Source organism: Pocillopora verrucosa, chromosome 5, assembly GCF_036669915.1.
Source record: "Pocillopora verrucosa isolate sample1 chromosome 5, ASM3666991v2, whole genome shotgun sequence".
Taxonomy (NCBI): domain Eukaryota; kingdom Metazoa; phylum Cnidaria; class Anthozoa; order Scleractinia; family Pocilloporidae; genus Pocillopora; species Pocillopora verrucosa.
The window spans coordinates 6,205,756-6,270,956 of record NC_089316.1 but is presented as its reverse complement, the minus strand read 5'-3'; the positions used below and the strand labels follow the sequence as shown (position 1 = coordinate 6,270,956).

The 65,201-nt window shown below is 38.1% G+C and overlaps 4 protein-coding genes and 2 long non-coding RNA genes across 8 annotated transcripts; 3 read left to right on the top strand and 3 right to left on the bottom strand.

Annotated features, from left to right (window-relative positions):
- Positions 1-4,360: 4,360 nt before the first annotated feature.
- LOC131777877 (probable N-acetyltransferase camello) lies at positions 4,361-7,420 on the bottom strand. Its single transcript, XM_059094234.2, has 3 exons — positions 7,265-7,420; positions 7,091-7,161; positions 4,361-5,741 (listed from the first exon to the last, which is right to left on the bottom strand). Exons 2-3 carry the CDS (start codon positions 7,094-7,096, stop codon positions 5,013-5,015), a joined length of 735 nt encoding a protein of 244 aa, XP_058950217.2. The 5' UTR covers positions 7,097-7,161; positions 7,265-7,420; the 3' UTR covers positions 4,361-5,012.
- A 7,314-nt stretch (positions 7,421-14,734) lies between these two features.
- Positions 14,735-17,108, top strand: LOC136281289 (uncharacterized). The gene is made up of 3 exons (XR_010717653.1): positions 14,735-14,863; positions 15,708-15,775; positions 16,224-17,108. It is a non-coding gene; the product is annotated as an uncharacterized lncRNA (long non-coding RNA).
- Positions 17,109-18,896: 1,788 nt separating this feature from the next.
- On the top strand, positions 18,897-23,565 carry LOC131777884 (N-acetyltransferase 8). 3 transcript variants are annotated; one of them, XM_059094245.2, is made up of 3 exons: positions 18,897-19,777; positions 20,586-21,135; positions 21,270-23,565. In XM_059094245.2, the coding sequence occupies exon 3, from the start codon at positions 21,298-21,300 to the stop codon at positions 22,000-22,002; it is 705 nt and encodes a 234-aa protein (XP_058950228.1). In that variant the 5' UTR covers positions 18,897-19,777; positions 20,586-21,135; positions 21,270-21,297; the 3' UTR covers positions 22,003-23,565. The 3 variants fall into 3 exon arrangements, with proteins under 3 accessions (XP_058950228.1, XP_058950225.1, XP_058950226.1); XM_059094242.2 differs by lacking the exon at positions 20,586-21,135 and adding an exon at positions 20,486-20,526 and having other exon boundaries at positions 18,899-19,784; XM_059094243.2 differs by lacking the exon at positions 18,897-19,777 and having other exon boundaries at positions 20,537-20,714.
- A 2,120-nt stretch (positions 23,566-25,685) lies between these two features.
- Positions 25,686-29,605, bottom strand: LOC131777880 (uncharacterized). The gene is made up of 4 exons (XR_009339653.2): positions 29,430-29,605; positions 28,288-28,827; positions 26,778-26,880; positions 25,686-26,417 (listed from the first exon to the last, which is right to left on the bottom strand). It is a non-coding gene; the product is annotated as an uncharacterized lncRNA (long non-coding RNA).
- On the top strand, positions 27,399-30,324 carry LOC131777878 (N-acetyltransferase 8). Its single transcript, XM_059094236.2, has 2 exons — positions 27,399-27,534; positions 28,304-30,324. Exon 2 carries the CDS (start codon positions 28,325-28,327, stop codon positions 29,042-29,044), a length of 720 nt encoding a protein of 239 aa, XP_058950219.2. The 5' UTR covers positions 27,399-27,534; positions 28,304-28,324; the 3' UTR covers positions 29,045-30,324.
- An 8,895-nt stretch (positions 30,325-39,219) lies between these two features.
- LOC131777859 (probable N-acetyltransferase camello) lies at positions 39,220-43,244 on the bottom strand. Its single transcript, XM_059094214.2, has 2 exons — positions 43,029-43,244; positions 39,220-42,384 (listed from the first exon to the last, which is right to left on the bottom strand). Exon 2 carries the CDS (start codon positions 42,382-42,384, stop codon positions 41,692-41,694), a length of 693 nt encoding a protein of 230 aa, XP_058950197.1. The 5' UTR covers positions 43,029-43,244; the 3' UTR covers positions 39,220-41,691.
- Between the last annotated feature and the right edge of the window lie 21,957 nt (positions 43,245-65,201).

Sequence of the window (65,201 nt, the reverse complement as noted above, 5' to 3'; positions counted from 1 at the left end):
GGTAATGATGTATGTGTTGAAATGTGGGTAGTATACTTGAGGAGCATGAGGTACTCCCATGGTTGGAGGTGGATTAGAGAAGACCATTGCTAACATGCACATCTCACTGGCAATTCCATCTCCAATGGATGTCAAACACTCAGTCATTTTTGAAATGGACTCCTCCAAAGTCTTGTTGGATTGTTCAAAGGACTTCATCATTTCTTTCTTCATAATGAGATCTTTGGCTGTATTCATTAGCAGCTATTCTCTTTGTGCTTGAGAAATAGTTTTCTCCATGTGCCTTCTCTTATTGTCAACCAACTTGGGGATGCTCGAGAGTGTTACACCTTCCTTACAATTTTTCTGACCTGGAGATGGTATAGAGGTTTCTGCAAACTGGCTTCCACTTGAGGAACTAGGTCACTCTAGAGTTGATGTATCTAAAATGTGTAATAATTGAATAATTTGAGGCAGTTAGATTAGAGAATGTTAGAATGGCCCCTTAGAATTATTTGTTTTGAAATTATCATTTTTAACAAACGAGGTCTAGCTAGTTAACTGTGGCAGGGTGAGAGGGGAATACTGATGAAGCTCAGTTATGAGGTATATCATGCTAAAGAGGCGTGGGGCTTAGCACATTTCTGTTCTAGAAATAAAAATCAAACAAAAATGAAAACAAAATACAAATTAAAACAAAGCAAGACCAGTCAAAAATAAAGAAATACAAGGATAAAACGTATCATCTTGCTATAAGGTCAATGTGTCCTAAACACGCTAGGCTTGTTTGGCATACAGTCTGTGGCAAGAGTAGATATAGATACTGTTTATACATTTATTAACTTTTTTTCCTTTCCAGCAGTCTTCAGGAGCCCTTGTTCAAAACAGGTCTTTATAAAAGAGGATGAGCATTCTAGCGTTTGCATTTCTGAAATCTGCTCGGTATGTGCCCTGAAATGATTTACAAGCCGATTGACATCATGGATCGATGTCGAACATTCGCGAAGGCTCGTTCCCAGGTCTTCTCCCTTTCTCCCTCGAGAGGACCTTAGGAGCGAGGCTATCGCGAAAGATCTCGAAACATCCACGAAATGTCACGCGGATTTAGTTTGACTTCGTAACATGGATTATTGACAAGTTTTCAGGGTTAAATTTCTCTTCCCAGAAAGCCTGGAGATTCATTTTCTATTGCCCTTAGGGAAAAAGAAAAATTAAATGTATGATGCAATGTCATCATTACGGTCTTCACTATTTTCATAAACTGGTAAACATCGGCATTTTGAAGTGGGGAGAAGGGGGAAGTTTCTTTCCGGGGATTAAAGAGCGGAAGTACCCGCTATGCTTTTAATTTTCACGTCCTGTGTATTGCTTCTTTAAATAAGCATAATCTTGTACGTAATTCTTCAAAGAGTGTGAAAAGTAAGAAGCGAAAAACAGTTCAATGCTTGCGTTGCCGTTGTTTTTCAATTACAAGTAATAAACACGACAAAATGTGGCTACAGCTGGTATAAAATTCGATTTCCGTATACTCCCCCGTCGTCAAAACTACAAAGTGACGTACGTGATGATACCGCCCCGCTTGTGCGTCACGCATCAGTTCATAAGGGGGTTATAAGATTGCTATTAAAGCAATTCAAGCTGATAACCTTTTCTCAAAACACTGTTGGGAGCATTGCAAAGAAAACACTGCTAAACTAAGGGATTGTTTCGAGTTTCACAATATTTATTCCACTCGGTTTTTCGCCTAGAGGATGGAGATTTCACAGTTTCGAAGATGTTATTCCACATGCGAGGTGATACTGGAGTATAGCATTATTGTCCTTGTCTTTTGCTGTTTGCTTGTGGTGACAATGTCTCTCAAACTTTTAAAAACCACGCAAAATGGATGGAATCTGGAGTTACCCTAAATGAATCAAGCGAAAGTTGATCTGACTTGGAAATCCATATGGATGATTTATTATTACCGACAACTGGTGACGAGCACAATGCGTTTGCTGGTGTAGAATTCGAATGTCTATTGATTTGGAATTCATGCTTCCGTTTCATTTTATTTATCGCTTGCTTGTGTAACAGTTTTTGAAACTCGACGAGGATTGATTGAAATCCAATATACATTTGCTACGTATGACCTAGTCCGGGGGTACGATTACAGCCAAGAAAAGAAAATAACTCGAGCTAACTAAATGGTTCAAGGTGAACAAAACTCAAGACTTCAAGAACAGTCGCGACAAATACTTAATCAAGTGGGCATTTTATTGAGACAAGGAAAATTCGATCCGGATCTAGGGGAGGCGTGCACTAAGGCCGATTCTCGTTAAATGATTGAAAAACTATGGCAAATTTCTTTGACTGTACCGAAATGTACCAGTTTTTTTTTCAGACATTAATTTTATCAGACTGTTAAAAAGAAGATTTTTTTTTGTAGAGTAACATGTAAACTGTTTCTGATATCATAATCTCTGTAAGATAAGAAGTACCCAGAGGCTGACAGGTATTGCCAGTATTAATAGAAGTGACCTTGATTTGAACCACGTAGCTAAATAACATCATTCTTCGACAAAAAACAGACGTTTTCTAAATATTGACGAGAACAGAGAATTGTTATTCGATTAATATTCTTAACTTAAAAAACCTGTAAGAACTTGTAACAGTATTTTCTGAGTTGTTTTGGCAATTTTATATCAGACCCTATTTATGCCAATGACGTGGGAGCAATAAACTCAAACTATTTATTTGAACCTAGGGTCATATTTTCTTCAGCTCTGAAAGGTTCATGTACATCAAAATTGTTACGATGCTGATCGTAGTTCAGCACTGAGTGATTTTTGGGTGATACATGTCAAATAATAAGGAAATAACGAAATGTAGTAAAGGAAAAACGTATTTTTTTACTTTCCTCATGCGTCACGCCTCGTTGGTTTTCCCGACCAGCCAGCCAGCCAGTGCTTGTTTTCGCTGAAGGGAGGCATCGTAATCATTTTTTAGAAAACAAAGTTCACGCTAATACGGATTATCGGCCTAAGTTTATTTTTACCAAGTTTTTTTTTTTCCTTTCAATCAAAGTTATGCTTTATGCTCAGTAGGACACTGTATCTTTATTGCCCTTTTGTTCTCTGAACTTGACTGGAGGGCTTGGGACAAATCCCTGAATCAATTCTACTTACGTAACAATGGACTGTCTCAATCGCTCCGAGTCACGTCCGCATAAATGTTCCCTGTGTACCCTGGACCTTTGGGTGCCATTCTCGGAAGTGCAGCATGTGTTCGTGCACGGGCATAGCAGGTGCAAGCAGCATACAGCCTGTAAACTCATGAGCGCGATTCAAACCCGAACGTAGACGCTAAACAAAGTCTTGGTGGTGGTCCTCCGCATGACAGTTGATTGACCTTTACAAGGAGGAGAGTTTGCGGATCAACTTTCACGCCGAAAATAAACCAGTGATGTTGAACATGACCCATCTTTTAGAGGATCGGGTTTTTAGGCGGGATAATTGGTACTGATGCCCTCTATCAATAGTATTCCGAGAAGCTAGCCGGTCAAATTATTTTTGGGTAATTCTGTCTATTTTTTGTAAATTATGACCTCTGAAACATTTTAAACTAAAGCCGCACGAAAAATAAGGATGGTTTGAAGAAATAAGAATTTGAAAAAAGTAAAACTCGGGCGAATTAGGCAAATGGTTTTCAATTTACATAATCCTGAATGCACACAAATACTTGAGCAGGCTTGTCGAGTTTCGCAAGTTATTCGTCCTTCAATTTTAGTTATCCCCTACACCCATAAGTGATTCCATTTTTGTTTTTGATCTGCGCAGTTTGTTTTTCTTAACGCTCACCATTGATGACAGTTCCATGAGCGAATTTCAAGAATGTAGTCAATTTATCTTGAGAGGAAATTCACTCCCTTGGCATTATTACTCATTATTTTCTCCGCAAGGAATGTTTTTCCGGCACGTGGCAGGCGGAAGGTGAGTTATTGGAAGTCGATTAGTTTTTGCCACCCTCCTAAGCCCGCGCTTCGTAATGGGGAAGAGGAAATTTCTCCCCGAGTCTCACGAAGATTTCGAATCCGTCGCATGGGAAAGCCTTGACACACTCCACTTCGAACATGGCAAGAGCTTACCAACTACTGGTTTCTTGAAAGATAAAATTTTTTAGTGTATTAAAAAAGATTTCTTCCCCCTAATGCTTTCACAGAGTTTGTCTCTAAATAATTTACTTGAAATGCTGAGAGAAGGGCTTTCCTTGTCGATTGGTGTGGGTAGAAGTCTTCTAAAAAATATTGAATTCGCCTTCCGGTCATCAACTGCACCCCTAAAGAAGATAAGCAACTCCTATACTCCAATGAAACAGGACAAAACACAAAACTGAATTCAATCGGTGACTTTATAACGTGTTTTTATTCAAGACAAATCCGTGAGTAATTTCTAAAGACAACCTCATCCTTCAATCCTATCAAACTAATTTTTGGTTTAACTAGCCAAAGAGCAAATTTCTGAGTTAGGTGGCAGGAATAAAATGAATTATTGCTTTTGAAAGCAAATTATCACTACCATGACATGAAGAAAATGAACTATTGCTTTTGAAACCAGGTTATTACTACCGACAATAACGTAGAACTTTCACTTCGCCTAACGGTGGCACCAGAAAATATGGCCGTGGTCGGGTGAGTTTTGTCTGAAATAGATTGTGGTGCCTGAAATACAATTAATACTAAAAAAAATACAAAAGCACCGAACTACGTCTTTTCTTTAGAATGACAATGGCAAGGCTTTTTTCGCTGACAAGTCCGGTTTATATTGATACGAGAAGCTCGCTTCTTTAATGTCTCCAACAAACACCAGCCACAGAAATGGCCGAGCCTTCTCTTAACACGTCTTTGTGCTGAACATGCTGCAAGTGCCTCTTAACTTGAAGTGATACCATCACTTATCCAGTGAACATGAGTGACTTACTAGCTACCATAATCTACTTGTAGGCGTGCGGGAATATCGACGCTCGCCTCAGCCACAGAGAAACGCTCCAGTAAAATCCTAATCGTTCAGCCGAAGGTCAAAGCAAGAATACTGCAGGTCTGCAAGAAGTTTTTGTGGATAAGGAAAGACTGCTACAAGCTTGAAGCCGTATTTCTTGTAAAGTCGAATGGCTGGTGTCTGTGCGCTGGTGGTGGTCAAAACAAGCTTCTCCAACTGCTGTTCTTTCGCGTGTTTGAGTAGCTCGTCGAGCAATTTCCTGGCGATTCCCATTCTTCTACAGGCTGGTGATACAGACATCCTCTGAAGTTCAGCAACTCCTGGCTTGTGGCTCTCATTATGAACAAGTCCAACCATTCCCACAACTTTACCATTCCACTCAGCCACCCACATGTGGGAGCTATCGTTGGCCATATAAGTCTTTTCAATGTCCTTCAAGTCTGATGCCAAACAAGAGTTAATGAACTTCCAACACTCCAGGTAAACGTCCACATACAAAAGCGACAGCATAACCAGACAAGCAAAAATGTAGAGTGGAACAAGCCACAGGGAATATTTAAACGCAGCAAGAAACACCAAGGCACTCAAGGCTGCGAGAAGCCAACAGAATCTGGGGAAGACCAGTTGTGTTACGAGCTTGATCAACTGTTCCATTCCTTGGGTGAATATCTCCCGACATTGCTGATAATCGGCAGTATGGTATGATCGTATTACTACCTCCCCAGAATCAATTGTTGTTGTTGGAGACATTCTTCTTTTAGGTTCAAATTCATTGGTAGTCGACATCATCTGAAAAACAAATCCAAAATGAAACAAAAGGGTTCTTAACCTTCCGCCGACAGAAAAGAGAACTGCTTTATTCAAACCAACGCAATCAATGTGCCCTCTCTTGACAAATCACGCTCTTTCATATCTTTTAAAATTCCTAGACTATTTTAGCTAGAATTTCCTTTGTTATCGTATTAGTAACGCGTTGGAGATAATTAACAACTTCTGTCTGACTTCACCACACTAAACATAGCCAGAGAAACCTAAAAACAGATGCTTTTGTTTAAAATTAATAACCAGCCGACAAAATGTCAAGTGATCCTTCGTCAAAGAGCGCGGCTAAAAATGGCCGCAGGTTTGACTTGCGGCACATGAAGTTTTCAGTTTTCAACACTGACTGGGTGACTAATGAAAGGGGGTCTATTTCCTCGAGGTCTCACGACCACTTTAAATTGCGCACTTGTACAAAACTAGGTCACGGAACGTTCCGTTTTGATACATGAACTGAGCGAAGAGTTGTACCCGATAAGGGCATGCGCACGCATCTTACAATTTCCCTTTTTTCTTTGCAGGGTATTTTTGTTTTAGTTTCTTTTTTTCCTGTTTTGTTTTTTACTTAAGAATCTTTTGTGAAATTTTCCTGAGGTTTCTCTGTTTAAACACTCCAGAGTGCAGAGGGCTTTTACCATTCTACAACGCATTCAATATATTTTAAAGTTCGTTTTGCGTACTGTGATCAGCAGCCAACATGCCCAGCGCTAGTAGCTTTAAAATTGCTATACACTTGTCTTACAGCGAAAAAAAACAAAACAAAACAAGACAAAACAAACGAACAAACAAATAAACAAACAAGAAAAAATTCACAAAAAAGCAAACATACAGAAAGACAACTCTTTTCATCGAAACAAATTTGCCAAATTTTAAGATTGATGGCTAAAGGTCGAATAAATAATTGAAACCGAGATTGCCTATTATTTTTTGCCATTCCATTTCCTTTAAGGTGCCGCGGTTACTGATAAACTTTTGTGTCAGAATGAAAATATCGTTAGAAATGAAATGTGTTTACAAGTACTGGACTTTCCCTCCCGTTACATAATCATTTAGCACGATGATACACTTATAAAGGGTAAGGAGTCGCAATAAGTTAAAACTAATATGAAACGAATTTGCTATGAGGAAAAATTAAATTTCACCTGCATTGTTTGGTCGAGAATAACTAAATTGAAGTTTATTGAATGCGTTACCAAGAATGCGTGTATCTATTTTACCACGGAATTTGCAAATTGTCGTAACTGTTAATAATTTCTTTCACACAGTTAATATTGATATCTACGCGAGTGAAAACTGTTGATGTAAATGCTTTAAAATACCTTCATTCTATGCCTCGCTTTGATTCACAAAATGGTGTATTCTGCACTCTGTCAGATCAAGCCCTGTTCTCCTACGAGTGAAGAGCAAATCAACGTTAATTTAGCTTTTGCTTCTCAAAAACAATTCTAACTAGCGATAGCAAATTAAGTGATGAGGAAAACAAGCGCCCCTACTTAATAGAAAGGCTTTTTTCCAAGTTTCGCATGAACAAAATCCGTGTTTGATTAAACAGGTATCTGCAAGCAAGCAAGCCAGATAACAAAGAGGCAAATTTTTCTCCTTCCTCTCTTTGTTATATGCTGGCAATACGTGATCTCCAAACAGCACTGTTTACTAATGTTTATTAATGTACGTGCTGGCATTGTAAGTAGACAGGTCTCTGATTGGCTGGGCGTCTCAGCATGGCTTGCGATGACGTTAAAATCGCGCCTTTCAACCAATCACAACGCTTGAAAGAACTCAGACGTGATGTTGATTTCAAAATGCACAAAGTCGCTTGTGTCTGTGTGGCGCGTACTTGAAAGAGATATGTCTGGTTCAATTTTCGTGTTTCTGCAAGGGATACACGCACTGGAACAACAGAAAAATTACCCAGGATTCTTCTCAAATAAGAATTGCATTTTCAGTTCGTGGATTAATTTACCCACTTATCGAGAACACAACATGGTGAACTTACCTTACAGCAACTGAGATGTCTTGCTTATGTCAAAATGATTTTTTGTCTGTTTGGACAGAAGTGAAGTGTCGTTCGCCAAATTGGGCCAATTCGTGAGCGCGACAGCCTTGTCTATAGCCGTTATTTAAACACAGTTTTGTTTCTGACTATAAAAGGAAGAGTCTATTTGAGAAGCAATTAATTAGAAACCTCATTCGCAACCGTTACTTTGAAACGCTATTTGACAATAAAAGTAAGAGTCTGTTTCAGCACTAAGCTTCGACAGTAAACCATCACGAAACCGGCTTACAAATGAATGAATCAAGAGCAGCTCGTGATCCAAAATCTATTTTTGGCGATCTCGTTCCGACTGTATTAGGTTGCGGTGTAAGGCATATTTCGTTCAGTTACGTATGCAGTCACAAATAGCACCTGACCCAAATACTGTCGTGTTCGGAAGAGCTGGGAACTTGGTCACGTTTAATTTTGAATGATGATATTGGAAGGGCAGTATCCGGAGTAAATCTTCTTCATTTTTTCGAGCTTGTACCACTAGTAGACGTAAAATCGTAAAATCCTGTTAGCTACAAAAAATTTAAACCATAATACAGTACAGTTAATACAGATTCCACAGAATAGCGGTGTTATTAAAAACATATCTGACCTGGCAATTCTATGGTGCGTTTAAGCTCGGAAAGTTCGCTCGCTAAAAGCGTTTTAATTTTTGAAATCGCGTGGCATTTCTAAACAAACAGCAAATACTCTGATCAGGTTTGTGAGAGGTATTCTGTGAGGATTCGGTTTAAATTTCTAAGTGCCGGGAATTTAGTCTATCTGAGACCGAGACAGCCGCGTTCTTGCACGATAACACGCCATATGACAGATCTACAAGTATCAATTGAACTAGGGACATATATCCTGCAAACATAAAGCAATCTGGGCGCTGATTAGGGAAACCTCAAAGCAGGTTCATATTTGCACTGCGGCATGGGTGGTAGAGATGGCACGACCCGAGAGCGTGCAGGGGTTCTGTGAGGAAAATGCTACGAAAAAATACCGACAAAAACTTCGCTTGCCGTGTTGAAAATCGCAGACTTTGCTGCTCGTGCGGTAGCAGCGCTGATGAGAACTGTTCGCGGGTTAGAAGTAGGATCTTAATTTCCAATCGCATAACGCCAGTCCTTCTTCAGGCGTTGTACTTCTCCTTCTGTTCCCTCAGCGGTTTCGCCTTTGCCAAGCTCTCAGCAGAAAAGGAAAGCAAGCGAACGCAGTGTTCGCAGTCGTCAGAGAGATGGTTATGCGTTTTCAAGTTTTTACAAGGATAACCTGCAAGCAAGCTTGGCTCTCCCTTGGGTCTGGAGCCCAAACTAATTAATCGTGAACTTCCGTCGTCCATACTTTTAGGATTTCACTAATCCTGTTGAATATAATATATATATGTATATGTATTGAGATAGGAAAAAACAAAGAGACTACACTTTCATCCCGACCAGCCTGTTTCGTGATTAACTCGTTCTTCAGGGAATTTTAGTGACAAGAATATTCGTAACCGTCGTTAACATTCAATTTGCATAACAGATGTGGCGGCAAATTTAGATGTCTTGTTTAGCTGCTACGCAGCAATGATTTGTTTCTGTGACGGCATGAAGACAAAAGGGATCAATATCAGTATCTGAGCAACTGCCCACCTACCCCTCCCCTAACCCAACATTAACCCTAACTTGTTATCAATTGACTGTTGTTGAGTTAGGGGAGGGGTAGGTGGGCAGTTGCCCAGATACTGATATTGATTCGACAAACGTTCATAACGTTTTTTAACTGATGAAAATTCAGGTCGGGAGATGATTAGTAATTATTCTTTAAGGCAGAGGTTGCATCTTTTACTTGCGCTATTGTAGTGTGAGCTTGATGATACGCCATGAAATAAAGTGGTCAATGTTATCGTCTTTAAGAGTCCAGATATGTTTGCTGAGTGCTGTAGAGTTTCTGTGTTTTGCGAGTCGGAATGATGCAGTTTGGTTTCTCTATCTTGTCATGAAGTCGTTTTCTGTAAATCCGATGTACGTTTCAATTCAGTAGTGCTGTTTTCCTTACGCGTGACGGTAGCTTGGTAGATAACTGATGATTGGAGGCAGTTCCCGTTGAGCGGGCATGTGATCTAGTCGGCCGTTGCAAGTTTTGTTTTCTTTTGTGTTATTTGTGGTTTTATCTGCGGTGTCATCGATGAGCTCGGATAAATTTAAAATTCGGATATCGGTACATTCTACACTACGAACCATCAACGACTAACAAATGGAAAATAAAACAAAGGAACAACACACTCTGGTACAACCCTGCATTCAGTAAAAAGGTCAGCGCCAATATCGGACACAGATTCCTTGTCCTAGTAGAAAAACACCTCCCTGAAGAAATCTTCAATCGCAATGTCATCAAGATTAGTGACAACTGCATGAATAGCACTAAGCAGATTATCGACAATCACAACAAACCCCTGAAGAGAGAGTTAATCACGAACCAGGCTTGTCGGGATGAAAGTGTAGTTTCCTTTTTTTTTCCCATCTCAATATAAATGTATAGATATATACATACATACATACATACATATATATATATATATATATATATATGTATTAAATATTTATCTGTCACGTATCAATTCTTTATCACCTTTTTAGATAGGAGAGGGGTGAAGTCTTCGAATTTTTATTTTTTTCCGTTTGGTCGATTTCGAATTATGTAACATTGAATACAGAGCCATGAGAAGAAAAGCTGAAAAATAGTCTACTTCAATGAGATTGTTCAGTTTCTATCTAACCACAAGAGAAATTAAAGTGATCTTTGGTCACCATGAATGATAAATTTACAATAATACTCATATCGTTCATACAAAACTTGTGTTCATGTAATAAATCCATTTCCTATTCTGTACACTTTACATCTGCGTAAACATTTACAAGGAGACACATCAACGTGAAATAAAAACAAACAGACGAACAGCAACAACAACGAAAACAAGTCAATCATTTTCTCCGCTTATTTTCCTGTGGTATTGCAGGTTTTTTCCCCTCCTTTAATAAGTCATCACTTGTGAACAGTAATTTCAATCATGGGTGGGAACAATCTAAAAAAGTTAAGCTCAACTTAATTAACTTGCAAGTTGAAGATTGAAAACCGGTTAGTCACTTTTAATTGCTAATTCTACCGGCGAACATGTCAATTCCAGCAAGAAGTTTCATGCTTATCGTCCAGCTACTTTATGAATTAATCTGCAAAGAAGCATGTTTTGTCTTGTGGAAAATCATGGCCAAAGTCAGAATAGAAAACTACTAAATTGGCGAACTTCTTGTATTGTATAGGGCGAGCTCCTCGTAGTGAAGGCGAACTCCCTCCGTGGGGCGAAACCTTTAGAGGAAAACTGCGAGGTCAACACTTCTCAACCAAGCGTCGAACGAAACCTTTCTGAAAAGCACTCACTTTCCGTCAAAAGATGACTCGTCAGACAAATATACCGACCAGGTGAAATGGCATTTCAAAAGTTTGAAGAATAGTGAGGTGAAAATGAAAAGTCCCAGAGTCACAGTTAACAGGCAGTACTCCAAAATGAATTCTGATGTTGAATATGCTCTTATAAAACGGCACCTGTGTAATTCATGTGAAGAGGCACGGTGGTTTCCTGTGTTAGATGGATGTGATGATGTCGCCCTGTTCATTTTCGCTTGAGAATTGAGTGCTGTGGTATACCTGTTGTGAAGCTTCTCAACTGTCTGAGTGTTATCCTTAGCGATGTTCATCGATTCTGCTTGATTCGAACAAATCTCCAATTATTATACTAAGACCAAGTCTATCTCACATCAAATTTACCACAAAACAGGAAAGGTATCAATTGCCGCATTATACTGCACTGGGCTTTACGAGACGATAATCGTCTTCCTTAATAAGGATTTGTATGTCGGCTGTACGCTTTGCAAAGAAATTAGTAGGAGTCAGATTTAAGGAAAACACATCAAGGTTCCAAACAAAAACATTTTAATGGTGGTTCCTGCGCGGCAGTTGATTTTCAATCCGTTTAACTCAGCGGTCAAAGAAAGCCGATAAGTGCACACGTTTTTCATTACCAGGTTTTAACAGGAATAAGCCAAGAAACACTTGAAATTGAACCGATGGATAAACATCTATAATGTCTGACTATGACATTAATTTTTTTCTTAAGTTATTATCATCGTATTTTTTTTTTTTTTTAGGCGGGAGCCTATTTTGGAAGTTCTATCTTTAGCTAACAGCTCTTTCCTCGCAGAACTATTTACGTGAGAGTTCTGGTTGCTGCCTAAATTGAACATCGTTCGAAAATAGAATCACAAAGGAAAGGACGAACGTTCTTGAATAATTGCATGAGTGGCTATTTCCTTTAGCGCAAACCGAAAAAAACAAAAACAAAAACAAAAAAACCAAAACCAAAAACAAAAACACAAATTATGGGTCCAGGTGCACGTTATCATCCCTTATTACTTTCAACTGATCCAAGGAGGAAAAGGAGCCGCAGAGAACACGCAATACAAGTTTGGGGGAGTGACGAGATATTTTCAATCTCCAAATGGAATCAAGTCAAAGGTCTAGAATTTTGTTTTTTACCTGCTTAATGTGTGTTCTCCCCTGGACATTGAGATCACAGGAATAATTCTAGAAAGTCGGATGAATGACCTTGAAGTGATTTGGAGATTAACAATTTCAGCCTGAAGTCACGTACTGACCTTGTGGAAGCTTAGGATAACTTTGTAAATATCTTTTTGAGGAATTAAAGTGAAGTATTCAAGCACTCCTTAACTATAAATTTCTTTGATCGTTCTGAAATGATGTCAACGGAACAAGCAGTTTAACCATGGCTAAACTGAACTAAGCTTGCTAAAATTGCTTGGCACTCAGTAACGCCATTTCAATTTGATAGGAAAGTAAACTGCCGAAACTTCAGGGTATCGAATCGTTGATAGCCGGAGTAATGCTCTTCGTTTTGTGTGCCATGCCTCAGCAATGTAAAGGCAAAGGGCTCAACCATGAAAAGGGAACATGAAAGCCAAAACCACGAGAGAGAACCACGACCTACAGTATAGGGCGGATTGAGGAAAAAGTCGGTGACAAATGCGCTCTTCCAGAACGGGTGAAAGGTGGAACTTAACCCAATGAAAGTGCACCAACACAAGAGGAAGATCTTTGCGTGTATTTCAGATATTTTCATTTACTTTGATTATACGTAGCCTATTGGAAACGAAAGCCATTGTTTTTTAATGCGAACGTTTTGATTTCCGCATGTTGGTATTTATTGAGCTCTCCCTGTCGAGGCCTCTTTACAGTTTTTTCGTTTGCTCGCTTTCATCCGAATGATTCACTAGAGACTTCGGATTGAAAAAGATACGATGACGTCAAGTTAGTTGGGTTTACATTGTCCGTTTACATTGTTCGCCCCAGAAACTCATATAAGAACAGAGTAAACAACTTTAATAGCCTAATCGAGCTTAAAAAATTTAAAACTGCAAACAGATCGGTAAAAACGGACAAGATATTAAGTTAATGAATCGGAAAGCTCTATCGTAACCGGGGGATCTTAGTTTTCAAGGAAAAGGGTATTAATCACTTTAATCTAAAGGGAAGCTAGGCCATGAAGAAATGTTGTTTCTGTAAAAGCTGTTATATGGCATTTTGAATTTTCTTCAGAGTCACGAGGCTAGATGAAAGGGTTTGCACAAGCTCAGTATGTAACTTGCAACAGAAGGGCAAACAATTGATTTACTTGTGATTATCATTATAGCTAATTATCTTGCAGGATACTGAGGTCTTTATGATTCGCTAATATTTTAAGCCCCTGGTGACAAAATAAAGCATGTCAGGCCAGTTTCCTTTCCCGCTGATTTCTTGATTTCTAAAATTAAATTAGCCATCAGGCAGAGACCAACGTTGGAAATGCTTGGACGTTGGCCAAGGAACTGGATCTAGTAGAGCGCGAAATCGAGGTTCACAGCTAAAATTTCTAGGGGGGATATTCTGAAACGTCGAAGTTTTCCCGTTCCACAAACTGTAAGACGTTCGTGGCAGGGACTCAAAAAGATAAAAAGTGCTAAGCCAAACAAAGCAAGAAGCAAGTCAAATCAAGAAAAAATGTTTGCTTCTTAATTTAATTTATTTTAAGTAGAAAGTTAATTTGATTAAAAAACAAAAAAATGAAAAATGGATCGCATAAACTTTAGTCTATACGTTTTAGAGTTGCACTTACACCACAGGCAGCCAAAACACAAGACAAGAGTAGGTAGAGGCAATCTTCCCTCAACGAAACTATCTGCGCAAGGAAGCATGTGAAAGTACACGTTACTACAGGCAAAACAACTGTTTAGTGCGTGACATGTGACTCCCGCCTGCACTATATGTTTTCATTTTTAGGACAGCTTGAAATGATAAAAATGGTAAGAGCAATGGTGAGCTGAAATAAAAAAATTAAAAAAAAAACAATGAAAATCTTTTGCATATCGTGAACTTTGAGCAAATCTGAATCTTCGTCATCGTTACAAAATTTTTTTCCCTCGATTGTAACTACGCCGGGTTAGCTAATGGTCTACCTCTTCTTGCTTCTTGAGAAAATATGGGTTCATTTCAAATCAGTTTAGCCCAAAGGGCAACCAAAGAATGTCCTCGCTAAGCTTCATTTGCCCAACCTCCTGGTCGGGTCCGAGTTAATAAAAAATCTTGAGTTAAGAAGCTTGATGCATAGCATAAACCTCTTGAAGAGAGATCGATGGATCACCTATTATAATCTCCATCTCGAAATGGAATTACTGATCTACTGATTGGAAATGGATATCACATAAAACATTGACTTAGGGATTTTCACCTCCCCCATAGAGCAACCTCTCCCAGGTTTCCGAGATTAAGGAAAAACAGTCCTGATTTATCAAGTTTCATAGAAGAAAGGGAACTGGTGAAATCTATTGGCTAAACATTGTACGAGGGTTTCTCCTGGACGTAGTTCGCTGGTTGTCACCTTTCTTTGTCCGTTGGTTTGTTTGGTTGTTTTTCGACTTTTGGAGCAAACAGTTGAACAAACTGAGGAAAAAAGGGAAAAAGCCACCCAAAGGTTAGTAATACGTAAGCATCGATTTCTTGGACATATTTAGGATGCGACTGTCACATTGATTAAGAACTGCATACATCTCAGCCTTTTTGACCCTGCTTCGGATAAAAGTTCTCCACATATGTTGACGAGGCCAGAGGGCAAATTCACACACACATGATAACAAGTTCTCTTGATAATTAAAAACAAAAGTGATAAAGATGAAAATAACTATTACGCTCGTTTAAGGTAGAGGTATACAAGATTATACGCATTATTCATCATTATATGCATATATACACATTACACGCATCGTTTACATACATATATATTTGTCAGCTCAGTTTTTGTCAAGTGAATATGAAAGAAAGAGGATTATATTTGAGACTGAAAAAATCTTATCATCATCATTATTCATTGCCAAATGCAAGAATGTAAATCTTTAGTCCCGGTCCAAATAAAAATCGACCAGCGAGTTTATCATGAGCAATACATAATATATCGAGCTCTCCAATGAATTTTATCCTTTTACCCGGGATCTATCAGTTGAGTAAGATTTCACAAAGTAGAGTGTTCAGATAGTCATTGGACGGACTATAATGAAGATAATGAAGATAATGGAAAAGTCGAGAATAAAGGCCAGTGTCGTATTTGATCGTAGACCTTACGCTGAAAAGAAATTTGATCACAAACAAAGTGTGGTTGTGATTACTTGAATTTTACTTGAAAGGTCATTCCTAGTTCTATTTAAGTAGTTACGCTTTAAGTGACCGTTAAATACGGATGGGAGACAATACAAACAGGCCGTTTGATACAGGGTGACCACTTAATACGGTGTCACTTAATTTAAATTCCTTTATATTCGTAGTTAACGACAAAACAGCCGCAGAGACTATGCTTGAGGAGAAAATTGAATTTATGGTATGATATGACATGGTAAGGCGAAATATATATTCAATTCTGGTCATTAGAGTTACTGATAAATCTTTTATTTATCCATTCTTCACGCACATTATTAGTGTATGTTCGCCGTTGGTTAATCAGATGTAATGCAATTCTTAACCAATCAGAAGTCGCATATCCCTCTCATCACCTAAGCTATAATATTAGTATTTCATGGCTCATTTTCCCTGAAAACTTGACTTATTAGCACTCTAGGTGAGCATACTGCTCTTCGACAGCTGATATCCTTTTTCATTATCCACTGAACATTCCAACGCGTTCCTTTACTTAGGCAACTTAAAACATAGGACGTTGTATAAGATCGCAGTGCCCTGCATGAGCTCTTCCGTCGTAACAATTCTAAATAATTCGATATAATCGAAAACGTGGGAACAATTCATTCATAGCAAAAGGTTAGAGATGGTTTTTTTTTTATTCACAGATGGAAATTTCTCAGAATATGAGCTAAAATTTGGGGGTGTTACGTAAGTAAATGAAAATTGATGGTTAACTTCTGAGGACAGAAGTAATAGATTGTTCAAGATAATAAAAGCTTGCTGAATGTACAGATATCATCATTTCTTTTAATCAATTCTGTCTTGTTAAGTAGAGACAACCTCAATTTCACAGCTGATGGACATGGCGGAGCCTAGGTTTCTCTTGTATTGTCATGGCAGTTCGCTTTTGGGAGCTGAGTAGTTATCGAAAATGTTGACATCGCCGTTGGTGGTGTGCGTATGCTCAGCACCAATTGCAATATACAGTTACAACCATGAATGGTTTTAAAATACTGCTTCTCCCGCACAAGTTCTGTTGGGATAAAGTTGTCATATTGCTGCCAGATTCAACCTTTCTCGAGCCAAAAGATTTGATCACGGACTTAGGAACAATGAACCAGATACCTTCCTTATGCAGGAGGTCATTCCCCACTGAGTCCAGAATTTTAACGGCTCAAGAACTGCTCATGGAGTACAGCTTAGTCGTTATTTTACTTGGATGTTTTATCATGGTTTCATCGTCATCAAAAATGGTTCGCCAACTTGAAGAAACCGGAGGTGGATTCCTTTGGTTATAAACAGTGCTTTTGATTGCTTCAGTTTTGGTCGATTGTATGATTGGAACTTGTAAATAATTTGACTCACCTGAGATCAGCGTCTAGAAGTCGTACAATTCAGTGAGGGAACATTTTTATATGCTGTAAAGAGGACATTTTGAAGGAATTCCACTGCGTGAGTGTCAGGTCCTGTAAATGCGAGTGGAAAGCGAAAGAAATATAGAGCACATTGACTGGGGTAATTTGAATTTAGATTGCCTTTGTGGAATTTAGCTGCTGTTTCGTATATTCTTTTTACTTGTTACATATAGAAGTTCTTTCTCTTTAGTGAATTAAATCCAGTGTTTAATTCTGTGTTCAAGACACGTCGTTATATAATTAAAAATAAATAACGGCCGAATGCTTGTCCAATTCCAACTAGCGGGTGCGTAGTAGCGGTATTGACTTCATACTCGCATATGCATATCTTTATGCAACCACGAGTTCTTGGCGAATTTATGTTGAGGAAGAGCGTTGCCTTTCCCATCAGGAATGTCATTTTGGCGTTCAACCAAACTTTAAATACATTAGTCTATCTGTCAGTTGAAGAGCTCTCTAATCCAATCAATTTACATTCACTTTAAATGCAGCTGTCAACTAGTAGTGTGCGTTAAATTATGGTGTTCATGGCAAAACGAGAGTGATACGTACAGGTGCTTCTATTTACCGAAACCGCTTGCTAGTTTTCCATAATTTCAACTAGTTTGGTCTTTCCGATAGAACCCATATAGTGAAAAAAAGGTGAAACAATAAGACATCAACCTAATTATTTGGGGTCCCGTAACATATTCTTGAAATCAGCAGGTTTTATGCGGCCGATCATCACTTTAATGTTTCATTCTCTTTAGAGTCGATGGTAAGATTCTCCTAGTTGACGCAATGGATACGAAATTTGATGAAAATCGGACAATCAGGTAAATCTGTCTGAGACCGGTCGCTTGGCCTTTACCCATTCTTTTGTCACAATTCACTTCAGTAAAGTTCACAGGTGATTAATGGCCAAAGTAGTTGTTGACAATCCGTCATTCATGCAACTTTTCATAATACGTTTTGCTGCCAAAAAAGAGAAAATCAAATCTCCACAGAAGCCAAATTTACGTGGTGCCCCACTGCGTGGTGCTTGTTACAAGCGACATGAATGCAGTGCATGGGATATCTACTGTTACTTGCGTGCCCACTTCGACTCTTGAAAATTGATCCAACACCGCGACAACTGAAGCGGTTCGCAAACTGAAGTTAAAAGTGCACAAACATGTAAGTCATCGATTTCTAAGTCTCTTTAATGACGAAATTTTGGCTCTTATGCACAAACGTCATATTCCGTCGAGAAAATCCACAGTATACTAATTACAACTTATTTCTTGAAATCGTTATTTGATTGTTTCCATTTAAATAACAAATTCTGATATACAGATGTCTTTTCACAAACAAAAACACAAAAGAAAAAAAAACGTGGAAGTATCACTTTTCAGGAATATTCCAGTGGAAATAGATATATACAAATTTACGTGCGGGTCTACGTCACCGCACGTGTAACAGCAAGGACTATAAACTTCCATTTATGAACATATAAAGACGAGATATGCTCATAAAAATGTATTTTAAGGTTTCAGGGGTTCCTGTGGTTAACGTCTTGATTTCGGTGGGTTTTGTGAGATTGGAATTGAGTATGATTATTGTGGAAGTGAGACACGATTACCGGTGATTCACCAAGATCGATGATTGCGACCCTTTCTTACGAAAATACGAATTTCTCAACACCTTCCGTCAAATTGATTCGATGTATTATTTGCTGTACAAATTTATGAAACAACAACTTAAAGGATGGGGAAGTGTGTTTATGATCTATATAGTTACTTTACCAATGAGTAAAAACAAGGATCTGTTGTTCCGCAGTCTTAAATAATTAAACCTCTGAGCCATTTATCTTAATGGAAATTTCATCGATGCGGTGCTGTTGCCGTAACCAATTCTAGGCCAGGGCCCGGTTGTATAAAGGTTGGATAACGCTATCCAATTAATAAATCACTATCCAGTGGATAACTGATTGCAACATGTCCTGCGTTATCCACCGTAAAGAGATTTACCCAGTGGATAGCGTTATCCAACCTTCGAACAATCGAGGGCAGGACTTTTTAACTTGTTTGTGTCTTCATATTTTGCTTATGCTAAAATGGAGTATTTTTTTCTTTCATTCAAATTAGTTTGGTTTACCTGAAATAGGGATCGTTTTTCGATCTTGAAAACTTAATTATATGGATCTGCTGTTATCACTTTACCATAATTATTATCTTTAATTACTGTTTTCATTTTATTGGAGTAAAATTCATCAGCCTGGGAAGTTGGCAGTTTTTTTGCACCTGATAAATCTGAAGGTGATGGAAAACAAGTTTCGAAGTTGCAAACCATTCTTCACGTGAGTTCTCAACTCAATAATCCCACAAAACCGCAGGGTACAAAGTACATACACCAAAATGCCGTCAGTGTCCCTTACAACTGATGAACAATGTACAGTTTCATGTTAAGCATCTCGGCGGTTGACACGCATATGAGTTAGTATAATTAAACGTGAATTCTGGGATCATTTTGGGGAAACGACGAAACATCAGGCTGTGAAGGCGCAAGGCAACGAGCGGTTCTGATTCGCACGAATCTGAAGGACTTCGTTCTCTTCGTGAGGTTGCCACTAACTGTTTACCTATTCTTCAAGTACTTTGGCAATGAGTTGCACGTGGAACCGACCAGACCTACCGGTGGTGGCCCACGAACCCTACCCTTTTGTTTTCGTGTGTGTTAATCAATTTCCCTTCTAATTTGGTATGTCGTGTTAGACAGACAGGGGGAACAGCTTAGTGTCAGCGCCCCAATGTCGCGACAATCACAGTTTTCAGCGGTCACGGAAGGTATGAGGTGAGTCTTTCACATGTCGTCTGATGCTTTTTGTCTTCTAATTTAGTTTTATTGTTTTGCCAAAAAACGGTGGAAGATTTCATCCCAATAGAAACTCTCTTTAACCAAAATTTCTCAAAGCAAATCATCAAAAAGCAAACATATAAAAAACGAAAAGAAACCAACAACAAACAAAAATGCAAAAAACAAGTAAGCAGACTGAAGAAAAAACGTACAAAAGATAAAAAGTTTTCTCGAGGAGTGATTATGTCCGATGTCACACATAGAAAAGCTCTCCAAGAATTACAGAAAAAGTTAAGGGTGGAGATCTGGGAAAAAGGCTTGAAACTTGCAATAGACTCTAATTCATTTCTATTCCTTTTGGTGAAAAAAAAAAAAAAATGAGACTGAAACTTATGGACCTTAGTTGTCATTTCGACGTATTAAAAAAAGAAAGTTAGACGGTTGCAGCCTTGGTAGGATTTTTTCTTTTCTTTTCTTTCTTTTTATTTTTTTGTGGCCTTCTTGGGTACTTGATTGAAGAATGAAAGGTATGAGGTTATTTTTAGTCAGTCAAAGGTAAATTGTTGTCGCCTGTATTCAGTTACAATGCCAGCACGTACAAGTTTAAAACGAGAAAAAACAAATTGAATCATTTGATACCCGAAACTAATTTATACTAATTGCAGTGCTGCCCTACTAACTGGTTTTTCTCTTAATAGGAGACGAAAGGGAGACTTTTTTAGTCAAACCGGTATAGAAAGTGAGTTATTTTGCACTAAATCATTTTGGTCACTAAACTTTTTCTGTTTTCCTATTTAGACTACGCTGTTGACTGTAGCTCCGTTTTTTGATACATGTATGTACAGGAAAGGTTTTACCCTCGTATATACCTATCTCGAACTTTTGGGGCTAAGATGCATAGCTCTGACTGTCTGCAGGAGTACCAAGGTGAAACGTTTTTAGAGTCCCTCCCATCAGAGGAAGTTAGAAGTATTTCACAATAGTGTCATTGGATCTTTAAAGTGATATACGTAGTTACATTAATGAATATGGGCAGATATTTTTCACTAAGGAAATGACACACAATCTATAGTCTTTACCACAGTAACTGTGTATGAGCTGAAAATTAAGGAAATCAGGACGAAAGAACCTTTCGTAATAGATGTGTATGATAAAGATGCATATTTTTGAGTGAAAGTATTTCACAATATCCTAAGCAAACGATATATAGCGAATTTCAATGGAGCTCCTTCTTGACCAACTATAAAGTTTTTGTAATAGGAACTTTTATGGGAACTTTCTTATGACTCCATGAGTACGACTCCTTCACTTTCTTTACGAGGCTTTTCATTTTACTTTGCAATTGAATGTAAGGGAAAGATGACATTTCATAATTGCATTAAAAGCGAACGAAATACGTTAAAGCAAGCGTTTAAGTTCGACAAGTAAATGCGACAAGTTATTTTAGTTGTAATTGACTTAATTTCCTTGATTCTTCATTAGACTTCCTAACCTTATTCATACTGGTAAGATGAATGCAAAGCAACAAAATTTCGATGTGATTGGAGGTGGTAACGAAGTCTTAGTAAGGGAATTCAAAAACCAAGACCTTCACGACTGCCAAGAGATTTTCACCCAAGGAATGGAGCAGTTGATCAGCCTAATAGTGCGTAATGTTTTCCCAAAATATCTTTGGATTTTATCGGCTTGGGGCATACTTGTTTTCGTTCTCGTCATCAAATTCCAATGGACTGCAAACATCTTCTTTCTTCTTGTAATTACTTGTGTCTTTTTTGCTGCCTGGTTGTATCTTATTCTGTATATTGAATGCTGGAAGTTCATCGATTCCTGTTTAGCAACGGACTTAAAGGATATTGGAAAATCCTACATGTCCAGTGAAAAATGTCGCATGTGGGTGGCTGAGTGGAATGGTAAAGTTGTGGGAATGGTTGGACTTATTCACAAGGAAAGTCACAAACCAGAAGTGGCAGAACTTCAGAGGATGTCTGTGTCACCAGCCTGTAGAAGAATGGGAATTGCTAAGAAACTGCTCGACGAACTGATCAAATTCGCAAAGGATCAGCAACTCCAGAAGCTTGTGCTTACCACCACCAGTGCACAAACACCAGCCATTCGACTGTACAAGAAATACGGCTTCCAACTCAGAACCTCTATTCCTTATCCTAAAACGCTTCTTGGCGATTTGCAATACTATCACTTTGAACTCGTGTTATGACATTAGCTGCTTTTCCCTTTTCTCTCTACAAAAGATTCAAATCCTCCTCATAATCAGTAATTTGGTGAATTATCTTCCTTAAACTTTAAAGAAAAAGATTTTTAAGGTAGCGGGTAAACCAGACCTTTGTGAGGGACATTTAAACCTTCCCCTCATGATGAGAAACGTTGCATCACGTAGACAAGAGCTATGCCCGTTGGACATCATGACTGTTTAATTCAATATGAAGGCCAAAAGATATATTCTCAGCTATTGCGACTGCTCTTGCAGATGGAATTATTTTGGGAAGAAAAATGTTCATGGAGTTTCTCTTGTCTACTAAAATTTGCTTAACTCTAATTACCTTGACTTTCTAATATATCACATTCTAACTTCACCATTGCAATTATCACGTTTCAACAAGTTTTAAACGATTATAGAGTTGGATTACAGTCGGTTTGGTTTCCTCCCCACCATTTGTTCGAGATGAAGCTTTTGGTGTTCTCCTCTCGCTCAAATATGACATGGATGGCTTGATAGAAGTTGTCGTATACGCAGATAAGTTGGCATTAGTAAGTAAATGTTACAGGTCTTCTTGGCAAGTAGTCATGAGACAGGAAAGACGCTAAGTCACCGATTGCCACAAATTGACCACAAATTTGACCAAATTCATGAATTCGCCATTGTCATTCGTTTCAATAATCCCCTCAGAAGAAAAAAATGGTAAAACATTAAACACAGACCAAAAATCAAAAAAATGAAACAGAAAAAAAGCAGGGTACAAAGAGGAAAAAAGATAAGCAAACGAAAAACAAATCCCTTACACATTACTTTTGACCTCTTTCACATTTTATAACATGACTACAAGATATCGTTGAAACGTGTATTCGTTTACGAAAGTCTTGACTACCGTAAAATTGGCTCCTTTAAGATTTAGACTGCTAATGTGGAAACACAGTTGGGTAATTGCTTTGTTATTGCTTCGAAATAGAAACTTCACCATACCTATGATAGGTGCATAATCTTGACTACCTTGCTGGGATATCAGATTTTATCCTTGTTGATACACGATGCAAATTTTGCTGTGCCATGTTAGTGTAAATTTGCGTTGTAAGTACTAAAAAGATTTATCGACATGTATTTATGTGTCCACTTTTTAATTGTAAAGCGGAAATAATCATACTAGGTTTTAGTTAGTCAACGTGAGAAATATTAATTTCACGGGCCTAAAGAAGACTAACAGCATGCAGTCGAAATGTCGCGATCCACATCCGAAGTGACAACATCGTGAGACAAACGATCACATTTCCCTTTTGAAATAATGACACTATTTCTATGGCGTGGGATATCTCTGGTACTATTAGTTGGATAATTATAGCACAGAGTGTGTTATTATAAGACAAGGTATCATTTATCCTCTCTTGCATTGGATGTTAAATTTAGAAAAAGCTTTCTGAGGGGAGGGTTTGCAAGTACTAAATTAATTTGTCTTTTTTTGAGAAATTTATTCAACAACAACAGAAAAAACATTTTAACACTTTCTTAAGGTTTGTAAATTGATTGTTTGCGCAGTAAAGATCATTAAATGTACACGTTTTTATTTCATTGTGTTCGGCTTTGAGTGAAGAGAGCAGAAGGACGAGATGGTCGGAAATTTTCAAAAAATCGATTAAGACCCGAGCCCCCTCCAACAGGTTGAAATCCAACCCGCGCCGTGATACAGGACACCATATGGAGTTCAGGAAGTGTAATATTATTTTTCTTTTCTTCATTGTTCTCTTTAACTTTTCATAACTACTTGTTTGTTCAGCCCGACCACCTTAAGAATTGCGTTTAGGTGGTGACTGGAAGATTACCGATTTGATGAACAATTTGGGAGACAGTCAACTTAGCGAAATGAAAGCAAATCAAATTCAGTGACATCTGCTACAGCGCCTTCATTAGCTGATAAATATAGTTGATCACAAGTTTCCAGAAGCTCTGTGGCTACGAGCGTGCAACCAAAATGAATCTTAAACAGTCACGACCCATTGCTGTCAGAAGGATGCCATCGAAAAACTTATCTCTATTGCTTTTTAAGAATTCTGCATCAAATCTCGTATAAAACAGGCATTGGAGTACTTCGCTTTCGCCTGAAAGGGGTGTATTATTTTGCCAACTAGGATAAAGAGAACCATAAATTATTCTGTTCTCTTTAATTTCGCGTCCATTTGTGGTATTCCAACTGCACGAATACATCAAAGGGTTCAGTCTTTGATCGTTTTATCGTGGATATCACTTCTCTTCAGACAAATAGAAAACCAAGAACCCCTACTTCATACAACGCTGTCAGTGGTAGAGTACAGTCTGATATCAATTGTGGGTACCTTAATCAATGATCAGGGCTTTGCTCTTGCTGCCTGCAATATTGTCATCATTATAGCTAAGTTATCTTTTTATATGTCAATCACTTCTTATCAGTTTGTTGATCTATTTTTTTTTCTCTTATCTCTTCTCTTGGCATTTGCCAAGTCTGTAAACGTTTCCTTGGTAATGATGACGTCAAGCAATCGGTACACGTCTAGAAAACAAGCTTCAGCCTCACGTGATCCAGAATAATCTCAGGGATACGTTTCCATTCCTCGTCTGGAGATAAGTTATGAGTACCCTTTTATACATTTAAAGAGTGAATCTAGATTCTTTTTATCCTAGCGTGCACAACAAAAATTCGCGTGGTGCATCGAGAAACAACCATTTTAAAGAAGTCACGAGACGCCAGGCTTTAAACAACAGCATTCGACCTTACCGTGACCTCTTCAGTGGCAATTAGTGAGGCAATCTCTATTTCGACAGCTTCAGACGGGATCACCGGAAACGAGATCTTTAACATAAGCGACGTTACTGGGGCTTAAGTGGATCTTCCTATGAGGTCCTTAGTAACAGCCATGTATTTTAAGTACAGACGTATAGCTTAGAGAGCCAAACGATTACCAGCTAAACTTAAACAAGGGACATTTCAGTTGTGGAAACCATCCAATTCAAACACTGCTTGCCACTGGCGATTGACCACACAAAGCGAACTACTCGCCAGAAAAATTGTCAGACCTGAGGTCGAATAGGGTTTCGGTGCAATTTCGTGTAGAAAAAAAGATCCCTTTTCTTAAAAAACAAACAAACAAACAAACAAACAAACAAAAAACAATAAAGCCATAAAGTCGCCTGTTCATCGTTATTATTTCAACGCGATGGCATGCGAAGACGACCTCAGATTAGGGAATGTCTTGATTTATTTTTTTTTCTGTTTCCTTAACGATGGCTATTACGCAGCCAGTATAAAAGTGATTGGATAGAAAATCTGATAGATTTTTTTTTGTGGTGGCGAGTCAGTAATTAAGCAAGCATGTAATTAAGCACACAAGCAAGCAAGTGCTATTGTATTTCTCGATGTCTTCATACCGAGCTTACATCTAATTCCTCGTTCTTTAGCCCGGCCGCTTCCACCCTTGACCTATGAACCTGGAAAGCCATGTTACTCAGAAAAAAAAGGAAAGGCACAGGTCCTAAAATTGACTCTTAGAGTATACTTTGCTCCACAGCCAATTGTCCGGATATGGTTTTCTCTAATGAGATCTATCGCTTTCTCTCAGACAAAGACGAGGGGGCTACACCTTAAATAGACAACTTTTTGGGAGGAGCTTGAGATATGTAGAATGTCCTGATCAAAGGGCTGTTTGTAGATCATGCAGAAGTTGTTATTACATAAGGAATCCACGCAGTCGAGAGCTGACCAAGTGTTTTTCAAGAATCTTTGGGGAGACATGTAAAACAGATATTGCGAGGTAATATTTTGTTGTTTTGCCCGCTTTCAACTGGAATTTAAAGGTGGTAAAGCCGTGAGTTGTTAGAGAGGCCATACATCTATTGCATACGCCAAAAATATTTCCAGCTTCTTTTATCATTGACAAGAAAAGCAAAGTTGCTTGTTAAAACAACCTTTTGCCATTTCTCTTGGAAATCAACTCGGCGGTTGATATGCGAAAAAAGCTGGCATAATTTCGGGAGCGGGATCGTACAAATTTGTGGCGTTATGCCACGGCTGTTCATTTGTTTAAGCGTAATCCATCGCATGAAAGAAGGATACATGTTACGAAATTGCCAATGATAACTGTCTGTCTGTCCGTCAACGACCCAGGCAATGATAGGCAATGATTCACTCGTGCAATAGACCAGAGTGCGAGAAGGTGGTCCACGAAATGACCTTTCTCCAAAGGCTTCTGTGTTCATCAATGTCTCAAATATTTTGGGATGTCGTGCCTCAATAAACAAGAGCAGCGGCCTAATATTAATGCCCTAATGACGCGACGATCTCAGAGTTCTTAGTCACGAAAGAATCTTTCACTCGTCTGCTTTTGCCTTAGATTTAGTAGTTGTTGTTTTCTTCTCTCCAATCTCCATTTCTTGTTCATGTAAAATGGTAAAATATATAAGAGAAATTAGAAAACAAAGTGGATCAAAGTAATTATAGCCTTAAAAGAAATAACTAAAATTTTGAAATTAATTCTCCATTTAACAGGTAACCAGTGCAAAGAACGTAAAACTGGTGTTATATAACAGACAAACTAACCTGGCTGCTGTATTTTGAATTCTTTGCAGCTTAGCTTATTTAAATAAACATCAGGCACTCTAAAAAGAAGGCTATTACAATAATCTATTCTTCCCATTACTAATGCAGAACTAACATTCCTAACGCACCTTAAATTATGTAAAAAATAAAATGCTGCATTACATGTTTTATTAATATGTGTAGTGAGACTCACGTTCGCATCGAACCATGTTCCTAAGTTCTCTGCAACATCTGTTGGAGTTACTCTAACGTTACCAGTAGGTAGATGGTCGACTTTAACTTTCACCAACTGCTGTCTAACAACAAGAATAGTAATAAGAATGCTAATAACCCCAATAATGATAGTGATAACGATGACGATCGAAATTATGATAAAAATAAAGATCCACATACCTGTTGTCCACAATTTTTTCTTGTGAGATTAGCATTTATGAAAATTTTTCATTACGTAATTATAATTGAGTTTGTACTCTCTGTGCTTTTCAGAGCTCTATCAAAACCCGTAATTCAAACAACTGAAATAAGTGAAGATCGAGACTGAAATCTCTTAACTTAGCTCATCTAATTTAAGAGACTCAAACCCCGTATGTTTTAGTTGCTCAGCAACTAAAACGGTATTAAACCACCGTGTGAAAGACATGTTATAGCGCACGTAAACCGCTCCTATGCTTTTAGCGGAGGTTTCTACGATGTTGAGTTCTTTGATACTTGATAAAAGTATGAATGGCATGAAGTTATTTCAGGCAATCAAAGGTAAATTGTTGCCAGCCTATATTCAATTACAATACCAGCACGTACAAGTTTAGAACAAGAAAATCCTCATCGAATCACCTGATATCCGAAACTAATTTCCTTTACGCTCACTTTAACGTAAACTTCTGCTCTGCTAGCTGATTTTGGTACAGGAGGCGAGAGAGTGAAGCTTTTTTTTGCTGAAGACAACGTAGAAAGTGAGTCATTTTTCAGTATATTCTTTTTGTCTCTGGTGTATCTGGTGTATCATTTTAGGACTAAACTATTGACCGTAACTCTGTTTTTTGCACATTTATGCGCAAGAAAAGTTCTGGCTGAGATATATTTTTCAAACATTTGGAGCTTAGTCACACAACTCTTACAGACTGCTAGAGCAGCGGGGCGAAACATCGTTAGAGTAGTTTCCATTTGGATATCTTGGAAGTATTTTGTGGAAAGGCAACTGGATCTTAATGATATTCTGTGGATACATATCAGCATACGAGAAAAGGTTTTCCATGGAGAGAAAAAAAAACCACATGATTTATTGTCTTCACCATTGAATGTTTGTGGATCGGTAACCAAGTTAAAGGCAGCCATCGCAATAGGGGGTGAACTGAAGTTATAAGGTTTTAAGCAAAGCTTTGCAGATTCCACAGGCAAATAATTGTGTAATGTATTGTAAAGAAGTTAAATCTGGACGGATTTAAGATTTAAAGTGGAAAGATCGATTCTGAAATCCCTCTTGTTAGAAGACTTTTTGAACAATGGATGTCCTCGTCAACTTCCTTCACTCAGCTTACCCTTCGGAAGGATTGCATGCTCAATTCCGCCAGCCGCTATATTGCAAGCCGGCTATCAACTGATCGCATAGAGTGAATTGACAAATAAACTGCCTTAGGAGCGAGAAAAACTGATACAAAGTAAGTAAATGGCACAAAATATTTCATTTCAAGATTAAGCCAATTTACCTTGTCTCTTTAATAGACTGATAGACATCACCAACTTATGCTCACTGGTAAGATGAATACACAGCTGCAATCTTTCGCTTTACCTAGAAGTGGTAATGACGTCCTGATTAGGAAATTCAAAAACACAGACCTTCACGTCTGCCGAGAGATTTTTACCCATGGAATGGAACAGTTGATCAGCCTAGTAGCACGCGTTGTTTTCCCGAAATATATCTGGATTCTATCGACATGCAGCGTCGTTGTTCTCGTTCTTGCCCTCGCAATCAAGTGGATCGTAAGCTTTTTTCTCCTCTATATGATTGCTTGCGTCGTATTGGCGGCCTCGTTGTATTCAATGCTGTATATGGAATGCTGGAACTTCATCGATTCTTGTTTGGCAACGGACCTGAAGGACATCGATAGATGCTACATGTCTAGTGAAAATTGTCGCATGTGGGTGGCTGAGTGGAATGGTAAAGTTGTGGGAATGGTTGGACTTATTCACAAGGAAAGTCACAAACCAGGAGTGGCAGAACTTCAGAGGATGTCTGTATCACCAGCCTGTAGAAAAATGGGAATCGCTAAGAAACTACTCGACGAACTGATCAAATTCGCAAAGGATCAGCAATTTCAGAAGCTTGTGCTTACCACCACTAGTGCACAAACACCAGCCATTCGACTGTACAAGAAATACGGCTTCAAACTCAGAACCTCTATTCCTTATCCTAAAAAGCTTCTTAGTGATCTGAAACACTATTGCTTTGAACTCGAGTTATGACCCTGGTTGTTATTTCTTCCTCTAAACTGTCCACTATGGATTTGGATTTAACTTGTCATCAATATTTAGGTGAATGTCCTTGCTACACTCCTTAATGAAAGAACGGAGAGGTAAGCTAATTAATTCTGACCATATCTAAGTTTTCAGCAGCGTCGAATTATTAAAGCAAATGGTGTTTTTATTGATATATGACAATTTTCTCATCCTGAATTCAAAGCGCATAACTCAGTAATAAAATCTAAAACTCAAACATATTCCTTCAGCTATTGTGGTGGTCTTGCATTTGGAGTTAGGTGGTAAAAAACATGCATTCATTCGCATTATTTTACTCATATTATTATTACGTTTTAAAAAGTGAGACTTAGATTAAGGTGGGCTACCTTACCTCCTCTACTCGCTTTACTTTTCACAACATGAAGGCCTTCCATCCTCTTGGCGCAGATTCGGCATAGATAGCTTCATCAAGTCGTTACTGAGAATGGATTTCATTTCTCCCACTTGATCGAAATTTCCTGTACTTTCAAATAAGCTGTGATAAGTGAGTACACAGAGTAGGTATTGTTGGCCATTGGCCAAGCTACAGAAAAGAAGCCAAACTGCATAGTCTCAGTATGCGAGATTTACAAATTCCTGACCACGTTCAACTAACAATTAACTCTAAATAATTCCCGTGAAGATTCTTCATCTTCTTCCATCCTTGTTCCTTCTTGTCATATCAGTGCCCCCTTTAAGGTTTTGCGATCTTGTTGAACTGTTTGTTCCAAAACGTCGAGTATGAAATCAGTTTTCGATGCTTCCCCCCTCCAAGAAAAAAATATGAAATACTATAATTGATTAAGCTGCTTTATGGGGATTGAGACAATTCATGTGGAGACGAAGCTGGGTGATTTTGTTTTTCCGGCTTAAAATAAAAGCTAGACCTTCCTGGTGATGGATACATAATCCTTACTATTATCTTAGTTTAAATATAAGTGGTTTGTTTTCATTTTTATATGTGGCAAGTATAGAAGTGCGATATTAGTGTGCACAAAATGCGATTATGAGTCCATTGCAAAGCGGAAAATTTTGTTATTTTCAATGACTAGGGAATTTTCGGGAACTTTTTAGTAAATATAAGACAGAATATGGCATCAAAATTACGAAAGAAAGATGTTTCTGGTGTTGGGGGTTGATATGTCGAAAACTTTCTTTGTAGTTATGGAGAAATGTCAGAAGAAATGTTCTTAGTAATTACTTCCTAATTATTTTATGATATATTTTATGCGCACAGTAGAGTTTAAAGGATGGAAATAAATAGTCAAATTCGAAATGCATTTTACTTGGTTTTGAGTTTTGGAAGTAGAGAGGGAAGGTGACGAGAGATATAGGAAGAGCTGAATTTTCAGAAAAACTCTTGTTAAACTCAGCCCCTTACGACAGGCTGCAGTGACACCAACCCATTGGTTAGGAGTTGCAGACTCAAATGTTTTTAAGTCCCAGTTGTAACCTTGGGCTTGAAACTCCAAAGCTTGGAAGTATATGTTACAATGATTATTACAGTAACGCAATGAACACGTCGTTAACCGATGCAACCACGTGATCTGTCACGTAATCTATCACGTTGTCAGTCACGTCAATGATCATATTCATGGTCAATCAAATGACTAGAGGACGACAACGTTCAAATGACTCAAGTGTGACAACATTAAGATGTCACGTTACAATGACGTCATTAATAACGTAAGTGACACGTCATGAAGTAACACACTGGACTTGACAACGACCACGTGGTCTGTCACACCATCTGTTACTCTAGTACTCACTTTCATGTGACTGATTTTGACGTGGCGTCAACTTCCTACCAGTGTAAGTTCATGGCCGTCTTCGTGAAAGAAGTCAAAACATATAGTTTGAATTCTTTTCGGCTCAAACAGAAGTAAGAACAAAATTAAAGGAATTAAAAGTGAGTTTGTAAATGATACGCACCTGCTACATGAAACGATAGAAATTTAACAAAAAAGGCATCACTTTCGTTCTTGTTAGCTGTTAGAAATTGTGAGTCATTTTGCCTAGTTTTTAGCATTGCTTGACGACGTTAGTCTAACCTTAATGCATTTATGTTCCATTGTTGTCAACTTTCACGAATTTATTCTATGTTATAGTCCAAATCAGTTTTCACACTCACGAGTTTGTTACAGGTAGAGCCAAATTTTATTTCATCTAGGTCTTTATTACTTTTAGAGTCAGTTGTTACATTTCGGTCTTGGAATGAAGTAATACCGATTCTTTCTTTCATGTAATTTTCACATATACCTTTGGGATATGTTCAATCAGACACGAGTTGAATTGGGGTGACTGGAGGATTATTACATTGATGAAAATTTGGGAAAAATATTAACTTGGCGTAAGGAAACCCAGTGAGACTTGTTCACATTTGCTCATGCACCGAAGTAGAACCGCGACTAGTTGTGAAGGAAGGTCATCACAAGTTCACAACAGCTCTGTAACGAAAGTCTTGCAACACACTTAAAGAAATGAATGTATTTACGGCTCATCATTCATTCCCTTCATGATATAAACAAGCTTTATCTTTCGGTTTTTTTAGGCTTCACCTGCGTCAAGTTTCACATCAACAAAAGCATTGGTTTACCTCTAAGTCAGGATTAATAGGACAGTTTGATATTATTTCGCAACTTAGGGTAATCACAGCTTTGAATACCTGCTAATGCCTATTTTGGTTTTCCGGCGGGAGACCGGAAAGCATTATGCCTTCTAGTCACTTCACCTCTTAAATTATATCCCTTTAGACAAATAAGGAAACCAAGAACCCAAACTTCTTGAAACATTGCCAAAGAAAACTTCAGTTTCAGCGGAAAAGTTTGTCCTGCGAAGTAGTTGAGAATTATTTCTGCAATGAGTATTGATTGATCGAAGCTGCAGCGAAACATGTGTCAAAGTTATCGCTATGTTATTATTTTTAAATGCACATCACTCACCAATCATCGGTGTAATCTCATTTCTGCTCGTAACCTCCTTTCTTCCCGTATTGCAAGACCTTTGTCGTATCCATGGTGATGATGACGTCAAGCAATCTTGGGACCCAAGAAAGATCAATCTACAGTTGAAGGAAAATACACTCATAGAAAATTCGTGTTTCTCGTTTTGATGTTGAAAACAGGGTTATGGAGATAAGTGTAGCGACACAAGAACCCTTTCACACTGACAAAACGTGGGAGAGGCTTTCTTTATGTTAGCGTGCATGGCGATTGCTTGCGTGTTGCTTCCTCGAAAATTCCCGAAACACCTAGTTGAAAATAACTGCACTTGACCTTACACCGACCTTTTCGGTCGTAAGTGGGGAGCGATTCAAAAATAACGTGTATCTTGGCACCTCCAGACGCGATCGCCAGAAACAAGATCATTTTTGAGAGGGATTACATATTTTCACGTCACTGGCACGGGGCACTGACGCAAGTGGATCTCTCTTTGCGGTCTAAGGGTAACATACTTAAGAAAGTCGCATATCCTGGAGCAAGAAGATTGAAAACCGAACTTGAAGAGGAGATAGAGTAGCGAGGATATTCTAACTGTAGTTATGGACACTACTCGTCTAAAGCACAGCGTGCCGGTAGCCATAGATCGCACAACACGAACCAATACCGAAGACTTTGAACGGCAATTTGACATCCGTTCTACGACAGGCCGAATTCGACTTGAGAGACTATACGGAGCTCCGGAGGTCCTTCTAGAACTCGCCATGCTTGTCATAGTCCTGGGGATTTCCCTTGCGGTTTGTCTCGTGAGACACAAAGTTTCAAACTAGGAATAAAGCCTTAGGAAAAGAGGCTAGTGCCATGATGACATAGGAATTCCATACTCCGGAGTCAAGGAGGATTTCTCCGGAGAACTCTAGAAATTGAGAACAGAAAGAGGATAATGTGAATAACAACCAGGCTTCTCATATTGGAACAGCTACGTAGGAAATGCTCTGATGGCTTGAACTATCACTGAACAGCTGTTTTCAAGTTACGCAGTGTAAATCATCTCGTATCATCGCTGCTCCTGCAACTGACTGAGAACGTATCATAAGAAAAAGGAACGAACGTGTTGGAATAAAAAACACGTAACCTTTTAATAATGGTCCTCATACAAAAGTCACCTCAAAAGCCACGATAACGAATGTTTCATAACTGTGTATTTTCAGATGTTTCGATACATTATCTGCCTTTTCTATGGAAGTGTACGAATTCCCCCTTTCTTTAACCAGTGCTTTTCGTTTCGAAAATTGTAGGGCCTACTGATGCAGCATAAGATGCATGTACGAGCGATGAAACACATTCCATGGGTAATAAAGTTTTATGAAGGAAATGGTCAAGAAATGTGTCGTCTTTGTTTACCTTCGTAACCTGGATTTATCCATCCCATGCGCACCGCTTGAGCCCGTAAAAAAATTAACAAACAAACAAACAAACAAACGAGAAAAGCTGAAAAAAGAAACAATAACAAAAAACAAAAAAACAAAACAAAACAAACAAACCAAAAGAAACAAATCGATATTTCAATATATTTTATACCTGCAAATCTGCGAGTTTAAGCGAGAGTTGTAAAATTTAAAATGTGATATTGAAGCTCGTCTCAATCTTGAGAAATTGTCAGGCATTGGGTCATATTGCATTGCCGTAAGTGGCTCTTGCATCGCAAGAAAGGAAGAGAGAGAGAGAGAAAATTAAAGAAAAAATTAAAGGAAAAAAAACGAAAAGGTGGACCATCAAATAAATTGTACCTACAGAAAAATGCATCATTTCCTCTTTGATTAAGTCAAACTAACACGGTCGAACCTGTATTGAGCGTTCACCCTGTGTTAGGCGTGTCGGTTATCAAAGTCCGAAATTTGTTTCTCCTCAATTACTGTAATTTTCACCTCTACTAAGCGGTCACCTTTATTGAGCGGTCGTGGTCACCCTTTACTGAGTCGCAACGGCCTGTTTTTATTATCTTCCACCTGTGATGAACGGTCACTTAAAGTGGAACCTCTGGCCTGGAAAGTACTTGAGGTTTATAGGAGTTCCAGTGCTTAGAATTAATTCCTTTTGACCTGTCGTAAGGGAACATCGACAGATCGCTTTACTTGACGCTTCACTAGATGCTTGGGCCTATGGAACAAGACTGTGCTGAACTTTGTTTAAGTGTAGGGGGGGGGGGTGGTCTTATCAGTGGTTGTTCTTTTATTTTACGCGTGAACGACCTTATTCATTGAGGGACATTGAAAAACTCTTTTCGTCAATAGGCACTCTTCTTTTTTTCACAGAAATGTCTCTTTGAATAAAATTTGTCCAAGAATACCAGATAGTTTTCCAGTCGAGTTTTACTGAATCAGCAGAAAGCGAGAGAAACTTGAAAAAGAAGTAACTTGTTACGTTAAAAACTTTAAATTTTAAATGTTCCATGCAGAACAATATCATCCTCTGAGTGTGCAAAATTGCTGATTAATGCTAAATTTCTAAATCGCTATAAGATTTGCATTCTACAGCTCTACTTAATCCTGGAATTTAAAGGTTGATTTATTTTTCGCCGTTCATCGACGTAGTTGCATTTGTGAGCATTATAATGTAAGGTTGATGTTCGGCTTGCGGGAAAGCTGAGCTCGAACACACTCTTTTTATTACTGTTGTTATCATTTTTTTAATTATTATAATTTTTTATATATATGCATTTTTATGTAAACATCTAATTTTGGGACTGAGGCTGAACGTTCTTATGCTTTATTGCGATTTTTGCCTGAAAACGTTCTTAATATGTTCTTATAGTTGTGTGGTTTAGTATTTCAATAAATCAATGTCAAAAATTTCCCTAGGTATTTGAGTTTATTTTCCTGTCAGATCACAGTTTTATATTTCATTTACCTTTATTTATACTTCTCACAAAAGTAAAATATGGGCAGAATAGTCGTTCTTAACTAAGCTCTTAGCATGTTTTTAAAATAGTGGTTTATCTCGGCTAAAACGTTCTTATTAAAAAGGTTCTCATATATTAAAAAACAAAACAAAACAAAAAACAAAAGAAACAATTTAGGCATATCGACACCATGCGTGACAAGGTTGTGTGACAATAATGGCACAGACTGCGTAACAACGCGAAAACAAGAATCCTTAAGTTTTTAATATTTTGAACTTCATTTTATTTGATAAATGGATTAAAAGCTGCAATTTCGTTAGAATGCTTACCTTTTCCACCTACAAGAGTTCTCCCCCCCCCGTCCCCCCTCCCCACATAAAATTTAAAAAAAAAAAAAAAAAAAAAATCCTGCGAGCTTACATGTCCAGCGGCTGATTATGTGAATTTATTGTCAACAGTCACGTAACCGGAGAACAGTACTGACTTTCCTCTCTGTTAACGCAGAGAGGTCGGACTGTCGTTTTGGATCGCCGACCGTATCGGGAAGGAGCTCTAGGAAAATGGTCAATGACGTTGCTTCGTGGAGGTATGTTGAATTTTATAACATTTACTGAAATGTGATTCATTTATTCTGCGAAGTTACCAGACGATATTGAACATTGTCAAGACACAGAACTCCTTGTGTTCATCGCACAATGTGGACTTGTTTAATTTGATATCTCGAACATATAAATTTGAATTACTCTATTTTCAAATGGTAAATCAAGGTTCCTATTCTAATATTTTGACTCCCTTTGTTATTTCCCGGCCAAAATATCAATTGATAATCAAGTCTTAGTGGGTGTGCAACTTGTACTTAGGAGTTGCAATTTAAGTAAAAATGGTGGACAAGCATTGCATGTAAGGTTGAATATGTCTTAAACGATTCACCGTAATAATTTCATGATATCGAAAAACCGAAGCCACCTAATTACAGTCTAATTTGGTCTCTCGCGAAGTTACACTGTAATGATAGATTTCAAAATGATTTTAAAGGAAGCTGCAACACTTCCTCGAATTTTAAGAAAGCTAATCTATACACGTTTGCAAATTGAAATGAGGTGTTTTTGACTGGCTGCCACATGAATTGCGTAATAAATGTGACATGCACCTTCAAAGATTAAGCATACGAATTTTTTTTTCCCTCGAAGTTACTAAAGTAAGGCACTGGCAAAAAAATATCATAATACTATCATTGCTCTACATCGATATTGGACGGCGTTACTATATGCAAATTTTGCTTGAAACCACGGACTTTTTATAAAGCTACCGGTGGAATCATCTTTAGCTTGTTATCAAATCTGTTTTCGCTAGGGTGGAGCAATTCTCAGTTAGACCCTGGATCCCTTCACTTTAAATTCCGAAAAAAGGAGCAAATTACAGTATCAAATGTAGGGAGACCTCTTTACGTTCGATAACGTAATATGCTTAATCAATTCTCATCAATTGATTTATGAAAGTCACTAAGTAATTCAAGAATTAATCAGCCAGGAAATGCACTTCTAACGAATCTCTCTCACCCTTACAGAACGAGAAGGATTTTTATCTTATTTTGTCAAATTAACTCGAAAGTTGGGGTAATTTAACTTCTGTTAATTTAGAGCCGTATTTACTGTGTCACGCAACTATTCGAAACAAGAAAAATTAAGGTTTTTTTAATTGCAAATATCTCCGATGGGCAATATTTTTTGTCGACAAACATACCATTAAAGGATAGACCTATTTTAGCACTATGGTTGGCAACAAAAAAATTTTGTCCTCAGTAAAAGATTCGTGGTCACTCCCTTTGAAGTGTGTGACCTTTGACGTTAAATTATGCAATTTTTGGTCGTAAACAGATGTTTAATCAGTTAAATTCAATTTGAAAATGGGATCGTTGACTTTAGTTGTTGTGGTGCTAAAAACTACAGATTTATAGCTGCTGAGCTGAGGAGTAAGTTATCATGGAAATTCCATAACGCTGACCCAAGCAGTTTATATACCTCACAACTTGCCATTTTCTCATTGCGTTTTTTTCATAATTCTCAATAGATATTTGATTATTTCATGTGACGAGGATTTTGCTTCATCCTTACAAATAAAATTTCCCTTGTAACTACTGGTCGCCTTTTAATGGTGGCTAAAATCGGTTTGAATTTTAATTGAGACAAAAGCCGAAAAAGTGATAACTTAAAATTAACTGAAACCGATCTTCGTAGTAATGTACATTACTTGAGCAGTAGAGAAAATAAGGCCTGAAAAAAATTTAGGGCTGTACGGGATATCCCGTGAAGTGATGCATTACTTGACGGGTTTTTTCGGAACCAACATAGTGATCAACTCCCTGGTAGAGCACTTCACCAGTATCGCAAAGGTCATTGGTTCAATTCGCGTACAGGCCTAAATTTTTTTCACGCCTTATTTTCACTACTGCTCAAGTAGTGAACATTACTGCGAAGATCGCTTTCATATTTACGTCTTTATCCGCAGTTCACATATATGATTTTCATAAATTCACAGTCGAAGTGATAACTGTTACCATAACTTGCATTTGGTTCTTCAATATACTAAGCCTACCTTTGCAAATAAATTTAATTTGTCATCTTAGGATTAGACCCGGAGAAAACCAAATTGGAGATCAATCAGTTGTAGACAATGTTAATATACGCTCTTTTCAGAGTTTCGACCAGCAAATCTGCCAAGAAATCTTCACGAAATGCTGTGAGACATGGATAAAAGACGCTTTGCGGATGGATTTGCCAAGATATTGCGCATACGTTGGGGTCGAGAGTGTCTTCACACTCCTCTCCCTGGCTTTTTCATGGTCCTTTTACACTATCTGCATATATCTTGGAATTGTTCTCATTACTATGTTAATATTTTACCTTAATGCCTTCAACCAAGGCTGGAAATTCATAAATAGATCCTTGGAGGAAGATGTAAAAAACATCAAGAACTCTTACATGATCCAAAGCGGTAGTCACTTTTGGGTGGCTGTGTGGCGTGACAAAATTGTTGGTATGATTGGACTTTTTGAAAAGGAGAGCTATAAACTCAAGATCGCCGAGTTAAAAAGAATGTATGTTTCTTCTGAATACAGGGGGAAGGGTGTTGCAACGAAACTGCTCGAGAGGGCAGTGCACTACGCAAGAATTCACCATTATGATAGAATTTTCTTGGATACGACCAGTGCGCATAAAGATGCTCATCGGTTCTATAAGAAGCACGGCTTTCAACTTGTGAATGTCCGTCCGTTTCCTCAGCTACTTCCTACAAACCTTCGATTGTATGACTTTGAGCTGGAGTTGTAAAATTTACTGTGTAATATTTAAGGCTCGTCTAATAATTTGTTCCTTTTGTTCCTGGAAAGGAGCATTGTGTTTCATTTGTCTAAGTCAAACTAATAAATAGTTTAAAGGCTTTGGGTAATCCATTAATTGCGAACGCATAAAATGTTTTTCTAATACAGTGCACTCAGTTGTGTAGTGTTGGTGCACTCAGTTTTATAGTGTTGGTGAATGGTTTTTGTTCTACTATTGTAGTATTTCGTAATATATCGTCACTGGTAATGAGAGTTTGCACCTTTGACCTGCACAGAACTCTTACACTTTAGTTTCAAAACCTCTTGCCCTAAGCGCACTTGTGGTTATTAGGTTTCCAGTTCCTAGAATTTATCTCTTTTGACCCGTCGTCAGGGAAGATCTCTAAATCACTTGAAATTGCTGGACATAGGACTTATGTAACAATGCTGTGTCGAACTTTGTTGGGTTGTATTGACAAAGCAGTCATACCACTAGTAGTTTTTTTTTTCAATTTTTTTTCAATTTTTTTTTCAATCGCAACCAAAAAAAGGAATGCCAGGGCAATCAACTGCTGCCTTGAATATTTTATCATTTCAAAGGTCGTGATGTTAACTTGTAGCGGTGTCTTTGAAGAAAACAGACCCACCCTGATGACCTGGCGTCTCTGGCACATGAGAGAACACGTGAACAACTACATTACGGAACGTGCAACAAACAACTTCTGCCTTGAACATCTGACCATTTCAAAGGTCGTGCTATCATCTTTTAATGGCGTATTTGAATAAATCAGTGCCAAATTTGTGTCTCGTGGAAGAGATAAAACGCGTGAACAACCCTCTTACGGTAACTTACAGTCGTTTTTCAGCTTCGGGGGAAACGTGCAGTTCATCGAAATCAGCCTTCGTCATTAAAAACTCTTCATTTACTCTCTCCTCTTTACTACACCTCACGGTACATTTGAAATACATCTGTGATCCTAAATAACCTTAAACAACTTATTTAAAGCTTTAATATCCCATGTTTTTCTGTATGTACAAAGGCTCTAAGTTTTTCTTTTGACCATCAATACAAGATGGATCCCGTCATATAGATACAGTCATTCAATTTAGGATTATGTCTCTTGCTGGGAACCCTAAGCTAACCTCGACGTCTACCGCAAGAAGGACGTGGAAAAACAAAAGATCTGATGAGAAGAAAAATAGCTCAGCACGTATGTTTTAAAACTTTGTACATTTCTTAGTCTTCCTCTGCAAGACGACGTGAAATCACCAAAGTTTTCGTGGTCTGAGAACGGAAATCCTGGCGACAAATTATCTAAGATTCCATTTTGAACTCAACACTGCTTACATACCTTATGCTTAAGTAAGGGTGTAGCGCCGTTTTTAACTAAAAAGACAAATTCAGATTTTGTTCGACGTCTCTTTCAGCGTTGCCGTCCTGACTGTTTAAGGTCCCTATTGTCCACGTGAAGCACGTGACGGCAGAAATGTAAATTAAGGTGTCTTTCGGCTAAAAAATCTTGCGGAAAACATTTTTTCCCATGTCGCAGTTTTGTGATATATTTTAAATGTTTCGCTATACACAGTTTTTGTATAGCGATTGCATGGTTTCTTTTCTTTCTTCGCCTGTTAGTAGATTTTCTGTCAGTGGATGCAGTTTATGCTGTGTAGTTGATACCAACAGAAGTAAATAATGTAGAATCCATTGGGTTCCCATGAGGCTTAAACCAAAGGAACGCCAGTGAAGAACATCCCACCAACAAAATAACCAAGCTGTACTCCAGCAGTATTTCAGGTGCTGTTATTGTTCTGGGGTCTCTGGATTCACCTCTCAATGAGACTCGGTTGACGCGTAAGTAATCCATGGCTGCGTCCACCTCCTAAATCCGTTATGGCTGGCGTACTTCCTTTATATTAAAGAAAAAATTTTCCTTTCTCTTTGGCTTTGTTTGTCGATTTGAAATAGTCAGTGTCGTGCACATTTTAACTTGTAGTGATCAAATTCATTCTTCTCTAGAAACTGAGACACGTTTTGTTTTCAAGATACGCACGGAGGATTTAATAATTGACCTATTATAGCGAGCAAAAGAGATATATATAGCCATGCTCTCATAAAGCAGTGTCACGGGATATTTGTTTTTGTTTTCGCTTTCTAGCACCTGTTGCTAAGGTCTTAAGCCAAAAGGCGAGCAGAGTTTTATTGTGTGGACGCTTCATTTTCATTTTTTTAATATTTTTTTCGAATGAGGCAGGGGGTGGGAGTACTCACCGGGGGCACCCATAGGGAGCACTCAATTTCTTCTTATTAAACAAACAAACAAACAAATCAAAGCAAAGCAAAACGCGGTTTCTTTGGAGAGGCATAGGCAGTATTCTCTCGAAATAGGTAATTTTGAAATTGGGCTGAAGCAATATAGGGCCTTTCAAAACCGCACGAATGAAGAGCTGAATTCAGTGTTGTCGACAAACAAGTTAGTGGTTAGGGCGATATTTTAACCGTAGCAACCGGACCGAAATCCATCACGCAAACACCGTGGCATCCGTCTTCATAATGTGGAGACATAAGGTCATCGAGATATTTAAATTATGATTAAACGGAAGGTTTTGCTTCAATTGAAATGACTTATTAAGAACAATTTAAACACGATTGTTGTACGGGTGAAACAAGATAATTGAAAACTTTAAGGAACTTACGGTCAAGGAAATGACTTAGTTTCTAAGCATTTCCGGGTATGTCTAGTCATTTAGTGCTGCTCAAAAGCATGACAATACTGCTATTTGTATATCCATATCCATAACGCCGAATCGTTTCCTCAAATCGCCGCTTTTAATAACTCGACCTTGAGGGTTTCCTGTCGCCGGTAACTTAATCTTAACGTGACACTCCTTCCAGTAACAATCTAACCAGGATTATTTTGTTTCAGGGTTTGAGAAGCTTAGTTCTTATTATAATTTTTAAATAAAGAATTTTGTTTGAACTAGGGAGAAAGTGAGTCACGAGAATGCAAATGAATGGGTTTTGAAGTTATAACAACTTTTCTTATTTTATTTTGTCAAATTTGATCACCCATGCCATCCGTCGGCATGTATACATTCAAGCAACCTAGGGCTACACAACCTGCAATTGAAAATTATACAATATGAAATCGTTTCGAGATTGAATAAAAAAAAATCATCGATTTTGAGCGCGCTCTCGACAGCCTCTCTTAACGTTCGAGGAAGTGGATCAGGAGAATTGTTTTGAAATGTAAAATCCGGTTTCGTGTTTGAGCAGTACCTCAACAGGTTACATTCCATCACATACGACTTCGTTACATTTTGAAGCAGAGAGAGGTTAGGTTGAAGAAAAATCGTAACATGTGAATATTGTTCGATTTAACCCCAGAGGTAGAGTTGGACTAGAAGCAGGAAATTGATATGTAGATCTTGAGAGTTGAAGGGTTAATTAAGACTTCTAATAATTCAGTTTGAGGTCGAAGAAAGAATACTGCAGATCTGCCAGAAGCTTTTGAGGATAAGGAAATAATGCTATGAGCTTGAAGCCGTATTTCTTGTAAAGTCGAATGGCTGGTGTCTGGGCACTTGTGGTAGTCAAAACAACCTTCTCGAAATTTTGTTCTTTTGCATATTTTAGTAGCTCATCGAGCAATTTCCTAGCGATTCCCATTCTTCTACAGGCTGGTGATACAGACATCCTCTGAAGTTCAGCAACTCCTGGCTTGTGGCTCTCATTATGAACGAGTCCAACCATTCCCACAACTTTACCATTCCACTCAGCCACCCACATGTGGCAACCATCATTGGCCATGTAAATCGTTTCAATCTTCTTCAAATCTGTTGTCAAACAGGAGTTAATGTATTTCCAACACTCCAGATAAACATGCACATACAAAAGCGACAGCACAACGAAGCAAGTGAAGATGTAAAGAGGAACAAGCCACAGGGAATATTTAAAAGCAGCGAGAAAAACAAAGGCACTTAAAGCTGCTAGAACCCAGCAGTATCTGGGGAAGACCACCTGTGCCACAAGCTTGATCAACTGCTCCATTCCCTGAGTGAATATTTCTCGACAATCCCTATAATCAGCGCTTTGATACGATCGCACTTTCACTCCATTGGAGTCGTTGGTTTTCAGAGGCGAAGACATCTGTTCAGTGCAAAATTGAACCATATAATAACATAAGAACAAAACTCCATTTAAAATACGAAAAAAAATCTATGAACGGACACCTCAGGATATACGTTTACATCCGCCACTATGTTTGGGTGTCCGTTCGTGTCCATTAGATTGAATTTGCTTTTTTTCTTGGTTACATATACTGGGGATAGCACTTTGTTTGAGAGCTTTCATTTCGATTATTTAAAGAGTCAAAATCTACGGTCCGGTGAACTGATTAACAACCGAAGAGAGAACTTCGTCGACGTTTGGTTCAGCCATCAGGACCGATTTTTCATTGTGGTTGACTGGTTTCAATGGATCGATAGCATGGATGACGCGAATGATTACCTGCAATTCAGTAACGATAGCGAAATGGCCTTTCAAAATAATCAGTGCTATTCGATTATATTACGGCCATTGTGCGAGTGAGCCGGTATTCACGAAATGATGTAAAGTCCATTTTCACCTTGGAAATCACGTTCCAATGTCTTTTGTTACATAAAGCAAATTAACTTTAAATGTTTTGCCTAAGGCTAGATCTTACTTTGAATTCATTTATAACTCGGCCCATTTTCTTTTGGAGGAAACGCGGAAATAATTGTGCCATAGAATTTATCTGGCATCAGACTTACTTGGCAGCTTCAAAAGTCGTCTTTCATCCAGCAGGCTAACGAACTAGGGATTCGAAAACAGTTGATCTTGATCTCGGTGGCTGAGAGGCTAAAAGGCAGAGCTTACCCTTCTCTTTACGCTTTTATGCTTAGGAAACGTGACTTTCTACTAGACTATTTACGGTTGTTTACCGGTCTACGTAAGAGAATTGTATGTAAATCGACATCTGATAGGTCCCTGTCTCAGCATGACATGGGATGACGCATAACCATTGTCTTTCGACCAATCAGAGCACGTCGAAATGGATTAGACGTGACGTTGATTTCGAAACAAACACGTTCGATTATTTCTCTCCATAGTGTATTTCTATGACAATTTATCGGTTTATTTACTTGCTTTTTTTCATCGAAGTATCTTATCACTACACAACAACAGGGAAATTGGATGCTTTCATAGACTAATTCCAATTAATACCCAACAACGCAATTTAGTGGCGTGTGAGTTGCGGACATGTTCAGGTTACATAGCTTGTTCCTTGCTCGATGTTGAATTCGTCGTCTCTGTTGAACTTTCCTCCTAGATAAAAAACTGACAGATGCCCAGTTCGATTTCGAACTTTGATCATAAAATCGTAAGCTGGAGTCCAGGTTCGAACTTGACGAAGGTGCATGTTGCAAATTGCTTTCAAATCTTGGCAACAACACTATTTCTAGCGTGACAAGCACGTCTTGATCAGATAGACTAGGCCGGTAATAACTTGTGTCGAAGCACGCGATCAAATTGTGTACTTTTGAAAAATTATGGATAGCTCATGGAACCGAGGAGCTATCCATAGGAGCCAAGAAAGATCCCTTATCTGAACGTAAATATAGTGTAAAAGAGAGGAAGTCCCACAAGCGGAATCATTGCTTTATCATGTCAGGTCATGATTACAAAGAAGTGTAAATGGTTGCGAGAACTGAAGTGGTGCCCATCCCTGTAATCTAGATGGATATCAAAAAATTATCCACATAACACCTTTTTCGGTATCTAATATTTGTAGATTGGCCACGATCGCGATGACTTCCACAACTGGCCATCTAGCGAGAGACGCGTTTAGTTCTTTTGACTTGAATCGATTGCGCGATCCGTTCGCGGCAGCTTTGCGAAAGATACATCGACTCCTGCGTGCGTTTTTTGTTGTTATCGTTTTAAATTGTTTTAATTTGTATCCTCTCAGCAATCAAGTACTAGTTGCTTAATCTTCCTGAAGACGATTATTTTGTGTTCACAAAACAGATATAAACAAGCTAACTACCAAACTTTTGCGTTAGGTAGGGTCGTTATGTCAAAGCAGCAATCACAGAAGACAAAAATTTTGGACTTACGGTGCAGTGTTTGTTAACGTGAAAAGTGCCTTCGTTTTCATTGCATGAGATACGTGGAAAATCATTCTTAAACACGAAATTGGCGGAAGTCATCTGTGACCTCGATAGTGTGTTGTGCAAGAATAATTTCGAGAACTGACAATGTCACGGGAAAATGTCACAGACCGGAACAAGATGTTGTCACATCCATATTTTATTAGTTGTGAGGATTCAGTTCTAACCACTTGTGCAAAAACGTCCCCCACTGTGGACTTATCACCAAACATGGTTAACGACGTGCATAAACAACCAGGGAAATTCGATAAGTTACAGTTATGGATGATCGACGATAAACTCACGATCTTTATTGCAATCCGGCAAAATTGTACACTTTTGAGCTTTATACAAATTTGGGGAAATGACACCCCTCTTTGCGGTGGTTTTCTACGGTTAATGTATTTATAATAAATTTACTTACTGCCCGCAAGACTATTATTCAGTTGGGTCAGATCAAATAACTCTTCAGAGCCCTGGGCGCAGCCAACAGTTGTTAGAATTTTGACCTTTTTGCCAGTGACGAAAATCTATGCACGAATAATAAATATAACGAAATTAGCTGCAGTCATATGAAGTAAAATTTGTAATGACTACTCACAAAAAAAGGACAGAAAACTTTAAAATAAGCTTGTACTTTTAATTATCCACTAAAAAGGGTTCCTGTTTTTCACTGCCGTCCGTCTCTGTTGATGACTAACCAACAAAAGAGAGTGCAAGAAAACTTGAAAATTAACCGGTACTCTGGACATCCATAACAAGGTTCAATGTTTTTCACAGCCGTCCGACTCATTTGCAGGTTGTTAAAGCCATTCAATGTATGTGACCCATCAAATCAGCGTTCTTCTAGCTCACTGCGCGACCCTCTGCCCATCTTGCATTCTTCTCTTGTTACAAAACGTTTCCAAAGTTCAAGTTGAGTCGAAATTAATTTTGTGGAAACTGTTCTTCAGTTTGCAATCTTTTTTGCATTTTGACGAGAACCACTTGACTTTTCGTTTCTTCCTCGTTTAGTTTGACTGGAAAAAGGAAGAGTCCAATTTATTTGTTGACGTGCTCAGGTATTGCTTCGACAGCTTGAACAATAGCGAAATCAGGATGAAAAACCCCACAGTTATAACCATTAGGCAGTACTCTAAAATCCATTCTTGTGTTGAGTATTGCCTGAAAATTGGACACCTGTATAAATCACGAGAGGTGGGTATGTGTGCTGTTCTCGGTCCCTCCGCCATCACGTCTTAGAAAACCTCTGCGTTGCAATGTGTAGTCGTTTAAGTTTTCGTGAAATATGTTTGGTCTTTGAAAATAATCAAATTATGATATAGTGTAAGGATCAATTTATCACATGAAAACAGGAAATACAACCCGGTTATATTAAAGCTTTACGGGACGTTTTCTTTATCAGCTTCCGCCGGTCATCGTTAACGTGACAATAGCTCTTCAGACTTTAAGAAAAACACATTTATGGGTCAGCCTCATAACAGCTCTTTTGAAAAATGTTCGGTGGGAAGATAAAAAGCAGAGTTAGCTCTCTTCTGGCGAGTTTTTTTTCTCTTTCAAGGAGCTGAGTAAGTAAACAGAGTTCTCACCACCTGGAGTTTCTTAACACTGACAGTGATTAACAGTTGAATCTTACTCAATCAATCAACTATATTGTTGCTTGTGACGTCAATGTCCTTCCGACATTCACTCTAAAGGTATACAAAATTGGAAAAATTCCATTTTTGTGCCAACAAGTTTCTTACCTTAAACCCACCCTCTTACACATGACAACCACCAAATAGATACTTTAAAAACATCTAAGCACAGTTAAAACTTGATTTTAAGGATTTTATAAAAAATAAAAATGAATAAAAAACGCAGGAATACACGTGAACCCTGTAAATAAAGGTCACTGTATTTAAAAACAAAAAAAATTGTCAGATAGCTGGGGTCAATGGTATAAGTATATGATGCTTGTCAATATCGTGATAAACATAAGATTTTCAAGGAAACACGCGATGTTCTTCAGTACCTAACCGGACCCAGAAATATCACGGAAAATGATATTGAATTTTTCAATTAAGCAGGCTGTATATAAAAACAGCATTTTTACCAGAAAATATTGCGTGGGAATTGCGTGGAAATCCTAAACCATTCTATAATGCCCCCTCTCGACCTGGTTAAGTACAATAATCATTATCAAGTCTGTGAGTCACGTACATATACATGTACGGCTCAGAAATTTAGCAGACTCCATGCACCTTTCGGAAGAAAAGAGCCGGGGGAAGGCGGGTCTGCCTACTATAAGCAATCTCCGACCCGGTAACGCTTGTCGTGTGAGGCACAATACCATTTTTGTCAAGAATATTTAAACTAAGTGATGATAAGGAAAAAAAAGGGGTAATTTTCACATATTAATTTGCTTTAATATAATTGTTCCTGTTTTAGTTTTGTTTTTTCTTTTGATTTCTGTCTTGTTTTCGTTTGTTGGTGTGGCATTATTTGACAAGGTTTGCATTGTGGGAGGATATTCAAACCTATCCCAACCTTTTCATAGAGTCTACGATTTAACTGTCTTTCCTGTGTAATACCGAGGTTGTACGAGGTTATAATTTTCGACCTGAGCTAATCGCGTAAAAATTCATGGGAGCAGACATTTATGGTTTTTCTGCACTTTCGTAAATTTCTCTTTTTTGCTGTTGTGTTTTTAAGTTTTTTTTACTGGGTGTAAATAGTTTATATAGCGGCTTTCTGAACATGCAGATTTCAAAACGTGATTCGCGAGCTTAACTTGAAACCTTTTTTACTTACAGCTTAGCTTAATACTATGTCTATTATGTAAAATATTGGTACGAGTATTGACTTTGCCACTAAACTCTTAGTGGATAGCACAGGATAAAACGATGTCTGGAACATTGGACCATGGGACCCTTGGACTACTAGACCATATTTTGGACTATTTTTCGGACCAATTTTCCGATCATCTTTTTGGAGCATTCAACAAATTTTTGAATAACTCTGCATTTTATGGCTTTATGGCGCAATTCTTCTTTCAAATAGCCACATATTGATTCATTCAATCCACAAAAGTAGTGAACTGACCGATTCATGGAGTTTCCCACACGATTCTCTTTTCGGAAATTAATGTTCCCGCTGGCATTTCGATCCCTGTTCGTATTTTCCTGACAATAAAATAAAAAACTATACCCGCCCAGCCCTCCCTAAACATTTTGATTAAATAATGTAATCAGTAAAAAAAAAAAAAAAAAAAAAGAAAAGAAAAAAGAAGAAAAAAAAAAGAAAACGCTCCAAATAATTTGTATGATCCCACAAACTTTCTTCCGACTAGAAGCATTTATCATTACACCTCCCTAATAATAGACAGTCCAAAAAATGGTCCATAGAAAGGTCCTGAAGGATTGTCCAATGGTCCAACTGTCCATCAGTCCAGTCCATATTTTTCCTACGTCTTTGTAGATAAAAAAATAACTGATTTACCGATGATATATTGCGCGGCTGATTGCTTGATTGAAATCTCATTACTCAATGGTTTGCTTGGTATCTGTGTTGTCGACGTGCAAAATATGTTTTGTTCTTAGAAAGCAATGAGTGTCTGCCTATCGTTGACCCTACTTATAGCATAAAACAACTTTGTAACAAAACCTCTTGTTTCATGTCCAGAAAAAGGAAAAGTACAAACAGTCTAGCAAGTTTCTGGACTTTATTTAGCAATTTAGTCTTGGAAAGTTGCGATGCTTATGATTTTTAGCTGATTTTCAGCTTTCAATTAGCAAAATTTGTTGATCATTCATCAATTCATTTTGTTGAAAACTCTGTCAACATATCCACCCATTAGACAAAGGCATAGTGTACAGATGATGGAAACTTCTGCTTGCATATACTCCTGCTGGGTCCTGCTGATGAAGTGAAAGCAAAATTACTCCACTTATACTGTACCTTCTCTTTTTACAAAGGTATTTTGTATAGATAATACAAGGTTATGCTTGCATATTTTCCAGCTACTGGAATAAAATCGTGATCACTTCTCTTTTTTACTCTTAAAACAAAGGCAGCTGTCTAGATGATCGAGATTTCAGATTTTTAATTTTTTGCTAGGAAAATATAGTAGAAAATTACGAAACATTTTGATCCTTTAATGGGTTCCCCATGAAATGTAAACCCGAATTTGCAGAAAAGCCACCGACAAGCAGTCAATAATCAGCGGAAACCTATCCTTAGGAAAATTCCTGCAGCATGTGATAGAAAGATCTTCACATATTTCATCTGTGACCACTTACGAAAACTTAACAGGTACTAGAAGTACTGTTCGAAAAAATTTCATTTGTCACTTATCTTCAACGACCTAGCTTTACCAAGCAAGTGTGTTCCATCTCCTAGAAAACAATGGCAGAAAGGCTTAGACCTCTGTATTCTTACAATCCAGGGCATATTCGTTCTTCTGTCGATTTACGCAGATGTCTTGCACGTATTATCAGACAGTTATCAACGCAAGAATTGATATTGGAGTACTGCTTAGTGCTTCTGACTGTTGGATTTTTCGTTGTAGTTTCACTTTTATCCAAAATGCTGAAATGCCACCTTCGCACGGCAACAAATGAGGTGGACTCGTCCTTCTTCCGGTTAAACTGCTGAGGAAGGCATAATCAGCAAGGTAGCGATTTGTGCAGATGCCCTGCGGGTGTTTTCAGGAGCGCTGCTTGGTAGTTGTGGATGTTGGGTTTTTCGTCCTGGTTTAATTTTTGTGCAAAACGATAAAGTGCCGCCTTCGGGTGGCAGCGAATGAATTGGACTCGTCCTTCAGGTTTAACTATGTGGGGAAGAAAAAGCAAATCAAGTGGTACGATATCAAAGGTGCGAAACGCCTTGAGAGTCTCCATAATTTTGTATCCAACCAGAGCTTTGGAAACGGACTGGGATGAAGTGAAAGAGCCCGCATTAAGCTTACCTGAGGGGTCATAAATTTGTATCAGCCGTCTCACTTGTATAAGTGAGACGGCTGCAACAACTGTGTCACGAGACCTCTCGTTTTATGTCAAACAAAAAAAAAATCAATAGCAACAACAAATGGTGAATTGCAAAATTTCTGCACTATTTTTTTCAGCTACCGAAAGTGGTGTTATTCATAACTTTTGCCAATTTTCAGCTCTCTGTAGGTTGACAATTTTTTTCATTCAATCCATTAATTTCTGTCGCGGGGAAAGAGGTAATTTGTGACATTTCGTATGAGGGATTTCTGATCGAGTATGGGTTTTGATGATTTCTGATGATTGTTGATTTATTACCATCTAAGAACAAGTTGTTCCATCATATTTTGCAGTGAATCAGTAAATAAGAAGTTTCAGGTTTTTATTTTTTATCTCACAATTCAAACTTTTGAGGCCGACTACTATTATTACTGCTGTGTTGCCTTTCTTGCCTCTGTATTGCTTGCCTACTATTATTTCCTGTGTTTTGCTTGCCCACTGGTATTGCCTCTGTATTGCTTGCCTGCTATTATTACTTCTTTGTTGCCTGCCTACTCTCATTGCCTCTGTATGGCTTGGAGTGATAAAATAAAGAAAAACTGTGCTACCTCTCGTGAACTGATTTAGGATAAGATAGGAATGTGGGGAACAGCAGGGGAGGAAGGGGTGGGGTTCGTGTGTACATGTACACGCCAGTGGTCTTTAAACATGAATCGTGGAAAGCCCGATCACAATTTATTTTGAAAACGGATATCACCGAAATCGTGTTGTGCTGGAATTTTAGAGATGGTGGCTCTCTGCGTCAAGTAGATTATTTCATTCTGTCCGGTTCCAAGCATCAAAATAAGAAAGAGGTACGTGGTGAGCTAAGAAATTATTTCAATACTGATTTATCAGATTCAAAACCAATCACGTTTCACGAAGTCACCGGCGAAGGAAGGTGGATAGAAATATCGCAGGCACCGCGCGCTCGTATGGTGACCCGCTGCAGGTGATCAGTGTCACAGAAATCCGTCTCCAGCCTTTGGATAATGACCAACTGCTCTTTCTGAGAATCACTGCATGAAAAAGCAGGATTACGAGCACTTAAAAATATCTAATATAAACAAATTAAGATACAATATTGAATATTGGATATAAATAAGATTAGTAACACCTGTCTTGCATTAAAATTCCAAAAATGCGTGCCACTACCTAAAAAAAAGCTTACGCCTTTATAAAGCAGCTATAAACACTAGGAACTACTTTAAATTCCGGAAATCTCCTAGGCCAAACCATGGAAAACATTTGATTCAAGGAAAACAAATTTTCTTACTTTTCCAACGGAATATACACCAATTGACTGATAGTAAAGCAATTCAGGCCAAGACCCTTGATGCTCGTAAGGAACGAACGAATGAACATACAAACAAGTAGAGAGGCTTATGGGAAAAAACATTCCGAAGTAAAAGTTGGCAGATGTTGAAGCCTAAAAAAAAAAACAGTGATCTCATTACCATTTTTAGTGACAGCAAAGCTGTTTATAATTCCCTAACCTTTTTGTCCCTAAGATTGGTCAATTAACCACTTAAATCCTCAGAACAGAACAATAGTGAACTCCTTGAGAAGCAGGAACTTAATTGCTACCGCAAGACATGTAGGTACAAATTCTTCAAGCAACGTACAAAGTAGAAAAATAGGAAGAGTTAAATTTCGATAATGCTTCGATTATAGATTGAGTTCACAATCTTGAACGGATTAAAGAGTTGAGCTCGAAAGAGGTTTACAGTTCTTTTGGAGGCAGCGATGGCCATGGAATACACACACATCAACACATTCCCATCGAGAACTGTATCCAGAGGCCAAGGAAATATAACAACTCAAGAGGTATTGTTGGAATACAGCCTGGTTATCTTGGTTCTGGGTTGTTTTGCGTTGGTTTCCCTTTGGTTTAAATTTTATCAACGAGTAATGGATTCTGATTCACTCCTCTGTTCGAAGACAAACTGAACTAAAACTGCATCACTAGTGAAAACTTCAGGCAGAAAGATGTTGAGAGGCGTCTATAGACGATGGCATTTATGATACAAAATAAAACAACATAATGAAGAGATTTTCAGGATATTACAATATCACACATAGCTTTTAGCAGATCTTTAGCAGAAAGAAACTTAATTACAATTTTTATCTTTTACATTTTCATTTTCATTATTATTTTTTTTAATTCTTGCATCGTCGCATTCTATACAAATTGGATATAAACATGGATGTTCAAGTTGTTTTGATGATCAGATGTAAAAGACGTAATTATAAGTTGACAGACATGACATTGATGAAAACTATATAATACAGCAGGTTCGTGGAGTTAGTTCGTTCGGGGGAATTTTAGATTATCATCGATGCCGTGCAAAATCCTTCTTATTTTCGGAAAGAAACTCAAACGAAAGTGGAGATCAGGGACAATTGAGCTATCCTTTAATTGATGAGAAGAGTTGTAACTAACATGGAGATAACAAACATACGTACTCGTAGCCATTGGTGTATCTATTAATGTTGAAACGTTTTATTCTTTCTGAGTTATGAGTACTTTCTCAGAATCAATAATCTGTCGGTTTCATCTGAGGTTAAAATACATTGTTTATTTAATAAGATATGACTGGAATTTCAGGCTCATTGCATGCCATAATTTTTGTTTACGGGTTCTGTCATGCACCACGTGATAAAAGGTCAGGTTACTTGTTTGTTTTGTTCGCAATTGCTATTATTTCTCAACTTGTTTTCATCAACTTTTAGAACGAACAATATTCAAAGCAACAGCGCTTCAACTCTTTCCATGAGTACGACATGGAAAAAAAAAGTATTTGTCTACTTTTGGAATTAACTCATGCCAAATATAACGATGAGTCGCAAAATGTGATTATTTGCTTATTACACGGAAAAAGGAAAGCATCGCACGACATATGGTTGCAGTCTACTGTCAGTAAAGGGACTCATCGGCATATGTGGTTGATAATAAACACCTGAAAAATGATACGCATGAGTTTTGAACAATGTTGTCAATGACAGCCGATTACAGTTACCCGTCGATGGCCCCTGGCTACGTCGGCGGTTGGGCGAAAATTGAGAGATTAAACGAGACTTTCCGGTAAGTTGCAGTTTCATTGCATGGAATTCTATCGAGTCATAAAATCGCTCCAAGAGATCACATGAGATTACCAAGCGCATGTGCATAATCAGTATTTACAGCCGAATGTGAGTGTCTCATAAAAGTTAGAAATGGGGTGACCCTAAGTAAAGATTGTGAGTACCGAGTGGATACGACAGTGGGTGGGCATGTGATCCCTTGAAGCAGTTTGATGACTCCGTAGAATTCCGATCAAACTTCAACTTAGGGGTAAGTCTCGTTTAATCTCTCAATTCTTTCTCGTCGTCACTGCCACAGGGATCCCATGAAATTTCAAAGCTAACTAAGTACAGAATCAGCAACAAAATGCATTTATTGTAGAGTACAACAAAACTATTAATGTAACAACAGCATGCTCCACTTATGAGGTAATTTAGAAACACTGATGTCCAACGATTTTCTAGGTAGACAATGCGGTGATTGAGCTATGAGTAACAATAAGGCTGAGATAAATAGCTTTAGCTTATGCTCAAATCGCGATGGAGTACGGCTGATGCGAATTAGACGACTCCATCGCTTTATTGTAAAACAAATCAAAGCATCTAGAGGATGACCATCCAGCAGTTTGTAAAAATATCCTGAACATTATTCTTAAGTGAGCTGTGGGGTTTGAATACTTTTGTGTCTAGACCAGCAGCCTCCATAACCGAATGGATCCATCCATAAATAGTTTCCCTGGATACTGGCTTTTAATGTTTAATAAAGCTAATAAAAAGTTCAGTTTCTGAACCTCTTGGAGGCTGGGTATGCTTAAAATATTCCGTCCAGCAGGTAACTACACAGAGTGATGAATCAGCTGAATGAGCTTAAAAAAAAGTTTCGTTTTGGGGCTAAAAAAAAGTAATAAGCCCCTTTACCTTTCTAGGCCATCATTCCCCTAATTAAATTTTGATACTCCCTTTCAATTGATTTAGTTCGCTAATCCAGTTTCCTGACAACCTCTTAACTATAAATCTTTCTAATAAATAAACGTTGAATATATTCTGTGCTATACAATGTTACGGCAATCTTGGTTGATCGGTAATTGCACTATTTTTTAATGTATCTTTGCTTTACGTATCTTATGAAACTAATTTACGTTTTCCGTATGATATGAAGAAATTGTTTTTGTCTTGTATCGTCGCTTTTACAGAGAAAATTGGCTATTTGCCTCTGTCGCTAGCAATGGGATTGTGCCTGGTGTTGGTTTTATTTTTGTAACCACTTTCCTCGACTGGATTAAGAAAAATTGCACTAAGCCAAGAAAGAAAGTGTTTACGTCATAAAATTTTAGTAATACAACACCCTCGCCGTTTGCATCTGGCATGCAATCGGGACGTGATGGCGCTGCCGCCCAAAACAAAAGCCAATCAAGAATGATATGTAACCACCCACATGTTTCGCCGAACGGAAAAATAGAACATCGTGAGTAAATATCTCGCTAAGTGAAAGTAAACATGAACAGCTCGCTTCGCGCCGAGGAGCAATCGCGTTTGTTGGTGTCAAGAAATCATTTTGTGATCCACATGTATTCAACCCACGAGGTGATTTTGGAATATTGTTTGCTAATCATTTTGATGGCATTCGCGGCTGTAGTAACTTTCACCTTAAAATTTCTGAGTAGTGGCTTTCATCCTGGACCTCGCTGTGGCATGATACTCAAGAAGTATATGGATTATTCTTGAATTTCCGAAGAGAACCTGTTTCTGTAATGAAAGTGACGGAAGGAGTGACTCTAAGATGGCATACAGAACTGTACCGTTATCCAGAAAGTAATTTCAACCTTCAACAGAGAGAAGTAATCAAACCTTATATGCTTACATGTAAACATGCCGTAAAGGAATTACCGACAGGAAGTCTATCGCGATTTAATGCGTCAAACTGTGTTTCTGGTAGGGTAAGAAAAAAAAAAAAAACCAGGGCACCTGTTGGATTAAACATGCGTACATCTTAGTTATTGCTCAGAAACTGCACATTCATTTATTTATTTACGCTGTTTTGTTGACAACAGAAGAGTACTTCATCAGTTCATTCATGCATGGTTCACTGTTGTGAACGGTTTATTTGACAGGAAGCATTTGAGAGAGTCACCTGTTCTGTGATATAAAATGCACTAGCATACTTAAATATACAAAAAATTGGCCTCGGAAAAAATGCAAACTAGTTAAACACTCTCTGTGTTAGCCATCAACGCTGTAAGAACTTGATTAAATTATCTGGATTATAGTTGAAGCCTGTAGATTGCAGGTGTGCATTTTTTCCGATTACAATTTTCAGAAGGTCAACTACATTTCCTATCTATACATGATACCCAAGGATTACGAAACAATCATCAAAAAAAAGGGAAACTTAATGTTGTTATCGTGAGTTCTGTTCCAACACATCTCTTGAAACTCATGATTTCCCTTTTTTTGTCTCAGAAGAAAGAAACTATAAAGTCTTCAGAGCTCCCTTTGTAAATTGCAATTTCAGTCGGTTTATCTATCAGGCAAAATCCTACCCTTGACATCAAAATAGTCTTTTCGTGAATTTGGAAACAAATTTTATACCATCTCGTTAGTCAAGAACAAGGGAAACTGCCAGGCCTTAATCATCTTGATTTTAGACGCAGCTTTCCCAAAACATATTTAGAATGAAGAAACTTAAACTTGTGACTTCACCTACTCGTAATGACATATATATATATATATGTGTGTGTGTGTGTATATATATATATATATAACAATATAAATGCCTATTACCGTCGTCGCATTGCGTGCAGAAGTGATGCAATATTACCCATGATATCAATCACCATGTTCCGCCCTTCATTTACATTTCTTTTGTGGATCAAAACTCGCGTGACCTCGCCTGTTTTTTACAACTTTAACTTGTAACAGGCGTAAAATGATTGATTAGGTGTTCTAATTGCAACTTTGCGGCAATCCTTCCGAGCCAGATGACTGACAAGTATGAAATGGCAGCTCGCTGATGATCAGTGTTCATTACCTAATGAACGAGTTACCAGTAATCAGATCCTTGCATTTAGCAAAGATTTCTGGGATCGCCACGTGGCAAACATTGCAACTCGCAATGAAATGTATGGCGAGAGGTTGTTTTGATGTCCAAAATAACTATTTTGGAGAGAGATCACCACTTTTTGTGGCTTTTTTCAATCAGAAATGGATTAAGGTTTTGTTGATACAAGGGAAACGCAATTTTTTGTTTGACAAACCATGAAATATGAAGTAAAATCTATCAATTGACTTTTCACCATGCGCAAGTTTTATTGTGAAATTGACATCGTGTAATGGTCTCGAAATTTAGACATTAGCCATAAATCGTCAAGGAATAATTCAACTAAGCCTTTTCAGTTTTGTATACATGTGTTTGCTCTACTTCTGGCTTTTTTCTTGGCTTGGTTAAACAAAAGAGCGCTACAACAGCTACCTCGGGCATTAAACGTTATCGTAATACATTAAAGTGATTAGACACCTACATTCCTTCTTTGCTGTGGTGTATGAGAACGAAACAGTGTTAATAATCGGCGCAAAACTGAACCCTTTCTTCTGCGAGGATACGCAAGTACGAAAGGGTCGCCTAAGGAGCTATGTGCATTTGAATATATGCCCACAGTTTCTGCCGGGCTTTTCATGATCTTTCCTTTCTCCTCCAAGGAGTTCGAGGAGAAAACTGGTAGCACGAAACCTTTAAATTTTCTGAAATAAACTGCCACTTGACTTAGGGATTCCCTCGTGTTTTTTTATCGCTTATATAATCCTTCCAAAGAGCGACAGCTAGGTTAAGGCAATTTCCATCTCCGCTGACAACGACTTCTCTCCTGTAAGGAGGTATATATTCAGACGTCGTAATTTGTATATTTAATACGCTAACAGGTATAAATTTAGGATGTACACACATGAATACATCTGATAAGATTTCAGTGGGTTATTCCCTTGAGATTTATCGCTAACTTTGTAATATGTCAAGACCAAAAAGCAATGGCGATTTCACATTAGACCTTACGCTAGCAGAAGAAGTTTATCGGTATATTTTATAACATATTTCGTGTTAATTCTTATAAAAACTACACTCTCCTCTATCAACATTATCTTAATCGATTTATGTTAAAACTGCAGTTGATCCCTTTCCAAAATAGGGATTTTTAGACATCGAAACAACCTTTTGCCATACATTTCTTGATTTCTCGAAGCATTTAAACGTTTAATAACCTGCAAAGATTAATTTGGCATCAGCATAACACTCCGTGTGCCTGTGTAAGTGAATCAGTTACAACACTGCGGTGATGATACACAGTGAATACTATCGACTGTTCTGAAAATTAAACATAATTTCTAATTTACAGATAGTGGAAAAGAAGAAAATTATCAACTAAGGGCCGAATTGTTTGGTTTCAGCAATGAATTCTCTGGAATAATCAACAAAGATATCTTTTGTAATCAGTTTGGAGCATAAGATTTTTATATCTTTTGTAACTTAAGGTGAAAAATTTAAGCTTTACAGTACGTTTGCGAACTCTCTGTTCCCTAGTTCGCTTTCATTATTCAATTGAATATTTGGGCTAAGTATTGAAGTTTAAAGACTGAACAAGGGCGATTATCTGTAAACCGATACCGAAAAAAGCTCAGAGTTCGCAGATATCGTGATACATTTAAGTGATTAAACACCTACATTGCTTCTTTGCCGTGGTAAAGGAGAACGAAACAACGTCAATAATCGGCGCAAGACTGAAACCTTTCTCCTGCGAGGATGCAAAGGTACAAACGGGTGGCTTAAGGAGCGATGCACAAGTGAATATATGCCCACAGTTTCTGCCGGGCTTTCCGTGATCTTTTTTCTCCTCCAAAGAATTGGAAGAGAGGTGGCAGTACAAAAAACTTTGGATTTTTCTGAAATAAACGATCACCTTACCCAGGGATTTCCTCGTGTTTTTTATCGCTTATTCCATCCTCCCAAAGAGCAACAGCTCGGTAAAAACAATTTCTTATCCGCTGACAATGACTTCACTCCTGTGAGGAGGTATATTTTCAGACGTCGTAATTTATAATATTTGATACGCTAACAGGTATAAATTTAGGCTGTACATCCATAAATACAACTGAAAAGACTTAATTGAGCTATTTCCTATCGATTTATGGCAGTAACTTTGTAATATGTCAAGACCACCACGCGATGACGATTTCACATTAGACCTTACGCAGGCAGAGAAATTTATCGGTTTATAACACATTTCGTGTTGATTCAGATAAAAAACTACACTTTCCAACAGTATCCTAATCCATTGATGATAAAACCGCGGCGGAAAGCGTTGATCTCTCTCCAAAATAGGGCTTTTTGGACATCGAAACAACCTTCGCCGTTCACAATTCTTTCTAACGAGTCGCAATGCTTGCCCCGTGGCGATCCCAGAAATCTTTGTACGCAAGGATCCGATTATTGACAATTCATTCGTTGTCTTTTATCCTTCAACGACTATCTAAATTAATATATTTCAAAGACGAATATTCGAATGCACTTGTGTTCAAAATGCCACGCTCAGTGGTGACTGTTTAAGGGGTGGGAAAGAAAAAGGAAGGAAGGAGACGAACGAATACCTAATTTTCTTTACTCTGCAATGTTGCGGAGATTTGTCCTATGGCAGATGAAATTTCTCACTCAATGCAGTGTTGATCTGTTAACCACTCTTTCCGGTTCTAGATACGATTAAGGATTGAGGGATTAACTCACCGTTCTTCAAAATTTAATATTTCATGTCATACTATTAAACAAAATTAAAACAGTGAACAGGTCAGAGAATTTACCACGTGAAATGTCTGCCAAAAATAAGAAACTTCCAGAAGCGTATCCATGAAAACTTTGGCCCCAAAAGGCAAGGAAACCCCGTTTGTCTCCTTCTTTCTGTAAAGCGCCGGTGACACCGCAAGGATACTATTAGTTTGATTAAATCGTTGTAAGTTGCTAGTGTTCTAAAGTCATGAAAGTAAAAAAGACGGCAAGTTTAACACAAGGAGATAAGAGGACCCCATCTTATTAATGATCGCCATTTTTGGATTCTCTTTCACGGAGTGAAAAGAAGAATCATTTTGTCAAGTTGGTCTGTTTTTTTTTTTTTTTTTTTCGAAATGATTTTTGAATAAACTGGCAGACGCTCCACATAAATAAATTTCAAATATTCACGACTCCCTCAATCCTTTCTGGAAAAAAATCTATGATGTCATTTCAAACCAATTGATGCTAACCAGTGAAAGGACAAGGTTATCTGTACGACAAGAATGATGACTAATTTTGAGTTTAATCGTGGGATAACAAAAATTATTTTATCTATTTTTGTAACGAGCGTAAGACATCGAGAATTCCCTGAGTTATCTGCATCGGTAAGAGCAGTGGTAGATAAAGTAATGATAAATAATAATGAAATATACATGTAGGCGCCCGATTCGCATTTTGATGACATAAACCGGAAATCAACAGCAGGATTACTTAATGGAATTAAATCAGATTTCTGCTGTCCTCTTAATTTAGGACACTGATAGCCTTTTCATGCTTATGTACCTTGTACCTTCATGAGGTAGGTAATACCTTAACGAGTTTCTACGTGTATATTGATTTCTTCATTCATATTGATGACATAAAATGCATGGAAAATAAAGAGCAGGATCAATGACTGGGATCAAATATAATCAGACCTCGATCCTCTAAATTTAGGAAGACTGGTGATCTTTTTATGCTCATGCACCTTGCATCCATGGGATAGGTAACACTTTTCTGGGCCTCTTGTAAAGAAAAATTCAATAAAACGTTATGCTTACATCATATGGTCAATAATGAAATCAATGGGGCGTTATACGCGTCAAAACATAACTCCTCATTTCCGAGATGTTCATCTGCAATCATCATTTTTTCATGTTTTAAGTAAATCGCGCTTTCCCCCCTGTGGATCACGGAACTCGACATTTTCGTCAATTTCCGTGTGAAAATTGATTTAGCGTCCCATTCACCCAGCCTGCAAGATTAATGCCTTACCAATGATAGCTACTACTAACGAACGTTTTATAGTATTATAATCTCATCGTGAAACATTTTCTTCAAAGAAGGTTATGCCACATAACGCTACCACGTGAAAGGTTTAGAGTTTCAATATTAGCTACATGGTCTGACAAAAATATTTAATCGAAATACAACCATCACTTATTACGAAAGTGGATTTAGTTTATAAAACACGTTTCGGCGGCAAGATCAATACCCTCTCTATAGATTTGTTATATGGTGGGCCGTTTTCTTTGAAAGAAGACTTGCCTCTCTCTCTCTGTATAAAGAGAACGAACTTAGTGAAGAGATAAAAAGCAAACGAGAGAAATAATTGAAGAGCAAACTGTAGTTGTATTTAAAATGTATTGACATGAGGAGAATCATGAAATCGAGGTAATAGCAGTCGCCACTAAATCGCGTGAGCTGAATGGTTACCACTGCACCGCATACGTCAAGATTAATTATTTTTCATTTTATATCAGAATGACCCAATGACCTTATAATGGAATTATCAATTATCGATATGAAATCATCAGTCTATGTAACTGGTACTGGGGGTGCTTCACAAATAGGTTGCGTCTGCGAAGCATGGAACTAACGTTGGAAAACGGCAACCTAAGATGCCATGAACGATCATCATCCAGAACGCCTTTAACCATGGAATATCAACAGCCACGTGTCACTTCAAGCTCATTAACGACTGCTCTTAGACTCCAAAGACTTCTAACAGTTCAAGAACTAGCGTTAGAGTACAGTTTGGTTATCATTGCGTTGGGATCTTTTCTGATGCTTTCACTGTTGTTGAGGGTATTCAAAGACTCTGGTTGCTTCCGAGCGGAGAGTGGAATGAACCTGCACCTATAAGATCTCTATGGGGAAAGGAAGTACCTGAGACTAAATCCCTTGTGTGATTTTGGCATAACTGTTTTAAAAGTGCAAACCAGTATTTCACGTTTATGTTAGTTTTCTAGCTATATCCTGTCGAACAAAGAAAGACGCATTGACAAAAAGTTGCCGCCAGCATGTTGTACCAGAAAGACCCGTCGGTTTCCGGAGGGTCCTCAGAGGACCGAACACATATGGTTCAACTGAGGCTCGCGTGGATATCAGACAACAACTTCTTTGTGATTGTAGCTTCTCGTGGGAAAATTGTCGTAATTCATGTTTTGAAGTAGCAAAGCAACGTTTATTAAGAGTAAATCTAGGATAGTAACTTAAATTCTTTAGTTTTTTGTTTTAGCATTAGAGATACATTACTGATGCTAAAAGCTCATGATTTATTCTTAAAAGAGACCGCGAAGAAAAGCAAATGAATCGATGCACAAGCAAGTGCCGTCAGAAACTACAAATGACTGACAGAATGGCAGAGATGGCTAAAAAAGGAGAAGAAAGAAATGTGTTTTTTTTTTCTGCGAAAAAATTATTAGGAAATCTGGTATCTCAACCTTTGAACCAATGTCTTGTATGAAATGTTCGATGTACTGTCTCATCATTTATTTGCCATGCACTCGTGACAGGACGCAAATAACATCTTTCCTGATGTATTGTTCTGAATGGTCAGAACAGCAAAGGTCAGCAAAATGTTTTATGATTTTAATCTGCTCAAGAGCAGGTGGCTAAATGTCGAACCGCAAGTATTACATTATCTGCAATACAAGAGCCAAGGTTAATAGAATTAAATGTACATCTGGTTGATTTCTCGAGGCATTTCTACGTTTAATGACCTGCATATATGTTTAAAAGTAATTTTGCATCAACACAACACTCCGAGTGCCAGTGTAAGTGAATCAGTTACAGCACTGCGGTGATGATAAACAGTGAATACTGTCGACTGTTCAGAATAGTTAACACAATTTCCAATTTACAGATTCTGAAAAAGAAGGAAATTATCAACCAAGGGCCGAATTGTTTGGTTTCAGCAATGAATTCTTTGGAATGATTAACAAGATATCTTTGGTCATCAGTTTGGAACATAAGATTTTATATCTTTTGTAACTTAAAGGTCAAAAATACAGGCTTCACAGTACGTTCGCTAACTCTCTGTTCCCTAGTCCCTTTCACTGTTCAATTGAATAATTGGGCTCTGTACTGAAGTTTAAAGGTCGAACAAGTGCAATTATTTATAAGCCAAGACTCAAAAAGGCTCAAATTTTGCAGATATCTACCGCTCGTCGTGAGTGTTTAGTCTAAGACCCACGGTGATCGACGACAGCCATACCGTCTAGTCAACTTTACCCTGGGAGGTGTCCCTTCGACCTTCTAGAACAACAATGATGACTTCCTAACTTTCTGTCACAGCCGCAATCTCTTTCAAGTGAGCCTTTTTCTAAAGCTGACTTCTCACCAATTTGCATCTAATGCCCAATTTCTCCCGTAAACCTAGGCACTAGAGAGGCGTTCTTTGCAACCTTTACGAATGGACCATACCGTTGCACTGTAAGTACATGTGAGTCGTTACAATTCTGGTTTTTTTTATAATTAGGGTTTTGTGTTAGCCAACTTATAAATTGGACTTTTCCAGAAAGCAGACAGTTGTCAGTGCCCCCTAAGGCTGGCACCGAAGGTTTCCTGTTTTGAGAGATTTGACCACATTTTGTTATGTATAGCTTATGAATTATAAAACGTTACTCAAACTGCATATTACATCCTACTACTCCACTCATGAATAAATGAATAGATAAATAAAAAAAATTAAAAACAAAAAAACATAACCGCAAAAATAATTGAACGTTTTATCAAGATGATATCATTAGAAAGCATAACTTTCCTCAGTCTATTGTTGTCTAACTGAAAGAAAGCGAGAGACGACGGTTTATTTTTTTAAGCGGAAGACGTCCTGCCAACTTCGAGTAAACATCGATATTGATACTAGGTTAATTCGAGACGGATCTTTCACCACGGGTGTTTTTTGTGATTTTTGGTTCTTATACAATTGAAGTTGAATATCAGAAGGAATGGTCTGTTGAACTAGCAGAAGTGATAAATCAATGAGTCAAAATAGTTCTGCAAACGCTTCCTTTTTCTCTTGGTTGATGATAGATATTTGAAAAAATGTCATTTGGAAAACTATTTCATGTCATACTCCCATTGTCGTTGTACCTCATCACCGGACTAAGCGGAACACAATGAAATTACTTAAGTGCGGGGAAGGGGAGTCATTGTAGTTTCATTCCTCTCCCCTCCCCCTCCCCCCTCCCCCCTCCCCCACTCCCTAACGCAATGATACACTAACCTGAGAACTGCACTTACGCAAACAGTCTTTTTTTTGTTTGCAAGCACAATTCTTGAGCTTTTCAACTGATTATGTTTTGTCCAAGAAAAATATACCCTTTGGTACTTCGGGAATTTCACCTTTTTGCAAGGGCCTTTGAACCCCGTATAGCCCCGAACTGTATTTAAACTAGATACAGTTCATTTGCTACAATTTGATGTGGTCGGGATTAAGACGCATTCTCTAAGTAAAAAGTGAGTTATCGTGTTCGTTCAAGTGGAAATCACCGTTACTCTGGCATCATGGTCAAGTCTCCAGCCTTAGTAAAACCTCCCTTCATGTTCATGTGCGTTCTGTTCACGCGTGTTAATCTAATAGGGGAAAGAGGTAAATCAAAGCGAGCAATCAGCCGAAATTTTCCAATTCTCAGTTCTATCATCCTCAAATGCTATGTGCTTGTTCATTTCCTTCGAGAACCGCTTTCTACTGGAGAGAATCCCGTAAATTATGCCATGAGATAAACGAAATCGCAAAAACAAGAAGCGGTGAATCCGAATATTCCGTTTTGTGGTATGAAATATTTATTTCCTTCATAACTCAAGGAACCAGTATTTGATTAAAGCGACGTGCATGCTCGTGACGGAAAGGAATGTTTTCCATACCGGTACGTGAGAGGAAGCCAATTGCAAATTACATGGGGCAACGAAAAGCTATCATTAATTGCAGGAACGAGTGTATCATTTGTCTCGCAAATACTGATATTTTTATTATCATATGTGTTTGACTTGCTTGCTGCATCGGTGTTTATAAATGACTACAATGATCTTGGTATTTTTGGTTTGCTCAGGAAAACTATATTTGCTTCCAACGTGTCCGCGTATGGTATTTATTTGTTTGATAAAGTTAATCTTATCAATCAAAAATCATGGCTAAGCTTCAGATGCCTCACTTGACGGACACCGGATGTCGCATACTTCCGTGTTGAATTACCGTATTCATTGTCTTACGAACAATATAAAAGGGCAGTTTGTGAGACTGAGGTTAATTGCCAAAAGATTCAGCACACCGTGAACATCAGACCTAAAATGGACCAAGATCAAGCAGCAGTTATGCAGTATCTTCATGTTCCTATTACGTTATCTTCGAATGAAGACGACTCCCACTTCAGACGAGTCCATTATTCCTTCCATGAGATTTGCCTTGAATACTGCATCGTTATAATTGCCATCGGATGCTTTTTTGCGATTTCGACTTCTTCCAAGTTCCTTCTGCGTGGAGGCCACAGTGAATGGTCATGAATGCATTTAAAATTTACTTGATGTATACCTAGTCAAACGGTTTTTCCTCGACTGATCCGATATAGAAATTGAAGAAAGTTGCGACCTTTGGTTGGTACCAACGGAGAAAGAAGTCATCGAAGCAGAGGTTGCTTCACAAACAAAGGAACATTGTATCATAGAGACATTGTTTGCCCTTTGGTGCTACCTGGCCCTTTCTCGAGAGATGAAACCATACAATAAAGACAAATACAGTATTCCGACATGATAGTCTCCTGTGATGCCAATGGAAGAATTTAAAGGACAAAGTTAACAGTGCTTTATAAACAGATGCGTGTTCAGTGCTCGAACTCATTGTCGAGTTTTATGAGTCGTAACCTACAAGGTTTCCATTCTCTATTTTCAATTGCTATTTAAAAAGTACATTTGTAATATTATTTATTTGGAACCCTTGCCAAAGTTTCAAGCATATGGGATCGGATTTGTTCCAGGGTCTCTCTGAAGTTAAGCGCTACCGGAAACATTCCAAACATCTCTTAAAACACGGAAACAGTATAAGGGAATGAGATTTATCGCAAACGACACATGTAAGACATATCCGTATATGCTGACCCATACCTACCTAGCTGTATTACTCACTGAAGAATTGCAATGATATTTTTATTCAGTCGAAAGGCTTCCCTAACTCATTTGTCATTATATAAAGATTGTTATCATAGCTTCTGAATTATGAATTGATTTTGATAACAAATTTTTACAATAAAGACAAAAAATACACAATTGCTGTCGTCAGTTTCTATTTTCTTTAAGCAGCATTTGAAAGTTTTGGGTTGGCGAGGAAATTTTGGAAATCAAATCAACAAGAAGACACAATTAAATTACTAATTAAGTCAGAGCTCTTTTAAATTGGCGAGGATGTACAAATTCAATATCACCAGTAAAAATGTAACGCAATGAATGAGGTGATCTTGATCGATAAAACGACTGCTCTGCACCGAGCTCACCTCGAACGTTACAGACTTTGTAGCGTCTTTCTTTGCAGTAGGATAAATATCTACGAGCCTGAAAAAGGTCCAAAACAATATGGGAACGATTTACAGAGGTTGACCGAAGCCTAACCGGCCATTTTTTCCCTATGTGTGTCAATTCTCTTTGTCCTAAACCCAG

Coding starts and splice junctions, on each gene's coding strand:
- LOC131777884 (XM_059094245.2), top strand. CDS start 21,298: ATGAATGCAAAGCAACAAAATTTCGATGTGATTGGAGGTGGTAACGAA.
- LOC131777878 (XM_059094236.2), top strand. CDS start 28,325: ATGCTCACTGGTAAGATGAATACACAGCTGCAATCTTTCGCTTTACCT.
- LOC131777859 (XM_059094214.2), bottom strand. CDS start 42,384: ATGTCTTCGCCTCTGAAAACCAACGACTCCAATGGAGTGAAAGTGCGA.